At 41.5% G+C, this 50,724-nt stretch overlaps 3 protein-coding genes across 4 annotated transcripts; all 3 read right to left on the bottom strand.

The window, feature by feature from the left end:
- Window positions 1-15,266: 15,266 nt before the first annotated feature.
- On the bottom strand, window positions 15,267-24,429 carry plk3 (polo-like kinase 3 (Drosophila)). Of its 2 annotated transcripts, none has more exons than XM_008299610.1 (15): window positions 24,081-24,429; window positions 23,025-23,132; window positions 22,780-22,896; window positions 22,172-22,301; window positions 21,952-22,039; window positions 21,397-21,492; window positions 21,003-21,201; window positions 20,682-20,808; window positions 20,265-20,380; window positions 18,902-19,022; window positions 18,736-18,819; window positions 18,146-18,308; window positions 17,835-17,964; window positions 17,545-17,655; window positions 15,267-17,369 (listed from the first exon to the last, which is right to left on the bottom strand). In XM_008299610.1, exons 1-15 carry the CDS (start codon window positions 24,297-24,299, stop codon window positions 17,172-17,174), a joined length of 2,007 nt encoding a protein of 668 aa, XP_008297832.1. In that variant the 5' UTR covers window positions 24,300-24,429; the 3' UTR covers window positions 15,267-17,171. The 2 variants fall into 2 exon arrangements, with proteins under 2 accessions (XP_008297832.1, XP_008297833.1); XM_008299611.1 differs by lacking the exon at window positions 15,267-17,369 and adding an exon at window positions 17,434-17,455 and having other exon boundaries at window positions 17,487-17,655.
- A 929-nt stretch (window positions 24,430-25,358) lies between these two features.
- On the bottom strand, window positions 25,359-30,849 carry cacybp (calcyclin binding protein). The gene is made up of 6 exons (XM_008299607.1): window positions 30,695-30,849; window positions 29,496-29,706; window positions 29,305-29,401; window positions 29,115-29,214; window positions 27,454-27,548; window positions 25,359-26,580 (listed from the first exon to the last, which is right to left on the bottom strand). Exons 1-6 carry the CDS (start codon window positions 30,710-30,712, stop codon window positions 26,418-26,420), a joined length of 684 nt encoding a protein of 227 aa, XP_008297829.1. The 5' UTR covers window positions 30,713-30,849; the 3' UTR covers window positions 25,359-26,417.
- Window positions 30,850-31,265: 416 nt separating this feature from the next.
- Window positions 31,266-34,812, bottom strand: mrps14 (mitochondrial ribosomal protein S14). Its single transcript, XM_008299606.1, has 3 exons — window positions 34,718-34,812; window positions 32,418-32,582; window positions 31,266-31,703 (listed from the first exon to the last, which is right to left on the bottom strand). Exons 1-3 carry the CDS (start codon window positions 34,784-34,786, stop codon window positions 31,521-31,523), a joined length of 417 nt encoding a protein of 138 aa, XP_008297828.1. The 5' UTR covers window positions 34,787-34,812; the 3' UTR covers window positions 31,266-31,520.
- Between the last annotated feature and the right edge of the window lie 15,912 nt (window positions 34,813-50,724).

Raw genomic sequence — 50,724 nt, 5'->3', positions numbered from 1 at the left:
ATCTCTAACGGACTGAAATACACATTTAAGGGAATGATTGGTATAATAGCATGATTTCCTCATTTTGACTATAAGTTTCAGATAAATAATAGACATTTCTTTTTGCTCATGCTGGCTCACGCAGCTCAGGCGGGGCTCCGCCCACAGCGCCCCTATATACCGGCCGCCACTGTTGCCAAGCGAGGCGCATTCGCTGAAGAGACAGCCCGCTAAATCTGTGACCGAAATGGATTGAATGCTTCAGTTCTGTTTCATTAAATGTGGAGTTGCATTTGAGTATTTTTAGAACAGGTTCAATAGCATCAATGACTTCATGTTATGATATTATTTTCTCTCTGCTGAGTAAAATTCTAATTTAAAATCTCACTCTGGCCTCCTGATGATGATGATAAGAAGACTTACTTATATTGTTCCAGGCGTCTCTTATCCGTGTTGTGACCTTTCCGTTACTCAGGTGTAAATTTTATGATGTTTTTTCAAGTGGCAATTTATAAAAGAAATTCACTATATAGGTCAAGGGTGTTGTTGCTGCAGCCTTACTTGGTTACAGAGCGCACACTGATGTTACTGCTTAAATATAATATCTAAGGTGGGCTTTCAATGCATATCCCTTTCTTTCTTTACCATATCATAAAATATGAACCATCATTTATATTTGTTTAGAGCTTTGGACATAAATAAAGCCATAATTTATTTAAAAAAAAACACAAGAGATTAACAGATTACACACATTTTTTGCAGGCTATTCTGTTTTTAATTCCATTTTTAGTAAAATATTTACAATTTATCAGCCGGGTTGTGTGAATTTGCGGTGTGACATATTATGATGAACCAATCTCACCATTTTGAACAACCAACATTTTATACTATTAAGTACCAGAGTAATTAAATATGACTTTCATAATAGTGTAAAGCTTCTTTTCTCCATTTGATAGTTGGCCTCACATCAACACTTTCATTCATGTTAGCTTAAGAGAATGATTCCTATCTGTCGTATATAAACATGGTTGGAGTCTGTGTACAGTGTACTGTCTAACTATAATGTAAAAACAACTTGTCATCTGTGAATTGTTATCCCTGTTGCTCAGTGTTGCCATTTCTTTAATCAAACCCACCAAAAGTGGCTCAAGTCTGCCATTTTATTGCCATTTTAGCAGCTCTGAACCCTGTAGCCACGCATTGGTGGTTTAGAGATAGTGACTATAGCGTGACTTTCGGTTGTAATCACCACTTCATATTGAAAAAAGCGATAACGTTAATGTGGCGCATTGCACTGCATTGCTAGCTGTTATAAATGTGGAATTCATTTTGTTTGTCTGCTTTGAAATGCACAGAGCGTCGCCTGAGCTGCAGGAACGGCATCATCTGGTCCGCAGTCTTCTTTCTAATGACTTTTTCTAATGAGTCTTTCAAACAGTGAAATCAACCCCAGATGGCTGCAAGTTCATTTTCTTTTTATTATTGATAATGAAAAGAAGAAGAAGAAGAAAAAAAAGCATCTTTCACTTGAACTTTCGCTTGAATTTCTGTCGATTAAACCGGATATTTAGGCCATTTGTTATATCCATGAGCTTTTACAGGCAATCTATTTTCTAAATAAACCGTAATCATCATTATGTCAGTCGTCCCACTGCGGTGATTAATTGCTTGCACTGTGCCTATAGACAAACAAATTAACCTATATCACATATGGCTGCTGGCAGCTAGCCGCTCCTGTCTATAGCATCCTGCTCCTCAGACGAAGCTCGGGATGAGATCCAAAATGGGCGGTGAACAGAAAAAAAAAATCATTCATCGTGGTTTTCGGCTCTAGGGGCTCACGGGGTCCAAGACCTCTGCTGTAGTAAACAAAGTCATACAACTATTCTAGCTGTCGGCACAGGACAGCTTGAAATATAGTACAATAATCCCATTATCACGGCTCACTGACTTTGCTTCCAGTCAGTCGGTCCGGTTGTGGGTTTTTCCCCTCATTCCTCTTGGATTAGATTAAATTCTTCTCGTCTCTTTGCGTGAATTGCTGTCAGAATGCTTCGGGAGTTTTATTCGTAGACAGTTGTAGTCGAGCGCCGTCCTGACGGCTGCTAAATGTTACGTTGGGTTTTAAACAATTCTCAACACAAAGGTTTAAAAAGAAAATTCACAGGAAAAATGGGAATTTTTTAAATAAGCAGAACTTCTATCTTTTTTTTCTTTCCTTTTCTCTAACTACCTGTGTATTAAGGGGGGGAAATATCACATTGAAGGTACTTCCCGTGTTGTAAATTTCCCCGTCCTGTTTCCAAAAAAAAACTAAAGCTAATGTGGAAATAAATCTTGACTTGAACTCACAGTCTGGCATATTGCTTTAACATGAGCTTTTCATCTGAGCTGCAGTCTGTATCATGGTGAAACTTGGCTCTCTCTCTCTCTAAATGTGTGTGTGTGTGTGTGTGTGTGTGTGTGTGTGTGTGTGTGTCAGATGATCCGCAGTGTGGGAATTCCCCTCTTATCAGTCAGTCTGTTCTGGAATCTCTCTTCAGGACTAATGTTTGTTTGGGTTTGCGGAGAGCAGGAAAGAGAAATGGTGAAAGAGACGAGAGGAAGAGAAACAGTGACACAAAAAAAAAAGTGTGTGAAATGAAAACATCATGTGCAGGCCCCGTTGTCGTCGTACATTTAGCTAGCAGATAATGTGAATTGGCAGTATTTATTTCGTAACACTGAGAGCTTTCATTCTTGTGTTTTTATACACAGTCTTGACTTTAAATTAGAAGCTAATAAAGCCTCTCGGGGAGGGGGTTTCAAACAAAACAAAGAAATGGACACAGCACAAAGTGTCCCATTGAGATGTGTGAGAGGGCCCAGGGTGCCTGGTCCTACAACAAGCTCTTATTCTACCACAGATGGACTGGAGCTCAACATACTTGTAGTAGGAGGCCTTTCAGTGTCCTGATTGTCAAACAGCAGCCTTCAGATATTGCATGGCGAAGCCTAACAAAAACTCTTTACTGTGAAAAAGGGGGGGGAACGTTTCGCTGAAAGAGGCCGGCCCTAAATCTTACTTTGTGATCTCACGAGCTGCTGGATCAAAGGAGTAATTATGCCTATACAAAGATTATATTTAAACTTTTTTTTTAGTTTTTAGAAACTTCCATTCATCAAACTCCCATGTGATTTGATGCTTTTTGCACCCTTCACACTGTACAAGTTTAAATGGCGTTTATTTCCCGTGTGATTGCGCCACATGATGTCGGTCATGCGCAGAGGAATCACGCGGGGGTTTTCCATGCTGAGCTAAGCTAAATTGAAAATGTAGGTTAAAAAATCAACCTCGGAAACTGTTGATATGATGAAACAAACTAACTCAAGTGAAGTTGTTTGAGTTGGGAAAGTTTTTTTTTTCCATTTTTCCAGGATTAACAGGAAAACAAGATGTTTTTAAGACCACGTGGCAGGGGAGCAGCAAAGGAGGATCTGAAAGGTCGAGTTCATTCACTGAGTGTACAATGTCTGTTTTTAGCAAATGCATTTATGCTTAGAGTGTAAATGTGGCTTTCCTCATGAATGCATTACGGGACATGACCTCTCAAGCTGTTGAAGTGACAAAATATGGAAACAGAACAATAAAAACACACTTTACTCTGTAAAAAATTACTGTCATTTGATAAATTATCATCACACATTGACAGAATTTTCAGTATTGACATGAATAAACTATAGCTGTCTTGCCTGTAGATGAACTTTGTCCCCTTGCTTACCAAAATGTCTAGATAATTATTCAAATTAACTGTGAAATAAATAAAAAGAAGAAAAGAAACCAAAGTGTTACTCATCAAGTCTCGCACTCACGTAGTCTCCAACGATCCTTTACACTACAAAAGCATAACCGAATTCCTGAAATTCAGTCATGACTTTTAGTGTTTGCGCGCCAGCCAAAGACTTTCAATGGCACCATCTGGCTACCTCTGTGAAAACTGTGCTAGAAAAAAATTGTGGTAAAAGTCCATCTTGAATGAAACAGCTACTGAGAGAATGTATCTCTGTGACAAATGATGAAATTCTCTCACTGATCATGACTTTGTTCTGCACTTGGAAGTCATAGAAAAAGCTCATTTCTTCGTCAGAACAAGCTAAACAGAGCCGGTATAGTTAAACTCTGATGAGTGTTTTAGTGACACATCAGACCGGAAATCTGTTTTTGATGGAGACGGTGTTGTCTCGTGCTGTCGCTGGAACTTAAGCTCCCGGATTTCTCCCCGCTGATCCTTTTCCGATTTGAAAATTCCTGTCGCCGCGTTGCGATTATGACGATGAATCTGCAGGAAATCAGGTTAAAGCAGATAAAATTGCTGCGTCGCCTGTCCTGTACTGACGCGGCTCATTCATGTTTTCAGTCGTGGCGTCAGTCATGTGAGCAGTTGACCCGGCTTTTAGACGGCCTTGATCAGCTGAGTGGACGAGCTGCTGATTCTCAATGATCTCATTCAGTGAGCGATGAGTTGACTGTCGCATCATGACTTCGGTCATATGAGTGTAACTAACCACAGCGTGGTCAGATGGTTCACTTGTGCTTTTAAAATGTTAAAACTTCACTTTCAAAGCATGATTTTAACATTAATCAAGCAAATATCTATAAACTGTCCGATTCTGATGGTTCTTAATTCGTACAACACTTGAGCTCACACGTCATGATCAACTTAAACTGCCTGTGCAGGTATAATTAATCATCAGTTCACAGTTCATGCCCTTTAAAATCCCTCTAGAAAACTTAATCTGGAGCCTCAGTGCATCCTCTGCATTACTGCCTTCTGGCCATCTGTTTCCCAGCACTGCGCGCTTCTGCCTAGTCAGCAGTCTCTTCCTACCAAAGACATTAGTGGATTAACAGTCTCTCACACAAGGTGTCTCCACATAATTCAAGGGTGTCGACACGCTGTTTCCAAAAAGATGAAAAAATGCTGTCTCACTGGAAGCTGGCAAAGAAAAACAAACAACTGATGAAATACAAGCAGCAGTCCAGCAACAAAACATATAAAAAGAAAGTAGATATATGTGCAGAACTCTTCAGAATTCCCATCTTTGAGCTTGCTGATGAAAGTCAAACGTTAGCTAGAGCAAAAAAACAGCTTTGTTCCCAGCAGACATTTGCATAGAAAACCGACGTACGGTATTTGCATTTTACACAGCTACTTGTTACGTGTTACCAGAAAGTGACTCACTGTTCGTCGGCAGGATAATGATTTTCGATGAGTATAACACTATTTGCAATAATCCTAAGTGCTTAAGTAGACGGCAAAAAAAAGAAGCCCATTTGGCTCCTACTTAAGCACTTAGGATTACCATGACCTAGGTGGCTGAGAATCTGCGCGCTAATTGCGATGCTTTTTACACATTCGTAGATTAAACGCTCGTCTAAAATTCACACTCTATACAAGAAGTAGCAACTCAAAGAGCATCGGTGCCTTATGAAGTCACACCTGCAGGATTCTGACGCTGCAACACTGCAACCGACTTTGTCTTTGATATTCATAACTGATGGAAAAAAAATCACATTACGCCATGGAACTGTTTTTGTTTTGCTCTGTCTCACAAGTTTGTTGTTGTGTGGGCACTGCATGCAACTAGCTTCCTCTGCACCTGACAAACAGGAAGGTCTATATATTGTTAGTGTGTGTGAGTGTGTAGGTGTCTGTGTGTGTGTGTGTATGTGTGTGTGTGTGTGTGTGTGTGTGTGTGTGTGTGTACACGACAGGATGTAAGATAATCATAGCTGATCTTTCCACGAAGTACAACACGGTTACTATAGACCTCGTGGCTTTTCAGCTCTATAAATAGTTTTTCTATCGGTGTGTACGCATGAGTATATTGTTTGTTCAAGTGTGTGTCTCTGGCAGGTCCATGCCCCACACACACACACACACCCACACACACACACACTCTCAGACAAGTGAAGGACAGTCACAGTTTTCATTTGGCTCTCTGCTCAAAGTTCTGAAAGCCATCTGGACAGCTATGTTGTCATTAGCTGCACGCTTGTCTCGGTAATCAAAAAGACTGAAACTACACCGATGTCGGCTCACTGTTTACAGTCTGTTACCAGCGGAGTGTCTCAAACAGAACGCCATGTCACCCACATCATAATAAATTCTGCTCTGTGTACATTCAGCGGCAAAACCGTCACGTGTCGTGTTACAGCGAGGTTCAATCTAGGTTTTTATTTAAATGTTCCGCCTCTATATGTGTGAAAAATGCAGAAGTGGTGAATCAGTTTAGCCACCGCGGCGCGAGCCAAGATTTATGATTGACTGACAGCCGCAAAACTGCAAGATCATCAAGCGAGCACGCGAATCTGAGAACGGCATGACAAAGACAACGGTGCAAGACGAGATAAGGCTCAGAAAGCATCCTAAAACGTCTTCACAAATTCCATATCGTGCCTTTAAGAAACATTGCATCAGATTCTTTTGGTAGAAAATGCGGAATAGGGATTTCAGAGAAGAACCACGACAGCAATGAAGTAGATGTAAAATGGGGAAACCAGGAGGAAACTCAGGAAACAGGTTGCGGCTGACACCTGAGATGTTGGTTATTTTTGTGCGAACAGATGATGCCTCCTGAGGGAGACGTCGTTCGGAGTGTCGAGGAGGTGGATGGGAAAGCCATAAAATTGAGAAATCTATCTGGGAAATGAACGCGCAGGTCTGAACAATGCATTAGGATGCAGCAGGTCTGAACGCAAAGTCGTGGGAAGGGAAAGGGTCTGATGCAAACCGATGCAAATGACTCAGAAACGTGTGTTCCTGAGAGGAAACGAGGGCTTGCAGCTACGAAACCCTTTCAAAAGCACACACTCACACGGGCCTTGGCTTGTGGCCTTGGCTGGAATTCGTGAGGAAGCAGCATTACAATGGCTCACACACACATTCACACACAGTGAAGGGGGGGGCTGGGGAGAAAGAACGCTCTTGAGAAAACAGAAGTTACTAATTAGGTGAAATTGTCCCACAGCAGTTGGATGTCTGGCTGAATTCTTCCTCTCCCACTCTCTCTCCCTTCATCTGTCTCCCTCCAGATGTTTGACTTCCTAAAGCTTTGACTTTGGTTTTAGTGCTGTTTCATGTTCTGTTGTCGCAGCAGGAGATATTGCGGCTGATCATTACCGAGGATAAATAATGAGCCCAGCACGAAGACCAAAGACAGAAAGGAAAGGCACGGTAGAAAAACTGGAAAACAGGAGATACAGGATGTATGTTGCTGTAGATTTCAAAGGCCTTATTCTGCGTATGAATATCTTGGAGTAGGACGCAAAAGACACCAAAAAAAAAACCCATTAGGTCGATATTTAATTCCCTGAATGCTAATTCCATGGCGTCATTGGGATGGTTGAATCATTAGACGGCAAAAATTTCCTACCAATGTCACACCACATTCAGTAAATTTGGATTTAACTACACCGAACGATGATATGAGGCATCCACATTTGTTAGGTTTTCAGACGCTTCTGTATTACTAAGTGTCAAGGCTATCTCATAATTATCATAACAACAGCATCACTGTTGACGTGAACGCTATTCATAAGTAGAGAATTTTTAATCGAGCTTATTCACAGCAGACATTTGTCAAAGCAAGAAAAACTAACATTGATGACGTTTAAAGCGACTGCATTTAAGCGAACTTGCTCAGAGTCCTTGTAACGTGCAGTTTGGCTCATATCTTACTGGGACCCTTATTGGAGATGAGCCAAATGGCAAAATTCATCTTACCTGTGCTTTTTCTGTAGTGGCAAGTCAAAATGGAAAAATGCCAAAGAAAATGCTTTCAAAGTCAAGTGATGGATTATCAGCTCACTTCATTATTTTGTGGGGTTACGAAGTCGAGATTCTACTACGTCACAGTTTGCAAAGCCCCAATCCAAGCTAGAATTAGCACTGCTGACCCAAACTCATCCATCATTCCACATCCTGAAACATGATTAGACAACTGTCCAATATGCTTTCTCTCTAGCTCTAATGGAGGGAAATGCTGATTCTTTATTTTTATGTCTTCTACATAAATCCTCTGCTGGTGAGGATGCAACTTTTTTGTTGTTGCTGCCTGGGTCCTGTCCTTTAGTCGCATTCTTTAAGTGTTACGTCACACATGCAGCTGTCAAAAGTACTTACGATCACGTTTGACAGATTGGTGCAGCGTCAGCAGTGTTGCGGGCGTTGTACCAAACCGTCTTGGTGGAGAAAGAGCTTATCCAGGAGGCGGTGCTCTCGATTTACCAGTCGATCTTCATTCCACCTATGATTATAAGGTCTGAGTAGTGACCGAAAAAATGTGATGGTGAGTTCAAGCCAAAATTAGTTTTGTAAGCTTGGAGTGTCGTCACACAAAACTGAGCCAGCGGAGGTGGCTCTGATTGGGATGCCTCCTAGATGCCTTACTTTGGTGATTTTACAGGTCAGACTGGGAGGAGACCCCGAGGTATACCCAGAATTCACTGGAGGAATTACATATCTTGTCAGGCCTTGGAACGCTTCTCAATCCCCGAGGAGGAACTGGAAAACAATGTTGGGGGAGCGGGATATCTGGAATAACCTGATCAGCCTGCTGCTATCGCAACCTGACCTCAGATTTGTAGAAAAAAATTTGCTGGATGGACGGTGGGAGAAGTCAGCCGGAGTTGGAGTTGCAGAGTTTTGCTGTTAGCATTTGCTAACTAGCTATAAGTGATAAACTCTGGTAGAAACCGTTCATTTAAGCCAGCAGAATTCCCAGCCGTGAGAAAAAACCATTTGAAACCTGTTTCTGTTTATTTATGTAACCTTTATTTAAATAGGGAGAGTCACTGAAGGAACGCTCTCTCGCTTACAAGGATGTACTGATCACCATGTACCAGAACAAATCAGTTAAAAAAAACAGTGTGTATCAACACATTATACAACAAACAGACCAAGGACATTAACATAAAGAACAACATCAGTTCAAAGAAAACTGCTGTGTGTCAGTCGAAGGGGTTTTAGGTGGATTTAAAGGTGGCTGATTTCATTTTAGTAGCTTCTGCAGACGAAATGGCGCACAATGGTTGAAGGCCAGTTTCTCAATCTCAGTATTAAAACATGGTCGTTTTCAGGAACCAAACATGCTAAGGACCTAGTATGCTGTGACAAATATCTTTCTGTGAGGATGCTTTGCTGATTAAACAAAGAATAGAACTTCCATCCAACTGTCTGATGTAGAATAAAGATGCCTCTTTAAAGTTATCTCCAGCTGGAAACCTCAGGGTGAAATAACAGAGTGCATGGAGAGGTTTAAGAGCAGAGCATGTATATGTATTACGCACTCCTGCCTCTACTTTTAAACCTCTTCTGTTTTATTTCTGTGGAAAAGTCAGAGACCCAGCGTTTCCAAAATTAAGTTATGTATTCTAAGAGGTGCATTTGGAGGAATTTACCATTTATCCTGCTGCTATTTTAGTTTTGGTGTCCACAGGTCCCAACCTCAGCTGTGATCAGACCCTCTAACTTTAGATAAAAAAAGCTATAAGTGCCCACGACTAAAATAACAAGACAGCTAACCTGTTAATGGGACATTTTTGTAAGTACAGGGAGTCTCATTTATTCTCTTTTGGTCGAGGCGGACTTTCTCCCCCACGCATTTCGCCCCTATGCCAAGTTGCCACATCCAAGATTAGTCTGTCCACTGACGCAGAGGAACCAAGCCAGTATCGAACTACCATCTAAATACGAGCCGCATTCAAACCTCCGAAAACATTCGTTCTGCTGAAGTGACTCAATAATCTTGGAAGCAACTTTCTTTTTCTTAAGTTCTGGGCTGTCTCGCTGAAGAGTGAAAATTTGAGTCTGGCAGCACGAGAGTGGATGACATTCTCCTTTGTGCCTTTAATGGGAAACAGAGGGAGTCTCGTAAAAAGGAAACACACATTTCCTGTAGGACTGGTGTGTGACGTACGCGAGTGTGTGTGATGCGCCCGCTGTAGCCCGAGCAGGCAGGAATGTGACATCAGCAGCAGGATCCCGCATGAAGGATAAACCGCAGCCAACACAAACACACACACACACACATCACAGCCAGAAAAAGATGTGGCCAGGGGTCAGCAGAAACAGCAACAGAGGAAAGGGAAGGACATCCCCCTCCTTTAACTCCTTCAGAGTTACCACCCACTTCGCCTTGCCTCACATTCCCTTCTTCAAAGATTTTATAGATCACAGCGGTGATTTCTTCCCGTAAATGCGATGGGATCGGTGGGGGGAAGGAAAAGCAACGCCACGAAATAAGCAAATCCTCACGGGGAACATGTTCACTTGAAGGGTTCTTTAAACACGGTTCCGACTATTTTAAAAGACAAAGTAGTGAGGAAATGGGAGCATCACATGAAAAGCTTAACGTGTTTTTTTCCCCCCAAGTGTTCTGAAGAAAACCAACACGTGTAAGTGTAGAGAAAAGCAAAGGAAAGTGGAGCATGTTGGGTAAATGAAGTGAACAAGGTCTGAGGTGGTGCAATGTGATTATATCTAATAAAAACTGCATTAGCACCGATTGGATTTAATGAGATTTAACCGTGCTGTTTAATAGGAGATGAAAAAAAAAAAAGAATGCTTGCTTATTTGATGTAACGTTTTATTGCTTTTTTAAAGACTCTTGATTCATCTGGAATAGACAGGCAAGAGGAAGGGGGGTTCGTGAGCCGGTCTTGGCTTTATAAATGATGCATGTACATAAATTAAATGGAATGGGAATAGAGATGAAATCCCACACTTAAATACATTTATTAGATTCATGAACTGCTCTGTTCATTGTGTAACATAAGACAGGCTGTTATTGGTATCAGTGGAGGTTTTGTCCCAAACTTGTTCTTTTCATGATGCAATCAAAGGTGTATCCTTCCACAGGAAATGCAGGAAATCGTATCAGCGGTGGGGATGTGTGGGTGACCTCATAGCAAAGGCGTATGACATTTTACAATCTTTTGAAAACAACTTATCATCAGCACACCTTGATCTGGAGGTTATTCGTCTCCTTTGACACACTCGGATGTGAGATTTTTTTGTTGCTGTAAGTGATGCAACGCTGCTGAAAAAGCATCCACTGACTAATGAAGTCCAGCAAACATTTCTTAGATTCATACAAAATTACGCTTAAGATTCAAGTCCAAAAGCTGTCGCCAGCCATCTGCGACATCAGACAGAGCCGCTGAGTGCCAGCAGTGCGTCCATGTCAAAGTCACAGTCTCCCTCTCTCTCCGTGTACTGCGGAGTTCCTTTACAAAGTCGTTCAGAGCAACAGTGAGTATTAATCGGCCGACACTAACAACCGACGACCCATCAAACGCTGTTGATCAACGCTGTGTGGAATACATGATAGTTTGAATAAAAATAATAGAGAACGGAAGAAGGGAAGGAGATGACTTTGCCAAAGCAGCAGGCTGAGAAAGCAATCATTCTGCTGAGGGAAGTTTGGCCGAGTGCCATTTAAAGTACAGTATGGTATATATATATATATATATCTATACTGTTGAGGAAGTGATTTCATGCTGAAATTGCGATGCAGCATCTAAAAAGCTTACTGTTACTGTGTTGTTTTCTGCTGTGGCGGTGATAATAAGTGTATTCCCAAACTCTTATCAAGGACACATTCAAGTGAAAAATGTGAACCATCTATTTTGTTCTGTTTCTGTTCTATAAAAGCAAATTTCAGATTTTTTGGGTGTTAAACGGTCACGTTAACCCGATGCGTTAAACCCCGTTAACACACCACACAATGGGATGTTTGGCGCAGGTATTTTCCAGCTTGTGTCATTTGCTGGAAACATGTTATCACCTTTGGGTCTGAGGATTTTTCCCGGAAAAGCTAAACTGAAAAAGAGCTTTCATAGTTTCTGAAGAAGCCTCCTGGATTAGAGGTCTTCCCAGTACCTAAAATAGAAGTCTGGTTGCTTCCCGCTGAAGAGATTTTTACGTCACAGCCCATCACTTCTTCTTTAAAACTATTTTTACACGTTGACGTTTGCCCTATACGACTGTGGAGATCAGAAATATTGAGCAATCTTTCCTTCTCCCTCACTAAAGGATCATTCTGGCTGATTACAGTCTAATGTTCCCGTGTTGAGAAACTGTTCGTGTACTTTGCCGCATCTTAACCCGAGCTCAGAGTGCAGCAATGAGTCAGGCCGTGTGTTTTAATGTGTTTGTGCAATTTTTTTGTGGATGTGTGTTCGCCTGGCAACCGGTGCAGTCTGCTGGTTACTCACACGGTGTACTCTATGACTCAGTGTGGTTTGTGCTTTTGTGACCAAATCCAAAACGTGTTAGTGTGTACGCGCACACATAATGTAAAATCACATGTCTGTATCTGTGCATTAGTGTTTCACGTGTTGTATGCTTGTTTTCTGATTTGTCGGCCTTCACGGTACTTTGGAATCCATTAAAAACCCCTACGAGCTTGTAGTAGTCTTTATTCTAGCTCAGGTGGAGAGCAGTATTGTAAAGTTTCTTATCCCATCTCAGCATTAGGTAGTTTTACAAACTGCACTTGGCAGTTTATGAATCCTCCGGCAGCACTTTGTGGTTGTTATTGTGCAAAGACTCCTTGTCTTTTTGTGGTATTCATAGACACTAACATGCTCCGTTCTTGCATAGATAATATGACAAGTCTGACTCTCCCATTCACGTCATGAACTATTTCCTTCTTATCTGAAGATAAAGTCTCTCGGCATATTCAGACAGAAAATAACGTGTTACATTGGAAAGATTATTTTGAGATTTCTTAAAATACCTCAATAGTTTTGCTAAGAGTCTGAATTTGTCTGTGATGTAACCTTGTGTACCGTTTTCTAAAATGCAAATTTTTAAGCATTTTCTTAAATAAACAGAGACTACATAACTGTTGCGAGAAGATCAGATTGTTTTAGGACAAAGACAGAACCGACAGAACAGAGTCATTCATTCTTCATTTGTGTACCAAAGCTGTGACGAGAACTTCACACGCTCTCGGCTGCAGACAGTTTATTTAATGAAGTTGTTCCTTCCAGCGCTTTGAGGAGCTCACTGTGGGGCGTCAGTAATGTTTCTGCCGAGGGCCGCAGGGCAAACAAAAGACCAGGCTCACGTCGAGAAGCTCCTCTTTCTAAAGAGCAGATTGTGTCTCAGAGTCGGGCAGTAGATCTGGTTTAGGACTCAATTGTGTCACATGAAACATGATGAAACTTGATTACACTGGCTGACAATGGTTGCCTGGATCATGAATGTAGTTCCTGCATGTTTTTTCTCATTTTCAGGGAAAAGAAATGTCAAACTCCTGCCTGTAGGACTTCCAAGAAAATCCCAGGATCTGTGTAGAGAGCAACGCACACCGGCTACATTGTGCTTTTGTGGTGTCACTGGATCGTTCAGTACCTGTGATACACACAAACAACAGTGCAGTTGCTGGAATATGCTGACCTGTGACGTGAATGTGATTAAATTCTGGCTTTTTCATCTATGCTCAAGTTTATTCCCTTTTTGCTCTCTAAGCACCATTGCACCTTTATCAGCTGAGACATGATGTATTTGTGTTTTTTTTTTCTTACACTCCCGAGACTAGTAGGATGTGAATAAATTTGAAACCAACAGGGCTCCAGAGGAACGCCGCATCATAACCTATTACAGGACCGTTGTGGATTTATCTTTGTAATGACGGTCTGGTGTGGCTCCAGTCTTCAGTAATGAACATTGTGTTTCCCTATAGGTACAGAATGACCAAGCTCCTTCACACTATTTCCACAATTAGATAACTGTATTTGTTCCCATTGGTAGATTTGACTTGCACTAGATTGGTTGTCCATCCAGACACACATGTTAGTACAGGACTAAAATTAAATAAATGAATGTTGTTCCTATATCATCTGTGCAGTATATCATCTCAACAGAAAACTTAACGCTTCGACTGCATTCTTACTTGCGGTTTCTTGAGTTTCCAAAAGATGAATGGCAGGCAGAGCCTTCAGTTATTAGACTCCTCTCCTGTGAAACCAGCTCCCAGTTTGGGTGCAGGAGGCAGACAACCTCTCTACTTTGAAGATTAGGCTTAAAACTTTCCTTTTTGATCTAACTTATAGCTCAGGCTGGCTCAGGTAACCCTGAACCATCCCTTCGTTATGCTGCTATAAGCCCCGGCTGCCTAGGGGAACTTCCCATGATGCAATGAGCACCTCTGTACTCTACTCTCTTGACTCTCCATTTATGTGCCAGAATTGCAAACTTCCTGCAGGTATCTCTGGCTCTGGAGCTGCATATTTCTGGTCTGTGGTTACTGGCCTTAACCTACCTTTACTCTCCCCAACCAGTCGAGGCAGATGGATGGCTTCCTTGAGCCTGGTTCTGATTTCTTCCTGTTAAAAGGGAGTTTTTTTTTTCTCCACATTGTCACCAAATCCTGTCTAAGGTGGAATCATTTGGTTTCTCTCTCTGATATTCTGAGGTTTTGACTTTAAAGTGCCCTGAGGTGACTTACGTTGTGAAATAAAATGTAATGTTATATTAATTGTAGGGGGCTAGCAGTGTGTATTAACTTATATCCAACAAGTTTCCCAACAATAGGAGAAACAGACCCACACTGAAACTGAAGCCCAGCTATGTGAGTCAGCCTCCAACAAAGCAATCATTGTATGGCTTTATCAGACATACCAAGGCTACCCTGGTGAGCTGACACTTTCACAGTTTTAACACCGCTGCTGCCGTCCTCGCTGTGTGAAAAAGGTCCAGTGGACTTGAATGTCCTTACAGTTAAGGGTTGTACGAGTGGCCACGACATCCGTGGGAGGAAAACTGTAGAAAGTAGGAAGTTGTGCAGACATTTATATTAAAGGAAATGATTTTTCCAAGCAGAAACTGGATCTCAGTTCATGGCAAATTTCCAGAAATTCAAGTATGTCATCTGCATAGCCAAGAATTGTATTCAGAGTGCCCACCAGCACAAACATCCTCGTAAAGGCGAGAGTGTAAGTTGGGTGTTTTCTACTGACAAATCCACTTCTAGTTTAATGCAAGCACTATTTTTAATCAAACAATACAGAGCATGCATCTAACCGATTTGATTTTATAATGTATGGAATGGTTTAACAATTAAAAAAACAATTATTCTAATTAAATTGAACTAAAATAGAGCTTTTAAATGATGTACTCATTAGCACTTATTGTCTGCACTCTATTTTAGTTATAAAATAAATAATTCCTCATCTCTAATGCGTTGGGAAATCAAGCAACACATTTCACGCACAACAACAACAAGAGCACATTTTGTTCATTTTCAATAAACTTTATTTTTGTCCCATTTTCCCCCGAAATATGTTACATACAAAAAGGTGATCGGAATTGAACGTTTTCCTTGTGTCAAGACCGCAACGTTTACACAATAAATAAAAAAATCCACATATAAATAAAAAATAAATAAAACAGGACATTATGTGCCAAAAAATAAAGACTCTTCTTGAATTGGCAGATGGCTTTCACAATGTTGGGTTTTTGATTTTCTTTGAAAACACATGTACGTTAATACTTGCATTCCAGGTCACAGTTTTTTAGGATACAACTCTGGGTCGAGAAAGCAATGTAAACCGATAAAGGATTACAGTACAGTACAACAGAGTACAATGTTTTCTTCTTTTTTTTTTTTCTCTTTTCCATAGTAGATATTATTGGGATATATACTTATGATAACGGTTGTTTCTAAAAGCTTATACCAGGTAGTGAGAGTGTAGTGCTATTGGATTTACCTTTAAACTTAGCTCAAAGTACAAGAGTAAATCTCACCTGTAAAACCCATCTCAACATCTTGTTTGTAGCCAGCTTGACATTCACAAAGGGTTGTTATTGCACTATACAGACATCCCTCAGAAAGGCACTTTTATCCCCCCTCCCCACCCTCATTTTTTCCAACCGACAACTCTGTTCGCGAGGACACGCGTGACGCACGCGTTGTTCACCTACTGGGTGTGAAGTTAAAACTGAATCACTTTTTAAAATCCAACAAAGAAAAAGCCTTTTGGTATCTAGTTTTTAAAAACAAGTAAAATAGAACAAGTGATAGTAAAAAGGTTTTCCAGATGAATTTTACAAAACAAAGATGGAAAAAAAAAAGTGCAAAGTTGTGTTGCTCCCATCATAGCCCCTGTAGTATGCCGTGTACCACATCAGTGAAGTTTGTATCTAATAATGGAAAAAAAAAAAAAAAAAAAAGAAGGTGATGTTGGAGCAGAAGAAGTAATAACTCTGAAAACTTTAGCATCAACATCATCAAATAAGGCCAGGAATGTTATTTGTGCATGTGAGGTCAAGATCTTAGTGTGATCCTATAGCTGGCTCATACTTGTTTTTGTTTTTTTTGTTTTATAAATAAAAAAAAAATAAAAATGAATGTGTGTACCATGGTCCAAAGAGGCCAGAAACCAACTGAGGGTAGGAGGGCTTCACTCTTTCTCTTTCCAGTCAAACCGTACTTCTTCCCAAAGCATCTCGGCTGAAAGATCACAGTTGCAAGTGCGAGTCAACGGTGTAAAAAGACCTTGCTGCTAAAATGCTTTTTTTTGGAAAACCGAGCCTTAAAAAGCACTTCAGCCACAAGATTATCCCTGCTCCGTTGCAAGCGAATAGGACAGTTGTAGTGTTTAGATACCTTTGAGAAACCATGCCTGTGTTTTTCCGCTATCAGGGGAAGCTGAAAGCTGCAGGGTTTGGTGGCTTTGAAAGGTCAAGCCGAGAAGCGGTGGTTGCGAGTGAGTGAGGGAAGGTAGCTGGGTGTTCATGTAGGCATCTGCCTGTGAGGGATTCCATTGTTTCAGGCCAGGCATGAGTCTCTTATTTCAGGCATCAATACCTTCCGGGTGGATACCTTTGAGGCAGGAGCTGGACGGGCACAGACCCTTCAGGCAGATGCTGCATCGGGCAACTTCCCCCGACTGCTTGACGTTTATCAAGGTCAGCCAGTGTGATAATCAGCTGCCTCGGCACCGGTCCAGACAAGTATATTGCTCAGGGGAGTTTGAGCAGCCTTCCATCCGTCAACCGAACAGGTGTCGACCTCTCTCCCGGCGCCGCCTTGAGAAATTATATCAACCAGTCAGGCTGCCTAAGAAAATGTGATAACCAGTCAAGTTGCCTCGAAGGCATCTACGGCTCGGGCGGCCCAGGAGGCACTGAGCCGCGCTCTCAGGCATCGGTGTGGTGTTGGAGCAGCTGGACCACGTATCTGAGTCGGTGTCGGAGCTCAGAGGTGCAGCCCATCTCATTCAGCATGCTGAGGAGGTAAGTGTAGGAGACGCGTTCCCGGCTGATGTAGGTGAGCAGGTAGGAGTCGTCGGACGACTTGCACAGGATGATCTTGGTGTGGTCTGTGTAGAAGTTGACCTGGACAAGATAAAAAATAGAGAATAAAATGTAAGTAAAGGAGTTTTACAATCCAACACCGCTTTACCAATCATCAGAACGTGACGCTACACCTGCTGTGAATAATTTCAAGGCTACATTACTTGTTTAATGAATGAATTGTGGACTATGATTGCAGAATTTGAGTTATTCGAACCTGTAGAGTGCCATTGTTGAAGAGCATGACAAGAGCATGGTCGGTTTTGACCCACTGGAGGAGCAGAGGAGGAGAACCTGCGTTCTGGTCCTCACAATGCAGATCTCCACCCTGAGGAGGACAGAGAAGGTTTAGTTGATTTCACACAAGATCGTCTTAAATAATCTGTTCTTTGATAACATTTTGTTAAAATAAACTTTAAAGCCTGAGAAAAAATGTATTGCTTTCTATCAGCTGCACACAGTTAAACTAATAAATGCACTCTAACAACCGAAGGATCACTGTCATACCTCCATAAGGTTCTGCTCCATGTAGTTGGCCATAAGCTCCACAATTTGTTTCTGGCTGCGAAGTTGCTCAGGTAGGGAGCTGGTTGGGAAGGTGAAGTGTTTGTTGTTGGTCAGGCAGTAGTGGACTGTCCTGTAGGGAGCAAAAAGAGGGGAAAAAAATTAATTAAAAATGTAAGAAAGCACACAGCATCAGAGCAGCCCTGTCACTTGGCTGAGAACAGTCATTACGTAACATCCAAGAAGGCTTCAGAACAATGCAAATCTTCACACCTGACACCTTAAATAAACACTGCAGCTCCCGAGGCACTTACTTGCGTTGGTCACACAGGCTGAGATGCGTTCCCTCGTTGAAGAGCACACCTATGCTTTGGTTGGAGAGCTGGTAGCCAAAACCGTATTTGTTTGAGTAGTCAACCCATTTAGTCACCCACAGGAAGGACTGCGGCCTGGACAAACAGGGTGGGTTCCTCGTGGCTGCGCACACACAGACAAAAAGAATGTCAGGGATTAGGGAACAGTTTCACAGTTTCTGACACCAGAGCTAATTTAAGTGGAAAAAACAGTGATAGGAGGGGGGAAAAAAAAAAACTTTAGATTTCCTCAAGTCTAAGTCAACATTTTACAAAAAAAAAGGCTACAAATGCTATAATCTCAAAGGCGTTCAGAGCGACATGAGTCAGCACATATTTGGAGGATTTAAAGAAACAGCTGAGGCAAGGAAAAGCCCTGGCTGCTTAAGTTTGAATAATTCTGCATCATTTGTAATCTAATGCAACAGAAAGTAAGAGGGAAGCAACATTTCCCTCAACTGTGTGCCAATCTCCGATGAAAAGACTGCAAAACGCCATTCACTAGACATCACATCGAACTTCCTATTGGAGTGTTTTTTGTCTTCTCCTACCTGCAGGCATGGTGGCCAGGCAGCCGTTGAGAACTTTCAAGGCAGACTCGGCAACAGCTGCAGGGGTCAGGACGTCCTCACACGCTGGAGAGGAAACGAACAACACATGAATACAACGGTTTTGTAAAAAAGAAAGAACTGGTTAGTCACAAGAGCTGACACCTACGTTCAGTGCTGCTGGCCATGGTGCCCTTAAAGGAGCGAGAGATTGACTTCCTGGATTCCTCCTCGGCGGGAGTCTGTTCCAGAGGCACGGTGTTGGCCAGCTGACCGGTGGGAGAGGGCACCTGAGCAGCAAGAGATGATTCAACACACGTTAATGACAATGACACACCCAGAGTGATCGCACAGGATGGGCGAGGTGGAAAGTCACATGCTAAAAAAACATGTTGACCACAGAATTAAATGAGTTCTACTAACGTTTGCTCAGGCAGCAGTGGTGCTGGTTTGTCTAAATTCAGCGACGGCTCAGTCTGCTGCTGCTGCTGCATTGGGTTTGAATGTTCTAATGTTGGCTGTGTGAAACTACACCAGTTCCCGCTGTGCGCTTTGCAAACCTGCTGCAAGTTTGACATCTAGCATCTAATGTCATGTTACCACAAAGCCAGGAAAGCACTCGTTAGAATAACATGTTTGTTCTGCAAACAACACCTAAGCAGGGTCACTTCAGTCCTCGTTCGTGTTGTCAAACAAAACGAGAGAATACCGAAAGGGCATACAGTCATCGACTGCGACCTGGTTTCTCAAAACAGGTTCATCAAGCAGATAAAAATCACCCCCAAAGAGCAAACAATGGAGCTCCTATTGGGCTCTATAAATAGAAGCCTGATTAGGGATCGGGCCAGCTGAGCAGCCTGCTGTTGTGGCATCTAGCCTCGGCTCCGGTTGCAGATCGCAATCTTATTTTCAAATAAATACATCATGAGAACGGCAGTGAAATAATTACATAGCGGAGGCAGCGATTTTGCAAAGTACGCTGCGACCGTTACCTCAGAGTCTTACTAGAAAAGCGGCCTCAATAAAAGTAAATGCGCTTTAATTTGTCGCTAAACGCTCATTTCAACAGCTGCAGCTACGTTTCTCCACCGAGTTTTATTCATCTGTTGACAAGCTGAAGGACATCTGGGACGCTACTACTCCTATACAGCAAAAACAAATTGAAATCCTTTGACATATCTGTATAATTAAACACATAATCCATTGTCCAAATAATACTATATTCAGGTGGAGGAAAAACCATCCCTCATAACAAGATGTTTATTCACTCCATTTCCACTGAAGTGACATTTCTACAATGTTTTTTTTTCCTATTTAAATTAACACGGTTTAAAGCTTTTAAACCACCAGATATAAAACCATTCTTAGTCATAACAGAGGTTTGCCTGTCATGAAAATGTGCACTTTCCCCCGTCGAATCGCTGCATGCGAACCCTGCGTATCAGTAGCTGGAATTACCCATTTTTTTTTGTTTCAAAACTAGGCCGACATTTTCTCGCAGAAGTAGGAAAATAAAAAGATCAAAGACGTACCTCATTGGGTCCCACTGTTTTGTAGCTGATCTGCCGGTTGATGGAACATTTAACGATCCCCGACACCAGCTTGGAAATGTCCTTGTCATCTTTTTCTTCGCACGGAATCTTCTCCACTGCGAAGACAAAAAGATTCACGCGTTGTAGTCACAGCAAATATATATTTTTAAACGCGTTCAAACGGCTGCAGCGGTTTTTGGAGATGCTTTAAGGAAAACTGAACAGGATCCAGTTCTCCAGTTTGAAGGCTTTTTAAATTCAAGTTCTCGTGAGACAAAAATCTAATTAACAAGATGACAGGTGCCGCATAATTACATTTGGAAAGGCACAAATATGTAGCTAACAAATGACTTTCTAAAAACGGATGACCTAGTCTTCCCGTGTGTCAGTCACTTGGCTGCTTCTCTCGCTGCTTACCTTTTGCTTTCTTCTTGCCAAAGAGGCTCTTGGCCATTTTAGTGAAGAATTTCTTGGCAGGGCTCGGGGGGTGAAGCTCTGGCACCATCACGCAGCTGCTGGGGGGAAGTTTGTCAGGAGTGTAACCCTGAGAGAGAAAGAAAGCGTGGAGACAAGCTGGTGAGAAAAAAAAAAAAAGGACGGCACACAGTTCGTTCACACCGTTTTCACACTCCTGAAGCAGCATTGTGATCTTCAGCTAATAGCAAAAAGTAGAATAGCTTTAAGTCTCCGTCACAGTTTTATAACACTGGCAGAGCTGCTAGGAGCATTATAACGTACTTTGGTGAAGAATTCGTGGTTGAGGATTTGGTCCAGTGTGAGTCTGTCACTGGGATTTTTCTGGAGGATGCCTGAGATGAGTTTCTGTGCAGCGGGGGAAAGCGTGGATGGCAGGTTGTACCGAACCTCCTTTATGCACTTGTACGTTTCTTTCAAGTCAAGAGTCTCAAAAGGAGGGTTGCCGCACATCAGTGTGTACCTGCGAGGGAGAAACGAAGGCCAAATCAAGACAAAGGAATAACTAAAGATGTCAAAGAAAGTGTTTGTTTTTTTCCCTCTACTGATTTGAGATAAGATGAAGCTTAGATTAAACCGAAAACACACACACACACAATCTACTTTATAAATCAAATAACTCTCGGCTAAAATAAACAAGAAAAAAAACAAAACTCACATGACGCATCCGAGTGACCACACGTCAGACTCTGTGCCGTGGCCCTGTCTGTTGAGCACCTCGGGGGCCAGGTAGTTGGGAGTCCCACAGATTGTTCTGAGGAAAAAAAAAAAACCCAACAAGCAACAGGTTAGATTTAACACTTCAAACCTTTCTCACGTAGTTTCTGTTTGATGGCTTCGTGCCGACAACACAGCGGTTGTTACGGCTTCTTTTTTTTTTTTTTTCCCTGTCACACTCAGGCTGCTGGTATTCCACAGGAAGATGTCAAACAGGTATTGAAACTCTGCTCTAAGCGTTACATTCAACTGCCACTTGAAAACCGGTTTAGTTAGGTACTTACTGGGGGAAAGTTGTGGGAGGAAGAATGAGCGACTGAGGTAATGGTTTTGAGTGAACTACTTTTTGTAAGGCATTAAAGTCTTAGCGAGAAGCTGTGTCTGACATCCGGAGACCCATCATGAATGTTTTATTTAACAATGAGATGATTCAATTGACTATTTGTGAGAATCATTTTAAAATGGTAGCCAAAAAAAAGAACGTTTTAACTCTTACTTTTTCCTCTGTTCCACTGTTTCCAGCTTGGCAGCGAGGCCAAAGTCTCCCAGCCGCAGCTCCATGTTCTCGTTGACAAAGAAGTTGCCTGAAAGAGACAAAACCATTCGTCCAGTCAGCATTCCACAGATAACATGCGTCTGCACCCAAAAAGTCACAGCAGATTCCTGGGATGCTTTCGCGTGCGCACACGCCACGTTCCAGTCGCTGGTTTACATACCTAGTTTGAGATCTCTGTGCAGGATCCCTCTGCTGTGGAGGTACTTGAGGCCGGATATGATCTGTTTGAGGTAATATCGCACTTCTGGCTCCGTGAGCGTGTGTCTCGCCTTCCAAATGTGTGCCAGGGACTGCAGAGACAGAGCAATGGGTGAACTGTCAACCCCGCATTCGTCAGCGGGACGGTACAGCATCGCCACAGACACGCAAACACACACACACAGCCCTGCAGCCGCATGAAAATTAGATGGTGTTGTCATTCGGATGAGATCAACAGTGACTCGTCTGTTAAACTTGGATACCTTAAAACTGTGGGTCATTGTTCATAAAGTCAGTGGGCATCACTGCAGCACACACATTCAAACAGCCCAGACTGCAATGACAAATATCAATTACTTGCACCTTGCTGCACTGAGTGTTTTTAATATAGTAAAAGACTCAAGGCAGCACTATTAGGGGAAAAATGGCCACGACCCAAGAGGGTTAAATCAGATCTAAAATATTAATAAAGGCTGTTTAGTGCAACTGTGGAGCAAAACAAGGCAAACGGTGTACGTGCGAAGCAGAGGTAAGCTGTGCAGACTGTTCTAGATGATTCTGAAGTCTCACCTTCCGACTGCAGAGCTCGAGGAATATGTAGATGTTTTCTTGGTCTTCGAAATGATGCGAGAATTTCACCACATGCTTGTGCGACAGGGTTTTGTGCAGTTCGATCTCATTGGTGATCTGTCGAAAATTGACAAACGATCAATTTGTGTACATATTTCAGCCCTTTAAAAACAATCCAGGTATTGATTTTGAGCGAGGGACTCGGTGAGGCACACCGAGGATACGAAAGAGGTGAGGTTATGTACCTTGTCCCTCTGGTGTGGTTTGGACACCCTGCTCTGTGGAATCACCTTCACAGCATACATTTTGTTGTTGGACAGGTCTGTCATCTCGTAGCATCTGGCAAAGCCACCCTTGGGAGACACAGAATAATCAGTTAACAAAAGCAGCAGGTTAAAAACCTGCAATGGCCATAAATAATCTGCCTCAATGGCAAGTCTTTGACCCGAGGATCAATAGCTTGAGACGAAGCAATCAAAAATGATTCATCAATAATTTAGCCAATTCTGAAAGCCTGCTGTGGAGGATTTCAATTATACATAAAAGGAAATAACCAATCCAGGATTTAGCACAATACTAATGAAAAACGGTTCAGTCTGGGCAGATGCACCATTTTATAATCAAGATCATCAGCATCCTTTGATGCACCTTTTTAAAAAACAGAAGACAATCAGCCCTGGATGTGCTGTTTAATCATGCATTTTGCTTGATGCGATCACATGCTGGGGGGACATGAAGGATGAGGCAGACCGAGCTGCTGCATTCATTAACCGTGAAACTGACGGAGACGTTTCCAGCTCTGCGGCAGGCAGCAGAGGAAAAAAGACTTGGCTGTCTGCCCGACGCAGCGTATCGATGACGAGCAACATGTTGATACAGTCGTTTCCATTCATACGCAGCACATACAGTGAAAACCAGCACAGCGGCGACAACCCGCGGAACAGGCGCACAGATGTGTCTCTGGGTGGAACATTCGTCTGAGGCTGGTGTTGGGAAGAATCGATCTCGACATTTTTTTTTTTTTCATAAAAAAAAGGTGTTGCCAGCCATGTGTGCGCACACGAGCCGGGCACACCTTGCGCCTGATTCATTCAGCAATGACGCGCACACCAGGGGCAAGATTGGTCACATCCACCACGAGGTCATTCTATGTTCCCGCATCACAAACACACCTGGACGACAGCTCATTATGAATATTAAATCACCCAGAGCCTCCGCATTTATCTAAAAACAACACCGAGCGATTCTTAAACAGTCAGATTCTAGATCCAGTCTGGAGATGTGAAATGAAACCTCCGTACCTTTCCCAAAAGCTTCCCTTTACTGTAGGATCTGCCCGTCTTGGAGTCTGTCACCACTTGAGCCAGCTCTGGTTTGGTTTGGTCGGGTTTGTTCCTGCTGTTTTTCGCCGGGGCAGAGGAGGGCTGCTGGGGTCCACGCTCCGGAGCAGCCTTAAATAAATCCGCATTCATGGCGTGGCACGAAATACGCTGCGCCGCGCTGAAACAACCGGTATCCATTTAGCACAGTGGTGTGAGCGATCGCCTCGTATAGAAATCCCTTTCGCCTCTATTATTCTGTGTTTTTTTTTTCTCCTTTCTATTCAATAACCGGTGTGGTGCGTGGCGATGCGTCCCACTCGTGTCTCCATCTGGCGTGTCTGGACGCAGCGCGGCGCGTTATAAAGGAGGAGCGGCCGCGTCACGGAGCTGTGGGCGGAGAGAAGGTGGCGCACCGGTGGAGAAAGTCCAGACGATTTGCTCAAACCGAAACTCAATCAAAAAATTTTTGATCCGGAATCTGAGACAAAATATATGAATGAAAGAAGCTCAGAGGGGGGGAAGAAAAAAAAAATCTCTCACGTTGATGTCGCTCATGTCTGGAGGCTGTGAACCCAGAGGAGGGTCTCCAGGGGGGAGGTTAGTGTGTTTAATCTCAGTTTATTAAGTAAGAAGAGAAATAGGATCTTTTCATTTTAAGCCTGAGCTTTCATTATTTGAAGGAGATTATATATATTAAAAAAAAAAAAAGAGTCCTGAAAATATCCTACATCTATTAATCAGCTGCATTCTAGCATGAATCCTACAATTATAAAATATTGTAGTCTAACAGAATTCCCCCCCAACCTCCAGAATCCACAGTCCCTACATGTGTACAGTAAAATCTTGGGTTAGATTTCCCCTGTGTGTGTGTGTGTGTGTGTGTGTGTGTGTAACCTCCCCTGAGAAATGTGGACTACTGGATGCAGCTGCCACCTGGTGGATGAAACACGCACCTCCAAAGCTCAGGCTCTGCAGGATTGTGTCAGTATAAATGATTTAAAAATCTCTATCCAATGGGCTATTGTTTAGTGGCTGCTTACATAAGGAAGAGAAGCCTGCACCATTAAAAAAAAAAAAAAAAAGTAGGTTCAAACAGCATCTGGACTATTGCGAAGCTTAATGTTTGTTTTAAGATTGCAGATAGGTAAATGCAGCGTTTCTAGAACGGGCCTCTGTGAATGAGTGTCTAAAAGGAAGAAGACGACAGACTCTGCTAAAGGTAGCATGAAGTCTAATGAATGGTTGACGACACAGGAGTTCAGATCCACAGTTATATTTGTTGGAAGTGCATTAACAACCTGAGGACAGGCAACAATTAGTTCAACAATAGCCCCAATAAAATGATTTAAAAAAAGAAAACATACATTTCACAATGTTGGAATGAAAGGTACAATGTGAACAGTGCTACATAGACATGACAGGAGGAAACACACGACAGGAAGTTACAATAAGTTTAGTTTTTTTTTCTGAGAAGGCTACATTTTGCAGCAGGAATGAGCAGAATACATTAAAGATCTGAAACACAGATGCATGCTCTACTGTAAATTATTGCACTGCACTGATGCAAGATTACAACCGCTGCTATCATTCTGATCTATTTATGGAATGAGAGAAAAAAAAAAGGCTGATGTGACATTTTAAAAAGTAAAAAGAGCCCTCTGGTTGTGTTCGTTAACAGGAATCGGCTTTGGCAACGGCGTGTACGCTTGAAAACATCTTAAATATCAGCTGGGTTCAGCTGCGTTGAATCCACACAGGAACAATGTTTACTAATTACATGTACTCTGGTCTAATCTAAACCGCAAAGACTGACGGAGATTGAAGCCTGAAACGAAAAACAACAACTAGAGCTACGAAACTAACTGCATTGTGGTCCTTTATATCGTCACCAGGAAAAAGTAATGAAACATTTAGATTCCAAGCCTGCAGGAAGGCATGAACAACTGCTGGAGGTGATGGGAAATGCCAACAGGGACACAGATGTCACTCGGCACACGATCTGCTCCTGAGTGTTGGAATCTAACGCCGACCATGATGAAGCCGTGTTGATGACTCGTCGTGTCGAGGTCGCCCTCTGCTGGACGGCGGCCTCGTGTTGGACATTTTCCTTACAAGTTATTAAGAGATCTGCGGCTAGGCGTGACTCATAGAACATCGGTAGCCTGGTTTTCAAAGCAGGGCCAAAATGAGGCCAGCCAGGGCTTAAATATTATTCCATCTTTCGTGAGCTTTGTACACTTGGGCTTCAGTATTGAACAGCCTGCTGCGGCCCTCGTAGCTCTCATTTGGTCCTGCTGTGGAAAAAAGCGGCAACATTTACAAGTCCATCATGTCTTCTCCTCGTATTTTCTTCTCTTGGGACTCTGACCAGGCTTTGTTGATGGTTCTCTTCATTTCGTCGTCTCCCTCTGCGTAGATCTTCTTCAGCATGCTCATCAGGCCCTCGCTCGGGTCTGCGTTCTCATCCATGCTGGGCTTGCTGTTGAGAGGCAACGAGAAAATACCTTAATGGCACTGAAGTGTTTCCATCACTCTCGTGTTGAAGGAGGGGACATAAGTTGCCTTTAATCACTGCTGAACACACAGCGACAGATGGCGCACGGAAGTGACGCTGCACTTCAGCGTGCAGGCTAATGCATTCTTCAGGAGTTCTGTGTTCAGCGATTAGCCAGATGTGGATGTGAAAATTAGCAGGGTTTCAAATGGATTCGCAATGAGAGTTCAATTTATTCTTGGCACAACTCCTCCTGCCAAAGTGTCATTAGCTACTGATGACACATTTTCCCACATATGTCCTGCAGGATTTTTTTTTCGGAATTCATTCATTTGAGAGAGCGCCGGCCATAACCTTAATTGCAAATTACTGCAAACTGAAATCCATTAATATATTTAAAACTTAGCAGGGCTCGAGCCTTTTTTTGTGAGTTGAAATTTCAAAATTTTTCGGTTGATCATCATTACGCTGTGTTGGTGTCGCTCTAACCGGCTACTGCTTTAACCACAGCGGTGGAAAGCAAAATATAACTTCAATAGTATTTACTTCTCTTGAAATTTGGAGTGCACCTACATTCGCTGTTTTCTATGAGCAGAACGGTGCATGTAGGTGTGCTCCGCATTGTAGGAAAGAAATCAAGTGGTTTCATCTTGGACAAATCTGACATTTGAGCATCCTAGTTTACTCCTTTCAAAGTATGTTTTGGTCGCACACCTGTCTGAGCCACCCAACAGCAGCTACTGCACTCTGCAATGTGGGCCGGTTAGGCTACATCGGAAAACTCTCGTGTCTATTGATAAGAAAATGTTGGTCACACAAGTGCTACCAGTGAAGAAGTTAGTCTGAAGCCCTGCTTACTCTTTCTCTTTGGACTGCTTTTCCACGGTTGTTAGGCAGTCCCACTTCTTTGTCGTCTGCTTCTTGCACATGACCAAGACCATGTCTGTTTTTATCTGTTGCAGAGAAGAAGAAAAAAAAACAAACCAGTGAAAAGGGTTTTCAGAGAAACAAAGATGCCTACATATTCTGTTCAGGCACTGGTGGAACAAGCCAAGGTTATAATATAATGTGAACAATGAAAGTGCTGTCGAGAAAAAGCACAGGATGATCGTACTGATTTAATCTGGCTGCAGATAAAAGTCACCACAGATGCAAGACCCTGATAAGTAAATACAGCACATTAAGACTGAGTTATCATGGAGCTTGAAATCGACAATTTTCTGCCCTGTAGTGTCTGCACAAGTCTTAACAATCCACATCCAAGCCAAGATAAAGCCATACAATAGCATGTTTGTGTGAGACATCGTAGCAAAAATATCTAAAAAACAAAATAGCTCAGATATATAAAGAAGCACGACAACACAACCAAGACCACACAAAGATTTATAAACTGATTTAAGATGTCATGTGGTGAAAAGTTCCCCTTTTCGTCAGACAAACCAGTTAACCTCAAACTGAAAGACTCACTGCATTGGTTTGCCTTTCTTAAAAGCAAATGACTCACGATGGCGTCGTTCATCAAAACATACCAACATCTCTTCACACTGAGGTATAGACAGTGGTGGACATACGGCTGTGTGTGTTTTGTTAAAATGTAAAACGCACAGCAGATGCTACAATCACAAACGCTTTTGCATCAACAAGTAATCAATTGTAGAACTTTTAGCCTTCCTTGTCAACTAAGTGAATGTGTCTTTTAAACCTTTTGCTCCAGCAAGTAGTTAGCCAACATTACAACATTTTTCTCTGGCTTCAAGATTTTGAGATTACTGTGGTATTACACCTTCTTTATATAAATATTTGCAGAAGAGTGGCTGCAGGAGATTCCAAACAGATGAGTGCACAGAGACGGGGTGCAAAACATCTCCTGCAAATCCCATTATTAACTGAAAAAATGGTGCCATTTATTTGAGGTGACATACTTTCAGTCATTCAGCTGTTGATAAACACAAGAAGAGTAAAGAACACATGAATATCGTGTAATTTGAATTATGGTGCAAGCAGCATTACAAATCCGGCCCCACTCCTGACAGGAGGCAGGGCAAACCGACTGAGGCGATATTTTTCTGTTCGCCTTTCACAAGGACAGGATTTGTTAGAGAAGGGGAGTTTGATAACAAACGTGAATTTGTTAAGTCATAAGATCAATTTCAAATTTTTGAGTTATCTACTTACCCTCAAGAAACACAAGTTTTCCCACAACTCTTCTTAGCATGCTTCAGAAAAAAATCGGACAATGTAGACTGTTGACAGAAACTCCACTATAACCACACTCCCTGATGGAGACCCACAATTCTGGACCAAAGCCAGCATTTGGCTTCTGGATGTACACATCTCATCATAGTGTCCACCAGGGAGAAAGAAGTCATCAACCGCGTTTGAAACAGCTGAAGACAGTGAGGGGAGGAGTCAGAAGGGGAGTAAGGATGACAACTTGTAGGATAACAACACCTCCTGCTACCCCTCCGAGGACTAAACCAAATAAGTTATGTGCATCCCTGTGTTTAAGCATCACTCACCTTTTTGCAGCTGTCCTTTTCATCAATCGGATATAACAGGTTGAGAATTGTCATCTGATGGTTTTTGCCATCTAGATCCTTCACCAGCACAGATAATGACCTACGACAAAGAAAACGAGCCAATTTAATTGTGTGCTTCACGGCACGCAATTAACAAACAGCGAATATTGTATGTTGATTACCACCTTACCTTTCTGTAAAGTTTACTTCCACATTTTCTGATGGAATTTTGTGCACATCCTTCAATGCAAGGTAAATTTTGACAAATTTGTCAGACTGGTCCCAGGCTGCAGAGAAGACACACAAACAGCTTTTAGACACTAGTTCAATTCTTGCATCCTGTCACAAATACTGACAGTCATAATAAACAATGGCCCACACCATAGCTCGTGATCTTGACTGTGTATGTTGCTTTAGAGGCAGCGGTTGGGTCTGCCTCTCTCCTGGCTTGTTGCTCCTTCTGTTGTCGTTTGCTTGCGAGCTCCTTCTCCACCTTCTTCTGCTCCTGTTTCAACAGCTCCTGCACTCTATTCCTCTCTGCCTTCTCCAAGAGGGACCCCAGCTCCTGCAAGTCTGCCTCCAACTGGTTGATCTGTTCAAGGGGGAAAAAATGAGATCACAGAAAGGGTAATCAGTTCAGATGCTGTATCAACACATTTTATAGTCAGTCTAAATTCCAGACACAATACTTCTTAATTTGTTTGATTGTCCAAAAACACAATTTGACAAAATGTTGCAAAAGATGTAAAGTTGTACGTCTTAATTTCGCTACTGTGCACATTCCTACAAAGTTAGTTTTTACTACGAAACCCTGCTATCTGCAAGGCATTCAACACAGCTGCAGCTAAGATGATAATTTTGTAAAAAACCGTTTGATCCAAGATAACTGCTTGGTTTCTGCCTTCCAGCAAAATCTTTCTGTGCTAAATCTGTAAGTTGGACATACACAATTGTACACTTGCAGGACTCTTTACAGTATCCAAGAAAGGCTGCATGCAATAACTGCATAGTTTTGGTTTTTTTTTGTAGTGTTGTGAACTCATGATAAAGTGTCACTGAGTGGACATACTTGGCACAGGACGGATTGCCCATTCACAACACGTGAAGGATGCTACCATCCTTCCTAGCTATTCCAAGATGCCAGTCAATTCAAATAATCTGACATTTTCCAATTTCACTTCGGTGCTAAGCCCATAAGTAACCCAGCCCTGATGCTCAGCAGCACGCTAGCTGTGTTAACTATGTTGCTAGAATGTTCTGGTGAACTCCACTTGAAGCTAACAGCTAAGCTAGCAGGCTAACTTCTTGCTAGTTATCCGCTAAAACACGCCTCCTGACATGACCTGCCAGTACTATGTTTAACAAACAAGCGTTTCAGTTTACTTTACAAATACATATATATATAAATAACGTTGCTTAACCGTGACACATGATAACATACACTATTATGGCGGTTCACGGTGACTTGCTAATTGCTAGCTAACGTAGCGCAGCTCTCAGTATAATCACGTCCAGTCAGCTACCTCAGTTAACAAACCTTAGTTTTGCGATGATAAATGAATGAAAAATGTTATGTTCACCTGTTCGGTTAGATCCATTTAGGCTTTGTCTGTATCAGCTACGTCCAGAAATGGTTTAGCGCTTCTTCTCTGCTCTGAATCTGCAGTACTTTGCAACTTTGACCCAGTCAGGCTGCCTGTATCATGCTGCATATAAAAGATGGATCCAGCCAGTGAGCGGCGTCTCTTCTTCTGCTTCATTATTGGCAGGTTGGCAAGTAAACGCTGTTGGAGCACTACCGCCACCTACCGGCCCCAAGTGGTCAAGTCACCAAATAATTTATGACAAGACTTACATGACACTTCAATTTTTAATGCTTGTTATTGTATGCAACTTTTAAAAAGCTTTATACCACTTGTATACTGAATAAACAGTAAGAGTTGTCTTAAAAAATAAAAAAAAAGGCACTGCTTTGGAAATAATGGTCAGATTGCTGAAAATTGTTCAAATTTGTCAAGTGAGTCCTCAGTCAGTATTGTTAGAAGGGAACCAACTATGGTTTTTGTTGACTATATTATATAATAAATGCTATTAAATATCGCTCGTCTCTGTATCAGCATTTACAACAAACCAAGACACTTACGACAAACGTAAAGTACAATAAAATTTATTTTTCCATTTGAGTACAGCAAGTTAAACTGACATTTGCTCTTATCAGGAGTCACATTGTAATTGTCATTTTTCATATTTTGAACAGCCATGAGAAAACAAAAGCAACTCACTGTCTAGACCAAACATAATTTACCGAAGTCTGAAATACTGATGTCCAACGTTTCTGCCCCAAAACCACTGAAACAGCTTCTTTTTCATATTGCAATCTGACAGAAATGTCCAATGAGGCAGCAGTCACCACCTTGCCCTCTGGACCCCAGACATCTGACTGTGGTCAGCTAGATGACGGAAGACAATGCGGCTCAGTCGCCACCTCCGTTTCACTCCTCGAGGTCGGGAAGTCATCATGCACCGGTTGCGTATCCTCACAGGGCAGCTGTCTTTGGGTAGCGCTTTAATCTCTTTGTCTGCTACCTCCTGCGAAGATTTGAAAAAGTTTTAGGATTTTGTTTTTTTTACATCTACGTTTCAAATAACTTGGAATTATTTGGGGTACTGGCTTTCATTCTTTATTTCCCAAAAAGATCACAAAAAAACTGCATAGTTCTGACAAAGAATTTCACTGAACACCAAGAAAATACATAGACCGCTTTGTATTAGGAATTAAATAACCCAAAAAATATATTATACATTGCACATATGTTTCAGGTGCCTTTCCTCCACTAGTTACTGTGCAGTGCATCAAAGCACACGAGTGGTTTGTTTAATATACTAAGCACAAAAGTAAATGTGTTTTGAACAAGTGTTAAAGATTGACTGTCCAGCACTCTACAGTCAGGTCCATAAATATTTGGACATTGACACAATTTCTGGCATTTTGTACACAACCTCAGTGGATTTGAAATGAAACAATCAGGATGTGCTTTAAGTGCAGACTTTCAGCTTTAATTTGAGGGTATTTACATCCAAATCAGGTCAACGGTGTAGGAACTCCAACACATTTTATTGGTGCCCTTCACCTTTTTGAGAGACCAAAAGTAATTGGACAATGATCGTTTCATTTCAAATCCACTGTGGTGGTGTACAGAGCCGAAATGCTGACAACTGTGTCAAAATCCAAATATTTACGGACCTGACCGCATATAACTTGTTTGGTGTGCCACTGATAGACGTAGAACAAATGCAGTCTACCTGAAGCTCTTTGGGCAGGATGGTGTTTTTCCTCAGCGCATTGATCCGTAGCCTCTCATCAGCATAGTCAAAGGCTATCTGTCTTCTCTTGACGTCCCTCAGCATCCTCCAGTCAACATAGTAACCTCTCACCTGCTCCACTGCACCCCAGCAGCTCCGCAGTGCCTGCAAACAGCGTTTCAGCCGTTACTGACTGACAGCTAACATCGAGCCCGTGTACCACATGCAGAGTAACTGGGTCAAACTGGTCTGAACCAAATGTTACAGGCAGTTCGGACAGGATATTATTCCAGACAAGGTGTCCTTTCCTGCTTTCTGCAATTAAGAATCATCTCCAGAACAGAGTTTTACTAATTTTATCTCTCACACTTTAACCAGGAACTAATTTCTCTCAACCTGAATATTGTAACTTCTTCCTTTCTGGCATAAACCAACAGCCACTCTCTTCCCTCCAGCTAGCGAAGAATGCAGCATCTCAGCTTCTGAAAGGTTTTAGCTGATGACAATACATCACCTCAAACGTAGCTTCTCTCCAGTCTTTGCTCCCTGCTTGTTTTAGAGTTGATGCTGATATTTTACTGATCATTTTTAAAATCTCATCTGAACCTTGCCCCAGGTTACCCAGTAAAATTGTTGATGCCATATTATCCAGTTTTAGATCCTGAGTGGGCCCTTCTGGCTGTTCTACAGTCAAGGCATAAATCTACAGGTGATCATGATTTTTGTCATCAGGGACCCTGTGCTTTTGAACAACCTGCTTGAGGAGATAATTCAATTCAATTAAATTCAGATAACTTTATTTATCCCCTGGGGGCAATTCAAATAAAGCTTACTAGCTTAAAGTCAATGACTCTTTTTATATAAATCCCTTCTTCAACCCCATTTTTATAGACTTGCTTTAACATTATAACGTCTTTATATTTCCTTGTAAGGTCATCATAGTTTAACTTATTTTATCTAGATTTAGAGATATATGTATTTTGTCTTTTGTCCCCTTGTTTTAACCACACCTTAATTTCACCTTGATTCTGTTTTGTTTGGCCTTACTGTCCTGCTTCCAAATTATGTTTCCCCCTCTGGGTGTCCTGTTTATGCTTTGTCTACAATATACATAAAGTTATTATTATTATTACTATTAAAAAAAAAATAAAAAAATCTCTACCTACTTACACAAAAGCCTAAAACTGCCCAACCATTGGCTGCTCATTTCTACTCTTCTGTGCTGTTTTATGCTTTATGTACAAGACTCAACATGCTTAACATCACTAATAAACTAATAAACATGTCATCTGTGAAGTTTACTGGGAGAAACTATGGCTGGAAACATGCATTTTAAATAGATAAAACTGATTATACCGGCCTTAGATCAGGGGTGTCCAATCCTGGTCCTCGAGGGCCACAATCCTGCATGTTTTAGATGTTTCCCTCTTCCAACACACCTGATTCAAATGATCAGCTCATCATCAAGCTCTGCAGAAGTCTGATAACGATCCTGATCATTTGAATCAGGTGTGTTGGAAGAAGGACACATCTAAAACATGCTGGATTGCGGCCCTCGAGGACCGGATGTCGACACCCCTGCCTTAGATTATGTGTTATAGCAGTATGTGGATGTTGGTGAAGTCAAGCAGGAGAATACTGGAGCTCAGGCAGTAGGTTGTATAGTTAATTTAGATAAACCAAACTCTAATGATCCCTGGAGGACTGCTTTTTTTTATCATCTTAATTTCAAACTCCTCTGTGCTGCCTAAACACAATGGTACAGTCCAAATGCACTGTGTTGTATTTAACAGACTGTAAAGATGTTTTCAGTCAAGTGTCCACCGAGTTTAGGTCCCTACAAGACTCATTTGTTCATTTACGACCATAAAAGTGCATTTTAATAATTTGATAACATCTTCTTATGTCGTTCTCTGGACTTCAACAACAAACTGGTATGAAGAAGGTTCAGGGCTGTCAAAGGTAAGAATACCTGTAGAGCAGCGTTAGCTTAAAAAATACAAAAAATATTAAACCGTCACAGATAAAACTCCTAAGACACGTTTCAATTTCTTTCCCATGAACCTAACTCTACACACAGGAGTGAGTTATTGTTAGTTAACTAGCTTAATACAACGTTAAAACCACTTGTACCCGCACGTCAAGCTAACTAGCATTAGCCTCGGAGCTAACGTCAGAAGGCGAGTTATTCCTCTAACACAGTCCCTGTTACTTTCTCCATTCTTCTGTCGGAGATGTGTGACGCAGCTTTAATTAAAACGCTTCAACCAAAACACGCAAGGTTATAATAAGTAAGTTACCTGTTTTGGAGCGCAGACTGTAGAATAAAGGGCATTTATCCCCAAACATGCTAACCTGGAGGCCGCCATATTGGATTTTGAATTGTTGCGCAAAAACCACCGAGAAGAAGAGAGATGAAAATGTGAGATATACTGCCGTCTAGCGACCAGGAGTGTGAAACGATGCAGTCTTAAAGGTGTTTGAGCCACTTTCAGCTTTCCCCAATAAAGTTAAAACCAGGAAATGAGAGAGAAAAGAAATCCAGAGACTATTAATGATCCAAAACTCTGGTATTGTGCTTCACTGTGGTGATGCAAGTGTGTTGTGTCCGTAAATTTCAAGGACTAACAGTGTCTTCATGTGTACTTTATTTATTTTGTGCATAAAAAACAAGGTCTTTTCGTTATTTTGTCCACAGTCTAAATCAATACCACAGTCATTGACTATAAATGTGCACTAAAATCTCTCTTGTATAATCTCTTCCTGTTTTGTACAGAAAGTTCCACTTTGACTTAACCAGGCGCCTTAAAATGAACTACACATTTTGCCATATTTAAATTTTAATTAAAGTTAGCCATGTGCCATAAAGGTTGTGATTATTATAGTTCGTGATGTCTGGTAAGGATATCCTCGTTTGAAAATATGCTGTATGTCGTTGGGAATTAGTAAATTACAAAGAGCAAGTGAGTGTGCTTGGTTGTCTGTCTCTAAGTGTAGCCCTGCGATGGACTGGCGACCTGTCCAGGTGTCCCCTGCCTTCACCCTAAATCAACTGGGATAGACTCCAGCCCCCCCGCGACCCTCGTGAGGATTAAGCGGTGTATAGATAATGGATGGATGAAGTGTTATTTATTGCAATAAACCATCCGTACTCATACAAGACTCATCCCTCCCAAAAACAAGAGCCAAAGATATGAAGCCGTCTTTCAGGGAAGTTTGTCTCCCAGCAGAGGGAGAAAAGGTTGGGGTCAGTCTCTCAGGGTTTTTCAGAATTATTTGTGTTTGCCTTCCAGAGACAAGATAAGGCCTCCTGTGTGCTCCAGGGTCAAGCTGAGAAGCAAACAAGAGGGGATGAGAGACAAAGCTGCACATGAGCAGGTACGCAGTTATTGAATAAAATATGAAAACAAATAGCATAAAAAACAGTTGATCATGAATTGATTTGAATTGTAGACCTCCGTGGTACCATTTGAACATCCATAGGTGGCAGTGTAGCTCTGTGATCATGAGCTCCGGCTCTCTCTCACCACCCACCAGGAGCAGCTGAATCTAAACCTTGTGTCTGTCTGTAATCCCTTTTTTTTTTTTTACAAACTTCTGAAACCCAGACCCATCTTTTCTCCCCTGACACCCCCAACAATGAAACCCTTGTGTTTTAGGAAGTACAGATATAAAACAGTGTACTCTGGTCTTCTTTCATTCAGCAGGGTGCTGTCCTAAAAGTTTTATAGTAAAAAAAAAAAACTCCAAAAACAATAGAAGCAGAGTCCATTAAAGTTTTCTTTAACGATCTCCATTATTTTGGATCCTTCGGGGGGGGATGCGTTCTTGGATAAATATTAACACATGACAAACTGCAGGCAGAGCTTCCTCTATAAAGAGCAACGTTTCGAAGCAAGCTGGAAAATCTGCACAGGCCTCTGAGCCTTGATTTAAATGCTAAGTGACAGAAAAGTAAGTGCGCTACTGTAGCTTACAGTTAGTGGTATTTGTGAGGCTTTCACTGAATATGTAGTATACCTTAATAAGTGCATTCAGCGCTGTAAGAAATGACAATTTCCACTTTTGAAAGTGATGTCAAAGTATTGAACTGTCTTTTATTTTCCGGGTGAGTGGGCAATGAATCTTTTTCAAATCATTGTAATTCCGAAATTATATGGTTGTCAAGCTGGAAAAATTGTTTTTTGGGAATTGGAAAATCCAGCATTGTCATTTGACAGCAGCAGTATATCATAGTTAAACTGCATTTTGGCCCTCAGTTGTTTTTGGCCCATAGTTCAAACCTCTGAAGTGGTTGTTCCAAGATCACCAGGAAGGCAAAAATCATTCCCTCTGTAATTTCTTTTACCTTCCTAACATAGAGATGTCAAAACATGAGAGGATATGAAAGGTGACCTTCTAGCTTTCCATATTCTGAAATTTATGATAAATGTCAGACTGCCAGCCTCTGCCAGCAGGAGTAAACCTTTGTGTTAGCAGGCAAAAAGACTTTCCTGCTGCAGGAGTTTCAGCAGTCTTCTATCAGACCTTAAACGACTTGGAGTACACAAGTCTTTATCAGATTAACTGGCATTCATTGCACATCCGTCAGTCATTGCACAACTAATAAGGAGTATTTATACTTGAGCAGACTCTAATCATGCTGGTCAATTGCATCAGGCACAGTGAATATAACATTTGAAAACTATGAGAACATGTGGCGTAAGCAATTAACTCCTGCAACTGGAAGAGTATTTTAATAGGCAGCACTCTTTGTCACTGCCGCCTCTGTGAAAAAGGCATCTATCCCCAGTTACTCAGCACGAACAGCTCTCCAGTGCAAAGCGTAGAGAATGGCTGTGTGAGGACTAAAGTGGCTCATAGCAAAATTAGCGACAATGGCAATCAGAAGTATTCAAGCCCAGAGAGCCTTGTGGTAGGGGAGCATTAGTGGGAAAGATCCTTCATACTCGGACTTTTATACATTACAATCAGATTATAAGCATTAGCATAATAATGCAGTTTCTTGCCAGCTGGCATCAAATTAGCAATGAAATATAAAGACGCCTCGCGCTGGTGTCTTACTGTAACAGCTGTACAGATCTCCAGACTTCGGGCTGGATCACAGCAGAGACTGGGGAGATTTGGCAACAGAGCCACGCAATAAAAAACGGATGTGCTAGCGAGGGAAGTTGAGATTGCTCAGCAAGACCGCAGATGGGTGGCCTCGTCCATAAAAGTGACAGCAGTGCAGATCGACGCGATGACATGTTGTACCTCGGGCTGGAACAACTGGGAGCGCTGGTGACGTTCCAAAACTGCAACGTGATGGAGAAAAGACAAACAAAAGATGCACAATCCTACAATGCAAGAGTAGATGGACGGTCTGTGTGCATCCACATGGAGCTGAATGGAATTTTCTTTGACACAAAATGATCATCAAAGTGCATCATGTAGTTATGACAATGTGCATGTCAGGTTTTATTCTGACCTTTATCCTGTCAATCAAACTAATATGTGTATTATGACTGCACAATACACACGACCAAACGAGATGTTGAGTCCATACAAAGCTCTCAGATTAAAGGTCGCCTGTGTGACTCACTCAAAGTGAAGGGGAGCTCCACTAATACATGCCAGACAGCCATCAGCGAGCGGCTAACCTGCCTGGTGTTCATCAACGATATCTTCTGCTGTAGTGGTTTCCTGTAGTTCTTTCATCCTACACTAAACAAGATGATTAAAGCAAACAAGGATTCGCTGCCTGATCAAACATTAGGCTAATTCACAACATACCGCACATGAAAATGTGACAGGAAAGGCATGTCTTTATGTTCTCCGTGCAGTTCTTTATAGATTCTGACATCATTTCAGTTTCAGAAGATAGGAAGTAGGTGCGTTTTGCTGCCAGCGTCTCCGGGTTCTCTTATCTGAGTGTTCTACTCATGAAACGAGGGAACCAGTTTAGCCTCCTGGGTGGAAGTAAATGCGTCTTCACCTCTGATCACAGTGACATTTTAAGGCCACTAATCAGCTTGTAAGCAATAAACAAAATGCTTTCTTCCTTAGTGGGTGGGCTTTTACACTTCTGACCAGGCTGTTTACAACTTGAGTTGTGAGCGTAAATCATACACAGCCCATATAATCACACTGCACCAGGCAGCAGGAAAGAAGTAGTGATATATATGTATATGAATAAAACTTAACAAAGCCGAACTTTGACATCTCGGAAAGAATGTGCTCGCAGTGAACTGAATGAAGCATCACGTTTCAGCACGTAGTCCTTTGGTCGTTCAAATATTTGACACCAGTTTTGAGTGCAGTCATATCCAGCTGCCAAAACAAAAAATGTTCCTTATATTTCTGTATCATAACATAATATTATATGTGGCCATAATGTAAAAATAGAGCCCCAGCTCCGTGCTGTAGCCCGGGCATCATTCTAATTTTATGAGAATTATATAACTTGGTCGTAATTTTCAAGTCAGGCGAATATTTTCCCATTTGTTTACATAAGTCAATAGAAAGCATCACATGACACATCCTAACACACACTTGCTTGTTTTAAACATTTTTAATATTACATTTTTATCCTTTAAAATAAAAACAACTGACCGTGGCGAAAGAAAAAGGGGCACTTCACTGACAAAACACTGTAAATCAGCCAACTGTAAGTTGTAGGAAAGATTATTAATATGTCAGATGAGTCTATAAAAACAAAATTACTCTGCAGAGGCTACTTCTTATGTGCTTATTCTTTATCTTCACCCAACACATTTTAGCTATTTAATGTCAATAAAGTATTATGTCTTGAAAGACCGGTCCATGCAGATGTGGTAAAGTGATTAGGGTTGACTTTAAGAAAAAAAAAATCCACAATTTTTATGAAACCATAATCAAATGCATACAGTACCTGGTGCAACGAGGAAAAAATGTAACCGTGAGACATTTCCTGTATTTCTCTCGCTGAGTAAAATAAATAACTCTCTCTCTCCTCGAGATGTCGTAAACTTCACAAGCGGGAGTTTTTCGAGCCTTCAACTGGCCCATTATTCTGTACCGGATGTCTCTGGCAAACTTTTTTTCTTTTTGCCAAATGAAAAGAACCAAGCATATGTTACAGCATTTAAAGGTGCTTTAATAAATCACTGACAAAGCAAACCTTTCAGGCTGGATTTTTTTTGATCATGGAAAACTTGTGCAAGTATTATTTAAACAATGTGCACGCGTGTCTTGGGAGTAACAAGAGAGACAGTAAAAATTAGTGGAGGGAAAAAAAAAAGCCATCATTGGTCTTTCAGCACATTATAACTAAACACACGATTGAACAATGTTTGCTTTTGTATTACTTTTAAGCCTGCTGTGTAAGACTTTTATGTCTTCGCACTGATTTTCAGAAAATTATATTCTTGTAACAACACTTTTTTGTTAATATCCAAGCAGCGTGGTGCGTTCACTTCCCCTCAACACAGCCACTAAATCAACAGTTTCAGCTATTAGGACACCTCCACCGACACATCGGCATGAGAAATCCCTCGTCTCTTAGTAATCAGTGTCCATTTGTACCAGATACAGCTCATTTAACAAGAGGCTGTGACCTGACTAACTCAGAGGTCCCTACTTTCCATAGTTCAGGAATGTCCAACATTCCCCCAGGAGAGAGAGGCAGACGTTTCTAGTCAATGGCATGTACATAATCAGTATACGCTCACACCCCTAATGTTTAAGTGCACGCATGTTTTTGTTTTTTTTTTGGTAATAAAATTCCAGAGAACATCTTCCTTGCTTGCTTTACATTCAGCCGCAGGTCCGTTTCTTACAAAGGACTTCAAGCGGTTTTCATTTTAATAGATTTGAATAGAGAGGGAAATTAAAAAATATCAGTGGTTTAGAATGAGAACGGATCATTTCTTAGCACGGTATGGGTCTAAAATATAAAAAATGATTATAAAGAGTTACTATACATACTTAACTCGCGTACTAACATCAATCAAAGACACAATTGGTCAGCAATGATATGCAGGATGAGGACTTCGTGGCCATCACGAGGCTTCATAACAGCAAGGTTTGAGAACCGCATGACAAAAGCGTACGGAAAACCGTGTAATTCTATGCACAAAGCCAACAAAAGAGACTAGACTACAGTAATGAAACCTTGTGACAAATTTGTCTGACTTTTTAGGCTTCCTTTTATATTACATGACATCTCCCGAAACGCACAAAAGCACAAATCCCTTCCAATTGTGCCCGTCAAACACAGTCAATCCTCAAAGTGTGATGGATTCAGTGATATACATCATCTTTTATGTTTTGTTTTTTTTTAATTTTAATATTGTTCTACGGTCCTGGCAGATAGATTAGCAACTCAATATGATCAATCACAATACTGTAAGACAAGGAACCAAGGAGTCTTTTGGGTCCTATTTGCTCACCCGAGGGGAGCATTTTTCTAAAACCAACAACTCTCCTCCTGAGAGTCAAGCTGTGCTTCAGTTTGTTTTTGCGTGAATAAAATGTTTGATGCATAATCTCATAAAGGAAAGCATTAGCTGGTCTGTGCTTCATCCCGCTGCTGTTTTTGTCCCATTTCGGATGATGTGAAAGGAAATTTGTAAAAAAAAAAAAACCCAAACTGTTTTCCTTTGAATTTATAGTTAGATGGTAAAGTCATTGCCAAGGTGAAGAATGGAAGTCCTCAGACGTGATAAGATCAGGCTGACAATGAGACTAGTTACTTTGGTAGAGACGGAGAGACAGGAGAGATGGAAGGGGGGGGTAAAGACACATCTGTGATTATACTTATTGGACCACCAACGCTCTATAGGAAGTGTAGTCTGCAAGCTTTGAAAACAAATCTTACTTGACCCAGGAGGATCAGGTGAAGGGTAACTCCTGGTGCCGATTTACTTTAAAGCTGAAATAATTTCCTTAGTGTCAGCATTTGAGGAAGTGTTGATTCATGTGACCTCTCTTTCTCCATGTTTGTGTTTGAATTGTATTAATACAGTCAGGAAATGAGTCATTTAAAATCCTCTACGCTCGAACAAGACTACATGGCCGGTGTGTTATTCGTCACTGTCACCCCCTCTGTAACCGAGTCGCTCTGTTTTCCAGTAGAGGCCCTGAAGGCCTTGGCCTGTCATTCAGAGGCTATCTGAACCTTGTTTTTACTGTCAGCTGAAATCAGATATCTCACACAAAGGTGATTTTTCCTGCCAGGAGAGACAATAACTATCACAAATACAACAATAAGGCAGGATAAAACAGCCCCCTGTTAATTTTCGTCTAATTACTTTTTCCACAGAGGTCACACAATCTGCACCATCCAGTACATTTCACAATGATTTATGCTGTAAAATGAGCATGGGCCACAGGTGGAGGCACTTCACCTGCTCCAACTTGCCTCTCTTTTAATTCTCACCTTTTCTCTCTTCTCTACGGTAAAAAACACCGGTTCATCTCCTAGATCAGTGAGCATGAGCGGGGCTGGGCGATGTCAGGTGGTGGACTGGAGGTCAAGTCTCCACACGACGTCTCGTGACAGGATGACCCGACCTTGAGGACTGGTATCCACATCAGCCCAGGAAGCTCCGGAGCAGCTGCCGACACCAGCTCATCTGTCAGATCGAGGTTTGACTTCCCTTGTCTGTTCCAATTAATTCATTCGCTAATGTACTTTAGCGACTCCCTCTGTATGAATTAAGACTCGTTAATCATCATTCTGATGGCAGGTTCTTCCCTTTTAAGGTAAACTGAGCATGTAAGTGACTATTTTACTGTAGTTCAAACTGAAACAACAAACGTATTCACACTTTTTGCTTTAAAAAAAAAAAATTGTAATCTAAAGCAGATGTGCTACAAGAGAATGGACTTTCTGCTGCTCTGAGGCCAGACCACAGCAGTTTTTACACGTTTTCAAATCACCATCACCAGAACAGTAGCCGCATTAAACTCATCTTTAAAAACAATTTGAAAGCTGGACGCATCGACCGCTCACAGCAGCTGAACAACATTAGCAGACAATCACGATGCGAGCCAACATTTTACTGCACATATTTTGCTGTTCGGCGTAGTCGACAAAGAACACGAAAACACAACTGCGGCGCGCATTAAAGACAACTGCAGACAGCACAGCGGCTTACAATTTCAGAGCATGCGTCAGTATGCGCGTCCACAAGTTTGTTCGTGTGAGCGCAATGCGGTCGGCATCAAAGCGGTCGGAACACACAACAAGGGCTCCGAAAGGAACACATTCAACCAAACTTCATGTGGCATTAATTTGTTTTCCCTCAAATGACTTTGGCTTTATCTACACTGCATCCTCTAATCTGATCTGCTTTCAACCAAAAGTCACACAGTTTAGACTGGTGGAGAATAAAAACAGCCGCCTCAGACGTTTGACAGCCGTAAACACGCCGAACGTCGAAGCCGGCGCTGACCTCGCTTCCTCTGATAGGATTCTGCCATTTTTACGTAAACAATGCAAACACATTTTTTTTTTGCTGCTATTTTTTTGCCTGTTGAGGTGGAAAAAAAACAGCTTTTTGCCCACAGTGATGGGAAAATTGTCAGCTCTGAGTTGGCTGTTGTAGCTAGCCTAATAACCCCCAGACAAGCCAAACATTTCAGTCAGTCTTTAAACATATTTCATGTGTTAGATATCTGCGGGTGCTATTTGGATCAGTCTGTCAGTTCCCATTTCACACGCGGGCCTTCATAGCGTAGCTCCACTTCAGATCAAATCAGCTCTCTCAATCAACAGTTTCCAGATCCACGAGGAAACGGTGATGTTTCGGCTCCACAGTGATTAAATACACCATATGGTTCAAAGAGCAGAGCTTAATGTGTTTTTTGTGTATTTATTTAAACAAAAAAAAATGAACGAGGGCTCAGGTTTACTGGAAGTGGTTGTTTAAGCACAGATACACATGCAGTAGTTATGAATGTCTGATGGGGTTCAAATGTATTTACACTAATGCGGTCGGCAGCCTCAGACAATCTTAAGTGGCGGTTTCGTCTGACATACTCAGGCTAAATGTTTTCATCATGGGTGCTAACCCTTAGTTAGTGCGAGCCACAGTTTTAAAGTTTAGCAACCTTCAGGGAATAATGTGTGTACTTGCTGTCTTGCTGAAAGTTTCATGGGAGTCATTAGCAGCCTCTCACCAAAAGATGAGGCAACAGCCAGGAGATGGAAACAAGCAGACTTCCTGGAGTCTCTGCAGGTTTTTGGTTTTGAGTTAACCAAATCAGATAGAACGCTTTAATTAGTTTCAGAGGTGCTGCTGGTGGGTGGATTTTTTTCTTTTAACCTTTGGGCAGAACCTGGAAGAGTCAGGTTAACTGTTATACTTTATAATAAAATAAGCTGCTGGCTTAAGTGTCCTGTTTAACAGACAGATATGAACGTCTTCTAATCGAAGCCAGAAAGCAAAACGTAATTCACACCATGTTGAACTATTCCTGTCTTATGATGTGAGAATCGATAGCAGGTTCAAAAATATGGGGAAAAAATAATATGGCCGTTTTAAAGTTTCAATACATTTTCTCGGGGTTTTGCACTTTTTCAGATATGTAGAATAAATGACAAAGCTTCAGTTTTGTGTTTGAAGTGTGAATCCCACCGTTCACACGAATGGTACAAAAACAATCATGGTTAAATAAAACGTTAATGCTGTCATTAGCTCAGTTAATGACATCTTCACCATGTTCTATTTTGTGTCGCGGGTAATCGTAGCAGCGCATTAGGCAGCTCAAATGCCTTCTGTAAACTGTAGTTCTCACATACTGTTGTTGTAACAAGAAACACATGGACATCACCAGGGCCACTATTTATCTTGGCTGGGAGGAAAAAACAGCACAAAGCTGCAACAAGGATACACTCTAAAAAAAAAAGACATTAAGTAGACCTGTTATTAGCACTTATTCAAGTGCAAGGTTGCAAGATAAAAAACAATCACATCTATTGATTTAGATAAACCGTGTTTGTTGCAAACATTGTTTTGATGAAAAAGAAAAAACACCAACACAGTGTTGGTAATTGCAACAACTCAATATTGTGTGTAATTGAAACAGAAAATTCTGCGGTAATTAATTTAAAAACAAAATTCAAGTCATAGTAGATGAATGAAGTTGGTTTGCTAACTTAATTTTTCTCCCACTTGAGTTCAGGATTTCAAACTCTTGTTTATGCTACCAGTTACTAACTAATTGGTAATTTAGAACATCATTGATTGTCGAGGGAAGACTAATTCACCCGACTCAACTTATTTCATTGGTTGGGCATAATTTAATCAGAAGCTGTCTTAACTCAAAAGACTAATGCAAGCTGTTGGGTGGTTTGTTTGTTCAAGAGCCTAAACATTTGTTTTTTTAGAGTGTAGAGGATTGGACAGTTAATTACTCCTTCTAGGAGCAAGAGGACGCCTGAAGGTGTGGAGACGAAGCTCATCACTTCATTAGTTCCATTAAAAACACAGAATATTAGGTGAGTCTGACATAACTTTGTTCAATTTGGCTCCCTGGTAAAAGGCATGTGAGTAAGAGGCAGAAAAGCAGTGGAACATACATGGACTTCAGATGTTAGAATAAAGTAGAGAAGCTCTACCTTCTTGTAATATGGTTTTACAGCTATAATGAAGCCTTTCATTTTCAATTTAACTACTGATGCTGCTCTCCTCTCACGGCTTTACACGATAGACTGTAGTATTTAGAGCAGGGGTGTCCAATCCTGGCCCTCGAGAGCCACAATCCTGCATGTTTTAGATGTTTCCCTCTTCCAACACACCTGATTCAAATGATCAGCTCATCATCAAGCTCTGCAGAAGCCTGATAACGATCCTGATCATTTGAATTAGGTGTGTTGGAAGAGGGAAGCAATCAACTGTGGCTCTCGAGGACCAGGACTGGACACCCCTGATTTAGAGTATTTTAATATACTTAAATAAAGTTTTGCTATAATACTATTTATTTATTTTTTGCTATTGTTGTATTACTTCCGGCTGCAAAGTGGCTCGGTGGTTAGCATCGTTGCCTCGCAGCAAGTTCGCGTCCCAATGAGGACACCTGGGATCGTTCTGCGTGGAGTTTGCATGTTCTCCCCGTGCAGCGTGGGTTCTCTCCGGGTTCTCCGGCTTCCTTCCACAGTCCAAAAACACATTGAGGTTAATTGGTGATTGTAAATTGTCTGTAGGTGTGAATGTGAGTGTGCTTGGTTGTCTGTCTCTAAGTGTAGCCCTGTGATAGACTGGTGACCTGTCCAGGGTGTCTCCTGCCTTCACCCTGAGACAGCTGGGATAGACTCCAGCCTCCCGCGATGCATAGATAATGGATGGATACTGCATTTACATTGTGAAGACACTCTTGTATACTGTGCAGCTCTTTCTTAAAAGACTCTCCAACACGTCTCTTAATATAAATGTCAACAGTCTACTTTTTTTTTCTATGGCACATCAGTTCATCATTTCAGCTCCATCCACTATAAAAAAAAAACCTGGAAAACTCCCAGGGCACAGAGTCACACAACACTGCATGCATATGCCCTTTGTTTGTCGCGTACATCCAACGTCATGGCATCTGTTTGCATTCTTTGCTTCAGTGAGTCGGGGCCAGTGGTTTTCAGGGCAAAGCCAGACTTCAAAACCGAACGATTGAAATGCTAGTCACATAATAGTAATTAGCATGAAATATTGTTTCGTTGCAAACACACAATGCACATTGTATATAAATAACAGAGAGAAGGAGCGGAACCGATTTACTGAGAAAATGTCACTACAGACAAAGTATTTCGACAGCCGTTAAAATTATCATCAGCTGAACCGAAGTCTCAAATGCGCGACTCGGAGAAAAAGACGTCATAAAAGCATTTCAGAAAATGTGTTCATTGTGCATCGTGGTGGGACGCATCTTATCTGCAATTTAAATGAAGGCGACAATCAGAAAGAAAAGAAGAAAAGTATTTTTGTCTTGACTATGATTATCATTTAGGAATGGTTAATTGTTCTGTTCTTGAAGTCCATGTTCGCTCTTGTTTTAAGGAAATGAGAAAAGTATAAACCACAAGCCGTGACCGACCAGGTCTTAGCAACACGAAAAAGCAACTTTGATGTCAAAGCCAAAAATTTCCAACAGAACAAAACAAGAATGTTTATTATAATACAGTCTTATTGCTATGGTAGTTTCCAGACTTTTTTTTTTGTAAAGTTTGTGATAAATTAGGAATGAGAGTACTTTTTTAACCACAGGTCTGACTTCGGGAAGCTTTCATCCCAACAGATCCTTCCATCCAAGTTTACACAAGGTTAATGGGAAATACCTCATTTAAGGACTAAGGTACTAAAAGAAGTTTAAAGTTCAGCACCTGTTTGTTAAACTCAGTTCAAATCAATAGGGTTTTATATGTGCAACTGCGCTTTGAGCATCTCGTGGTTTGCATTCTGATATCGTCAGAACCACCTTCACAGTCAACTCCCAGCCTGACAGAAACAGAACAGGGAAAAAAAAACAGTAAACCAGAGGTGTCCGGACTGTTTTTAGAGTTTGCCTTTTTCCCAGAGAATGGAAACTGAGCACAGACATGCATCACATTAAAGGAAACATAATATAAAATTCACCCTGCTGTGAAGAGTTGTTACATCTGCTGCCGGTGTGGGGTACGTTTCCCGGCACGGGATGAAACCAACATGCACAATAGGAAACAGTCGCATTTTCCTGAAAGTGTAGTGACATGCATGACATGTTTTCTCATTGTCCCATGAAGCGCTGTAAATGTCATCACCTCCCACACAGCATGTCCCCGCAACAAAGTGCACGGATGGAATTTAATGCGCTGATTAGACATCGTGGGTATTCTTTATGTGCACCGAAGCCGAAGAGTTCTCTTGTTTTGTTAGCAGCAAATCAACAAATTTGTTAAGTTAAAATATGAGGAGTGAACTGACGAGATTGTGTGTTTTAGCATGAATTAGACCCCCAGCTTTTTATCTCCATGGAAATATTCTTGCTTATTGTTAGAACGGCACATAGCTGGAGGGGCCCGATTGGCCGAGCGGTTTGGGCTCATACGACATGGGTACGTATGCCTCCTATCCGGTGATTGTTTGCTGTGTTTTATTCCCCTGCTCTCTCGCCCACATTTCATCTCCACTGTGCATTCAAAATAAAGGCGAGAAAAATCTCTAAAAAAAATAATAATTGCACACAACAAAGCAACAGAAAATTGCTTATTGTAAGAGTGCAGGAAGCTATAATTCTGCCAGATGGCTGGAGGGAGGATAGGAAGGAAGGATGTTTCCATAATAAAGGATAGCAGTCTATATTTTCAACCGAACAGCAAAGGATTCTATACACAGACGGGTCTTTTGATGTACTGAATGCACCCAAAATTAGTAAAAGCACTTGTGGAGGGGCGTCACCAGAAACAGAACCTTAACACTTGCTGACATTTGAGACAAACTCGTTGACAGGTTTGATATTTGAGTGACTCGTCTGCATGTGTGTCTTTGTGCATGTGAGTGTGCATGTCTGTTTGGGCCATTTGCGGTGTTAAGGAATTCCTCGGTGCTGATTTGGAATCGCCTCATCTAACGTCCGAATCATAGAGTCAGTGAAACCACTCTGATCTCTGATATGCAACAGTGCACACAAATAAACTGAAAACCAAGCAGAGACACGAAGGCTGGCAAAAACACTTTGTAGGAATTGGTTTTCACCTTGCCATGAAAGAGTCTTTTTCGTAAATTCTTGTCAAAAAAGCCAAATTATATTGACTTTAGCTTTGGTTGCTGAGATGGGAGAGACTATGCATGCTATACTCCATTTATAACCAGACAAATCTTTATGAGGCAGTGGCAAAAAATAAAAACTAAAATACTGTGAATAAAAGCTCATATTAAATGTTGAGTAGAGTTCACCAGAAGGCATGAGGAAGACTCTGAAATCAACTGGAAAAAGGTCTTTTGGTGTAATGAGACCAAAATTAAGCTCTTTTGGGCATCAGACTAGACACCACACACTGCACATCACTGCAATCACACCATCTACACCATGAAGCATGGCGGCGGCAGCATCATGACGATGCCTCTCAGTAGCAGAAGACTTGTGAAGTTAGAGGATAAAATGGATGCAGCAAAGTACAGGGAAATCATGATGCAGCCTGCAAGAGAACCGAGAACTGGGAGAGTGTTTTCAGCAAATCAATGACCTGAAGCATACAGCTAAAGATGCACGGAAATGGTTGAAAGACAATAAGATGAGTGTTCTGGAGTAGCCGAGTCAGAGCCCAAACCTCAATCCAACTGAGACTTTGTGGCCGGACTTGAAAAGGGCTGTTTGTTCACAGTCCCTGTCTAACCTGACAAACCTTGAGGAGTTTTGCAAAGAAGAATGGGATAAAATTCCCAGATGTGCAAGGCTGATTGCGGCCAATCCACACAGGCTTAACGCTGTAAGAGGCGCGTCTACTTAACAGTGGCCTGAAGTTAGTGAATACTTTTGCATTCACCTATTTTACATTTTATACTTGTATTAACTGACATTATACTTTGTAGATCTGCTCACATTTTGGCATAAAATAATTGCTTTTTGCAAATTGATGTCAAAAAAGCTGAATTAAATTTGCCATTATTCAGAGAAATAAAAAGGGGAAAAACTCTTGCTATTGCTATGCCTCTAGCTCAGTGCGAACTAGATAACAATCCAGCTCTATATGCCTGTCAGAATTTAGTCAGGTTGGGAAGTGGGAACCGAGGAACCAATAACTATCCAGCTAAAAAAAAAAGTACAATACTGCCTCCTCAGTGCCTTATGCTTCTGATGTGAACCATTCAGAATGAGCCTCTCAGTCAAGGATTATTCACTTGCTAGAGCTGCTTCTGTTAACTCTAAAATCACAAGGAAACGCCAAAAACGTTCTGCTGTTTTCTGCATGAGTGAACGCTAGAGTTTTAAAATCTGAGGACCTCAAGATCCAGCAGATTACTTCTATTATTGATGGACGTTCCTTCAGATCAAAAGGAAAATGCTAAATGTGCTAGAATTGCTACCATTAGCTGTGATCCTTTGCCCACAGGCCAGAACTAAAGTGTGTGGAGACTGTAACGCTGAGGGATTAGGTCATTTAGAAACCAACTGTAAGACAGATTTGAAACCAATAAACAAGGAATGAATGGGTTTCTCTGTTTTCATGTTGCGTGTTTGCTTCTTTCCTGCTCTCTGTGCTCACACATAATACAATCAAATACTCAGACAGACAACATAACAAGCATGAAAACGTGACTGAAACACACTTGCACCACTAAACTGCTGAGCTTTATAACTGCACTTTACCGGACAACCTGTGTGGGCTGTGAATATGTCTGTATTTCCATGTAAAATTATTGCTGAGAGAAAATGAACAAAGCGATAGAAATCTTGATCTCATAAACACCTTGCGGTCAACTGTTTTGCTATGTGCTGTCAGAGAGAGTCTTCTTCCTTAAGAGGGAAATGGACAGCCACAAATCAACCGCATTTTAAAGCGTCAGACACTGAAACAACCCGTTCATAACAGGGCTGAAACCAGGGGAAAATTTGAAAGACACACGTTAGGGACATACATGAGACTGTCATTAATTTCATTAAGAGGAGTATAATATGGGATCTTTCAATGTAATTCAAAACGTTTAGATTTGTAAAATCAATACGATGAGAAAAAAATGTTTCTGTCGCTGGCAATTTCACAGCAGTCTTGTCTTGAGATGAGACAGAATGTGATTCCAGTGATTTTACCCTCCGCTCTGACAAAGTTAATTAATATAATTTCAGATTTCTATCTACAGATGCCTCTTTCTAAGGATAAGAACTGAAGAGCTTTGTACTATTTAAAAAGACCTGATAAAAAAGAAATTCAAGGCAACTTAATTAATCATGGAAGTCTTTATTCTCAAGGCACAGTGTAATTAAAAGTGTCCCAGTTTCACATGTGCTCTGATAATGCATATTTGTAGGACGGCTACAAAGCTCTGTTGTTGGACTGAATCTGAGGCAAACACTACACGGGCTGATGTTTCACGGTTACGTCTTAACTTCTGGAATAAACTCTCTGCAATAACTGTGTCATTATCAAGCATCCGGAGAGTCGTTCGTCTCTGTCCCCGGTTTAGGGAGGCGTTCGCTACTGACACTGCAGACGTTATCCATCAAGAGTTATTGTGTCTAAATGCCAACAATATAATCCTTGTTCTTTTTGCTATTTATAAAAACATAAATTCCGTTCCTGGTGTTTTATCATCATCATTGCACCCTCAGTAAATATGAAATAATAATTTTTTAAAAAGGAGCAGCAGCAGTC

The sequence above is a fragment of the Stegastes partitus genome, unplaced genomic scaffold (assembly GCF_000690725.1).
Source record: "Stegastes partitus isolate 25-593 unplaced genomic scaffold, Stegastes_partitus-1.0.2 Scaffold1437, whole genome shotgun sequence".
In the NCBI taxonomy this organism is placed as follows: domain Eukaryota; kingdom Metazoa; phylum Chordata; class Actinopteri; family Pomacentridae; genus Stegastes; species Stegastes partitus.
The sequence above is the reverse complement of the archived record's forward strand: the minus strand, read 5'-3'. Positions and strand labels throughout refer to the sequence as shown.

Coding starts and splice junctions, on each gene's coding strand:
- plk3 (XM_008299610.1), bottom strand. CDS start 24,299: ATGGATACCGGTTGTTTCAGCGCGGCGCAGCGTATTTCGTGCCACGCC. Junction 20,381..20,681: donor TGGCAAGAAGAAAGCAAAAG/GTAAGCAGCGAG, acceptor TTGTCTTCGCAG/TGGAGAAGATTCCGTGCGAA. Junction 18,820..18,901: donor CATGGCCAGCAGCACTGAAC/GTAGGTGTCAGC, acceptor TTTCCTCTCCAG/CGTGTGAGGACGTCCTGACC.
- cacybp (XM_008299607.1), bottom strand. Junction 29,215..29,304: donor GAAGTAAACTTTACAGAAAG/GTAAGGTGGTAA, acceptor TCTTTGTCGTAG/GTCATTATCTGTGCTGGTGA. Junction 26,581..27,453: donor AAGCAGTCCAAAGAGAAAGA/GTAAGCAGGGCT, acceptor GCCTCTCAACAG/CAAGCCCAGCATGGATGAGA.
- mrps14 (XM_008299606.1), bottom strand. CDS start 34,786: ATGGCGGCCTCCAGGTTAGCATGTTTGGGGATAAATGCCCTTTATTCT. Junction 32,583..34,717: donor CAGTCTGCGCTCCAAAACAG/GTAACTTACTTA, acceptor CGCTGTTTGCAG/GCACTGCGGAGCTGCTGGGG. Junction 31,704..32,417: donor TCCTGCCCAAAGAGCTTCAG/GTAGACTGCATT, acceptor AAATCTTCGCAG/GAGGTAGCAGACAAAGAGAT.